This window comes from Vipera berus (assembly GCF_964194415.1).
Source record: "Vipera berus genome assembly, chromosome: 3".
Lineage (NCBI taxonomy): Eukaryota > Metazoa > Chordata > Lepidosauria > Squamata > Viperidae > Vipera > Vipera berus.
The window spans coordinates 124,374,470-124,446,558 of record NC_138204.1 but is presented as its reverse complement, the minus strand read 5'-3'; the positions used below and the strand labels follow the sequence as shown (position 1 = coordinate 124,446,558).

The 72,089-nt window shown below is 41.7% G+C and overlaps 1 protein-coding gene across 1 annotated transcript; it reads left to right on the top strand.

The window, feature by feature from the left end:
• Nucleotides 1-19,966: 19,966 nt before the first annotated feature.
• FOXA2 (forkhead box A2) lies at nucleotides 19,967-23,200 on the top strand (the record flags this gene model as incomplete). Its single annotated transcript, XM_081325331.1, has 2 exons — nucleotides 19,967-20,184; nucleotides 21,932-23,200. Exons 1-2 carry the CDS (start codon nucleotides 20,098-20,100, stop codon nucleotides 23,198-23,200), a joined length of 1,356 nt encoding a protein of 451 aa, XP_081181457.1. The 5' UTR covers nucleotides 19,967-20,097.
• Between the last annotated feature and the right edge of the window lie 48,889 nt (nucleotides 23,201-72,089).

Below are 72,089 nucleotides of genomic sequence, written 5' to 3'. Positions count from 1 at the left end.
CCCTCCATAACAAATCTTTATAAAGGCTGGCTATTCTTTGTATCTGCTTAGACACATACTTGCCTATTTGATGTATATGAGAGTGGAATATGGTGTTAGATTCCTCCTGCCAGTCTTTGAGACTGGCCCATTCTCACATAAGGAATTACACTTCTAGGAAAATCCTCAAAGAAGGTGTCATGACGGAAGGAGAAGCAACAATCAGGGAGGGTTGAAGACCTCCACCTAAAACTACACCTCTGAATGCTACTCACACACACACACACACACACACACACACACACACACACACACACACACACACAAAAGAGAGAGAGAGAATAGGCCTGCTCTTATACCTGTCTAATTATATTTCCTTCCATTGCTTGAAGATGGCAGTCCCTAAAGCTGGTCTAGTTCTGCAGAGTATCACAGTATTGGCCCAAAAGTTACAATTAGATCTGAGTGCTCTTCTGTACAGCAGCCTTAAGAAGCTTATCTTCTGTGCTGAAACCAGCTCAAAATGGAGCCGGCTTAAGAAGCTGCTATCAAGATTTCAAGTGTGGCTAACTAGGTTGTTCGGATGGTGATTACTATAACCTCCAATTTTTTAGATTCTTCTGTTCCTTTGCCCCTCCCACTCCTGCTGGGAAAAGCAAACGCCAATCGCTTTCATTTTCACTCAGAATAAAATACCTTACCTGATGGAATCCGACCGTATTTCTCTATTTTCCTGGGTAATTCCACAGCCAAGGTGATTTCCAATAATGACATTCATGTCAAATATTTGGAGTGTGATAGCAAGCAGTGAGACAGATTCTGAAGATGCAGAAAACAGTATATAATAGAAATGGTGGCACGGAAAAGAAATTAGGCCGAGCTGTCTTAAGCACGGGTCAGAAAGCTTGGAAGCCAAAACCTCCCCGTGACCAACCTAGATTGGATGCTGCAACATTATTTTGGAACACGTATATTTGCCTTGACTCGTGAGCTGTCTCTCCTCAGCTGATATAAGCTAGAGCAGGGGTCTTCAAGCCTGGCCCTTTTATGACTTGTGGACTTCAACTTCCAGAATTCCTCAGCCAGCATCGCTGGCTGAGGAATTCTGGGAGTTGAAGTCCACAAGTCATAAAAGGGCCAGGCTTGAAGACCCCTGAGCTACAGCCAAACCCCTACTTTCCACAGCCTGTGCAGATTGAATGGACCTCGGGCCTTTCTCCCAGGTATCCTTTATAACTGTTCACGTCTATACTGAATGTCAGGATAAGAACCATGCCTTCTGTTTCAATAGAAGCTGAACTAGTCACCTCACCTGGGACTTAACAGGGAAGAGTGGTGATGACCTATAAAGCCCTACATGGCATGGGTCCGGATTACCTACGGGAACACCTACTGCCGGTGTCAACTTCCCTCCGTCCAGTGCGCTCCCACAGAGAGGGCCTCCTCAGGGTGCCACCAGTCAGAGAATGTTGACTGGTGACCCCCAGGGGGAGGGCGTTCTCTGTGGGCGCGCCAGACCTTTGGAACCGCTTACCGGTTGAGCTCCGGATGGCTCCCGACCTTCGCTCCTTCCGACGTGATCTAAAAACTTATTTATTTGAACAAGCTGGCCTGGTCTGATGGGTTTGGGGTTTTAACATTGATTTTAACTAATGTACTGCATCGGGCACAATTATTTAATGTTTTTTAACTTTTGTATCTTGTATTTTTGATATTTATTGCCCTGTACGCCGCCCTGAGTCCTTCGGGAGTAGGGCGGTATAAAAATCAAATAAATCAAAATAAATCAAAATCAAAAAGAGTCAAGTAGAGTGGGTGTACTAACCATCTTCGTTAGTCCAAATGCTTCTAGGCTTCACGTGGAATAATTAAGGTAAGAGATCCTGCTGCAACCACTTTTGTTCTGTGCTTTTCAGCTTCTATCAATTTCCTTGTATCAGGTGCTAACACGAAATGCACAGGCAGATAAGGATATTTTCCAAGCTTTTCTTTATTATCTAAAGAGTAGAAAATGTCTTCAAGAAAAGAAGAAAAGAAAAATGCCATTTCGGGAGATCCATCAGTGGTTTTGTTTTTCTGCATCTAGCTGACCTTGGCTGATCTTCATAAGCTGAGCAAGTCTGGAATTTGAATTGGAGACCACCAGAAAATTCCAGAGCTATAGACTAGACTTGGAAGTAGAAAAAGTCTTCTGGGGAAAAAACAATGGAGAACTACTTGGATATTTTTTCCAAATAAACTACATGGACAAGTGTAAAGGAGTCTGTATGGTTAAATATCAAGGTTCTATTTGCTGAAGAAAATGGTACCATCTAAATAATATACAGGTCTTCATTTGAGGTCCCCAACCTTTTGGGCACCAGGGACTGGTTCCATGGAGAAAGGTTTTTCCATGGACTGGAGAGTGCGTGGTTTTGTGTGCTGCCTTCATCCCACAGCTGGGGCTTGGCTTGTTTGTGTGGACCAGTTGTTGGCATGCTGCGGCCCGGTACCAGTCCACGGACCAGGAGTTGGGGACCCCTGATTTATATGCTTTGATTCTTGTCTCATCCAGAAAAAGAACAAAAAGATATTCCTTTGCTCCTAATCTCTGAACTTTATTCCAAGATCTTATTCCAAGGTCCTTGAAGATTTACCAGGGAGACATGGAGATTCAATTCTGTCACCTAAGCTTAAACTGAGGGTATGAAATTTATCACACCACTTCTGTTAATTACTTTATCAATGCCAGAAACATTGTGTGACCTACCAACACTGGGTTGTTAATTGGCATTGCAGCTATTTGCCTCCACATATTATCACTGTCTACATACTTTTCGCATTTTGTTTTCCTCTGACTTCCCAATCTACCCCCTACCATCATGGCTGTTGAATGAAGATCACATTTTAAAGTCTATGGTGGATCCTGGCCCATAAAAACATATAGCAGCAATGTGAGGTTCAACTTGTGTCCAATGTGTAAACCATAACCAGCACTTTTTACAACCCAGGTAGTTCCTCTGTGTGACACTGAAAAAAAAAATCTTAGGGAAGCAAGAACATGCATACTGTAAAATACTCCTAGAAGCTGGAAGGTTGAAAGCTACTACCCAAAAGCAGGCCTACATGTTCACATGTTCTTCTACGGCAGTGGTCTTCCAACATTTTGGTCTTGGGACCTTTTACATTCCTGAAAATGATGCTTTACGTTCCTGAAAGTTCAGATTTATTTGCTTGTAATTATTGATGCTTACTATATTAGAAATTAAAGCTGAAGTGTCTTAAAATATTTACTGTGGGCTCCCTGAAAGGGTCTCAGAGACCCATAGGGATCCCCAGACCACACTTTGACCACAATGCTGCTCTGGAGAGAAGATGCATCATTGCCAAGGGTAGTTTTCACCTCCCAGATACTGTTTGCTCACCTGTATCTCACACTCAGTCTCCATCCATTCTATAGCTCTGGTAGCAGAAGGAATGAAGACAGCTGTGCTTCAAGCAAAGCCCGGAAACTCCCTCCTTTTTCTCTGCAGGATCACATCCGCATTACAAGGCAAACTTTATTTCCCCAGCAAGGAAGACTCTGTTTGCTAAGGACACCAGGGAGTTGATGAGCTGCTAATCTGTGGAAGAAAAAGAGAAGGGATTTTTCCCCCCCTACCTTAGCTACAAAATAAAAAGTAAGAACAGGAGCCCTGGGGTTGAACTCAAAAGGCCTCGGCTGGGTAAATAAAAGCTGGATGGCACAAGAGTATGATGTGGAACACTACTCTAAAAAATTAGGCCTTAGTAGGCTTACAAAGATAGAGCTTGTGGACAGAACACAGTGCTGTCCTTTTATGTTACTCGGGGAGGCGATTGCTTGATACAGTAATGTGAGTGCCGCTATATTTGTCTTATCATCCCCACTGAATATTGCACATTAAAGAGGTAAGAAATTCGTGTCACTGCCCCTCAAGAACCTACTTCCTTGTATTGAGTGAGAGAGAGACAAGATGAGAAAGCTGCTTTGGGAAGCCACTGAAAGCAACCGGTTGGGCCTCGTACAAGAACAGGAACCTAGGCAGAGTCTAGTTCAATGTTTTTAATAATCTATTGCAGGGGTGTCAAACTCAATTTCATTGAGGGCCGCATCAGCATTGCGGTTGCCCTCAGGGGGCTGGGTGGGTGTGGCCTACTGGGTGGGTGTGGCTAAAGTGCGTATGGCCTACTGGGTGGGCGTGGCCAGCTCTACATCGTTCGCATCAAGGGTGCCTATGGGGGCCTGGGCAGGAGTGGGACAGATCTGAGGGTCTCTGGCAGAAGGAGGGTCTCTGGGCCAGGGCCAAGGCAGTGGGGGCTGTTCCTTCACTGTTTCCAGGATGGCTTCGTGGGCCGCAGGAAACCACTTCACGGGACGGATCTGGCCCCCGGGCCTTGTGTTTGACATGTCTGATCTATTGCATTAATTCCTTCCATTCAAAGCATTCAAGTCAGTAAATTAAAATACAATTCCGAGAGTCGTATCCAGTGGTGGGATTCAACCGGTTCGCATCACTTCGGCAGAACCAATAGCTAATTTTTTATTGCCCAGGCCCAGAATGGACTTCCGGAAGCGGCATCCACACAGAGAACCGGTTGTTCACATATTTGAATCCCACCATTGGTTGTATCAGTATTTGGGGTTAAGATGTTGGTCTAAGAGTAGGGAGAACCAGACTCCGGTTTGCCTCAGCTATGGAAATTCACTTTGGTGGACTTTGGAGTAATCATTCTGTCTTAGCCCATCTAAGTTATTGTTTGTGGAGCCCTAGAGGAGAAAGTGTTAAGAGGAAATTTGGGATAGGAATTTAACAAACAACTAAGCATTCTGTAAGCCTACTTTGTCCTTCTGCAAGACAGCAGAACTAATCTGAACATGGACACTGAAAAGAAATCATTATTTTTCAACTTTAGGTTGAAGTTCCCCCAAAGCATCTAAAAAGATTCACACCTCTTCGCCTCTTGCTGGTTTCTTCAATACCATTTTAATGACGGGAAAAGATGTTTATTACAGATTTAGCAAAATAGCAAGTCTGATTTCTACAAATCAAGTTCTCATTTCAAAGGCTGGTTGTTGTTTTCCTCATTAATATATCTAAGAAAAATCAAGGTTTTCCGATCAGTTATTTGGACCCAAGCCTCTCTAAAACCAGTGTAGCAATTATTAAACCCAAATGGTAGATTAGGTTTAGATAAGGTATTGCGTTCAAACAGTTGTCCAGTATCAAGTTTAATGGGTGATTTATGGCCAATTATGCTCTTGTATACTCTTTCTTAAGGGTTGATGACCGTCTAAAATGGGGAGAGCTAAATGCTTATTGCCTCTGTGGAAGAAAGCAGGGATAAAATGGGTCTCATAATGACAGCAGTTCTATTGATAGTATTGCTCTGTTTTCTTGGCATTGCTACACTGATGTTTAATGTAACTATCTCATTGCCATTTGCCCCAGCGGGAGATTTGGCCCTTCCTGACCTTTTCTGCATGTGATTCACTAACATCTCCCTGCCAGGGAAGCCCAAAGAAGAATGCAAATGCCCTTGCCTTCTTCTGAATGTTTGCTTTGTTTAATTGTACACACATCCCATCCAAGGTGCTTTCTTGCTTCAAGAAAGAATCTCTTTAAATGCAGAGGGTGTGTGTGTATCTGTCTGTCTGTCTGTCTGTCTGTCTTTCTGTCTATCTATCTATCTATCTATCTATCTATCTATCTATCTATCTATCTATCTATCTATCTATCTATCTATCTATCTATCTATCTATCTATCTACAGTAGATTTTGGTATGTTCTTATGGTCAAAACATAGATTTTGCTGCATAATTTGGGAAATTAAATAATGTACATGTAAGAAACCATGAACACAATTAACTACAAACATCTGTGCTGAAGTTGATGTATGAGAAATGTAAACATCTGAACTTGCAAAAAGGTGTCATTTTTTCCATGTAGAGGCTTTTGTTTCTACTTAGGGATCCATTAAAACATAAGCTTTGCCCAAACTTTTGCATGCAAATGTATGCCAAAAACAATTTTATGAGGTGTGGTAAAGTTGTAGAGAAGTAAACCTCTACAGCAAACATTCCTCTACAGAATATGCATCTGGGTACATCACAGCACAGCACAGCTGTAACCAGCCTGGTTGGTTCTTGGTTTGGAGCCTGCCTTTATGTGTTTACCTGCAAATGAATCTCAAATGCTACTGCAATGGGCTGTATTCAAGAAGAGTGGGGCGGGGAGCAAACAACTCTTCTAAAGCATCTTGACCACTGACTTTTCATTCACATAAGCAAACTACCTTAGTTATAAGAGTTTGGGCTGGAAAAAGAGATAAATGATACATAGATGATGAATGGATAGATACCGTAGTAAGAAACGTACGTAAGCATGGCAGCCATTATACAAGTTTCTCAGTGCCCTTTATAAGAATTTCATCCCAAACAAGTGAGGTTAGGAATACAATTTTTGGGGTACTTTATGGACTGTTTTATGTTTGTGTTTAATTGTGCCTGCTCCCCCACCTCATACAGAACTCTATTAGGCCAGCTCCAGAGCCTTATCTACCACAAAAGCTTTGGAGATGGTCCCACCTGCCTCACAAGTCATGCTAGTGACAACTAATCAACACACATATTCATGCATTGGGAGTAGGATATGTGCAGGTGGCATGTACACCTCTATATTTCATGAAAGTTGGGACCTAATAGGACTAATAGTATAATTCTTCATGACACAAAGTGAATAGAGATTTTAACCATCCTGACTAATGACAAGGCCTTGGAAATTTGAAAGCTTGCTGTTATGTACTGGGCTTTTGTGTTACACCACGTGGGTTGCTGGAGCAGCTAACGGCTCTCCAGCAACCCAGACTAACTGTCTCCTGCCCTGCAATTGGCTAGCCCCAGGCGGCAATGGGTGGTTCAAACCTATTGGCTGCCGCCTAGGGGCTAGACTATATATTGTGGCTGGTTGCAGCCCTTGCTCCATCCAGTACAGTTTCCAGCAAGAAATAAAAGTATGAGTTTTCCTGTACTCAGCCTCACGTCGTCATTCCTTCACCCAAGAACCCACTATTTAACTCTTGCTCACTATTTTATCTCCTAGATTATCATTGTAAACTATTACCCTAATATTGGCTCTGGGATTATTCCATTTTCACACTCAACTTTTCAGCCAAGATCTGCTCTCCTAACACTGCCACAAGCAAAATTGACTGAAGTACTTTCAGAACAGTAATATACAAATAATATAATGAAAAGAATAAAGGAAGCAAGAAGTAATAAGCAACTCGATTTCTACGTTGTTCCAACTGAATGAACACAGAACAGATCATTAATTTCAGAAAAGGTCATTCCTCCAGTTCTCACCTAGATTTCAGTCAATTCCAGTTGTCCCAAGAGTAAGTCTCAACTGCAGAAGGGCTTAATAACCTAGTTCTGTCTCTGACCTGATGTCCTTTCTCAAAGATCCTAGATGTTCAACTGCACTCAAAGAGGAAGATTGCCTACATTGTATGCAATGTTCTTTCAAAATCTAAATGCAAGCAGTCTGGTATGTTTTTTTAAATAAACATTCAATTGATAAAGGCAAAGTGAGGCATGCTTAATGATATTATCTATATGTATGACTTCTTAAAGTAAGCCTACTTGATAAATCTGGTTGGCTGTAACTTGAACCACTGATTCTGTGGTTCTTATGGTACTTCATTAGAGTGGCCAATTGTTTTAAGAGAAAACTATGACTATATTAAAATTTTGTTACATATTTTTGAATTAAAAATGGTATAAAGGCTGGTATTACCTGATAAAGTTTTGTAATTTTTAATCTGGCCATGGCATAATCAAATACAATACTTTTTGAAAATAAAAAACAGAACACTACACAATTTCTCCTAGACTGTGTTCTGGATAGTTCTCTGAAAATATGTTTTGATGGGAGAAACTATTTTGACAAATGTAAAGAAAAACAAGTACTATGTAGGGAATATGTAAGACATGCTTCATAAAGCAATTGATGGTGGCATCTGTACTACGATCTTGGTTTGTAAATATTTTGAATTTCCTTTCAGCATTTGAAAAACCAAATATTGTATAGTACAATACTAATCAATATTTGGAAGTGTTTGAAAGGAGATGGATGGAAGATCAGCTTTTGAAGCTATCCAAGAGTGTTTTAACAGTTATCAGACATGCAGAATTCAACATTTAAAACCTAAGATGTAATAATATTTGACAATGTCTGATAAGTGGTTTATTATATAATTCAATAAAATATATGTACTGTAGATTTCTTTTATTTAAATTTGAAACAGTGATCTCAAGTTTCTGTTCTTATGTTTTAAAGTTAAATTCCACCTTCAAACTTGGGACTTTAAAATATAAACTCATTCAGTTTTGAAATGGGAATACCTCTAGTATTTTAAGTCCACAACAGATAAATAGTATTCAGAAGCAACTCAGACAGACATCACCCTAATTCACAGTGGGAGGTTCAGTAAAATTGGACTTTTAAGATTTTGTTATTATAGTTATGGTATTGTCAGTGAAAGTATTTTTAATTATTTTTTATCTTTTCTTTTGATTTTATTTCTAGGTATGGTCCACCTGGTAGACCTGGCATATGTGAATCAATTAAGTTTCATTTAACTAACAACTTTATGCAGTTAGATATGATCAGAATGTTATCTCATGGGTTCATTAAATATTTCAGATATAATGAATAAATAGGTTACTCCCAAACAATTTATGACCCAAATAAAAGTGGGAGGACCCATTCCAAAGCCTGTAGGTGGGAATACCATAAATGAAATGGGAAAGGGATTCTCCTCTAATACCAGCCATTCAGAAATATAATATTTGATGTCTAAAACCTGACTGTTCAAAGCAGATGTAGCTATCAGGGTCTTCTGCTTGATTTATAGATATGATATCCCAGACTTGCGGGTGTAACCTCTAAATATTTTGTACCATAATTCCCATCACCCACAGCTAGCATAACCTTAGCCTGGGAACAATATATAAAGAAAGGAAGAATACTGCTGTGCCCCAACTCAGAAATATGGAGATACTTTCATATGAAAAGATGTGGCTCTTTATCATTCAAAATGTTTAGTGAAATAACCACAGTCTTAGGATAAGGATGTTCACTTTACATTTTTAATACCAAATCCTCTGTTCCGGACTTGGCACCAGCCGTCTGTGTTTCTTGTTTGCCTAACTAAATGTGTGAGATGAGAGCATCAAACATGTGGAAGTCATGTGAGATACAGTAAACAACCAACAGATGGATGCTATTTATTTTGTTTTGGAAGCTTTTCATAATTTTTCATAAGTTCCAATAGCCGCTTTGCGTATAGGCAACTCAGACAATTTCCACGCACACACCCTCTGTGCTGATTTCCAAAATTCTGGTGCCTATGAGGCATCTGTTATATTGATAGTACATGAAATACATGATATTGGCACACTGGCTTCCAAATTATATTCCAGGACATCCTGCTGGGGAGTACAGAAGTTTGGCCAGCGGCCCTATGAGAAAATCAGCAATAGTGAGCAAGTAAGATGGACACATTTGCCCAGATGACAGCTTGCCCATCACTCCTGATACTTCTCTGGAAGACCCCATTAAGGAAGACCGTTGTAAAGAGTTCAGAGCAGTGCCTCTGTTCAAACACAGGCAAAAGGAACGATACCACAGATATGACACAGGAAATCCCTGCTTAGTGATTTTCTTTGCTTAAAAGTTAACTGCTGGGGCAATTCGGAACAGGGCTGTAATATTGGGAGTGTAAGGTTTTTAGTCTCCCACATGCTATTTCTGACTGAAATTCTTTCCAAAACTATTAGTTTCTCCATGGCTAATTAAACGCTGAATTCCATGCCCATGATTGAAGTTGGAACATAAAAGCAAAAAATATGAGTCCTCCTTACCATGTTTGGAGCTATGATCCCAAGCTGCCCAGAGATGGACAAGAGATCAGAATACATGGGCCATTTGTATTTGCCCCAAGACCTGCTACTGGTCCATGGATATGCCTCCAAATGTATAGTTTAAGGCCCCGGACCATGGATTAACCTCAACCCATCCCAATGTTTCTGCCAAATTATCATTTTTAATATAGCCAAATGGGGAATATTGATATAACATGATAAGTAATTGCATTACCTGAACTTAAAAGTCCATGTTCAGCTCAGCTCCTCATAACTTCAGGAAGATGTTTGTGCTGTTTTCTGGACAATAGTAAAGCAGAAGGTTACTACTGACCTGTAGGATGTTTCAGATTTCCCCATCTAGTGTACAGTACTAGATTCTTGAGTAGTTTCCCACTCAATCATAGTGGCAGCTGGGTGCTACCACCTGCTACAACACTGTTGTTGTTGTTGTTGTTGTTGTTAGCTGCGAAGTCGTGTCCGACCCATCGTGACCCTATGGACAACGTTCCTCCAGGCCTTCCTGCCCTCTACCATCTTCTGGAGTCCATTTAAGCTCACACCTACTGCTTCAATGACTCCATCCAGCCACCTCATTCTCTGTCGTCCCCTTCTTCTCTTGCCCTCAATCTTTCCCAGCATTAGGCTCTTCTCCAGTGAGTCCTTCCTTCTCATTAGGTGGCCAAAGTATTTGAGTTTCAACTTCAGGATCTGGCCTTCTAAAGAGCAGCCAGGGTTGATCTCCTCTAGGACTGACCGGTTTGATCACCTTGCAGTCCAAGGGACTCACAAGAGTCTTCTCCAGCACCAGAATTAAGTCTGGTTCTTTGTCTTCCTGTGCTATTTAATCATGACTCTCTCTTACCCCCTTTGGGTACAACCTGTCAAAACTGCAAAATAATTGCTTTATCATATCAGTTATAACTTCTGAGTATACTTTAATGAATGAAATGCTAATTCGTGAAATTAATCCATTAAAGACTGAATGTTAAACTTAATTTAAAAGATTTGGCTGTAGGGTTCTTTAAATAGTTAAACAAAGGTCATATTCAGTAATTGTAGCACTTGTCATATGGTTTCATCTGCTAGAAATCTTCCATTTGGTGAGGAATTCCAGGTGGGGACTCATTTCACATATTTAGCAGCACTGTGCTTAAGTGGTCATCCAATTTTCACATTTAAGAGTTATTTTTCATTAGTATTTTGTAACTAGGATATATCCCACACAAAAAAGTTTTTCTCAGGAGCAAACACAGAGTAGTTCCAAAGGTACTTTTTCAAAAGGCAACTGGGCTTTCTTTGTTTTTGCTGGAAGACGTTTTGCTTCTCATCCAAGAAGCTTCTTCAGAAGCGAAACGTCTTCCAGCAAAAACAAAGTCCAGTTGCCTTTTGAAAAAGCACCTTTGGGACAACCATGACCTGAATGACTGAGAATCTCCACAGACAAACATAGTTTTCCATAAGAAAGGGCTCTTCAAACTTGCCCCTTTTATGACTTGTGGACTTCAACTCCCAGAATTCCTCAGCCAGCGTGTCTGGCTGAGGAATTCTGGGAGTTGAAATCCACAAGTCATAAAAGGGCCAGGTTTGAAGAGCCCTGCTGTAAGACAATAATGCTCCCAGAATGTATAGATTGATAAATAGATAAGCGGACATTAAACAGAATTGGACTATGGTATTTTCAGAAACCTCAGGACTATAGCCTATACTGGAAATTATAAACATCTTGGATGGTGCAATAGCAAATCACTTATATTTTGTTGCTAAGGAAATTAAATGAACATTTCCATGTAGTCACCAGGAGTGGAGCATGGTTGGGAGAGTATTTACCTTTATCTAGACTCCCTACACTGCATATTCTGGAGAGGCAGCTAGACAAATCATAAATGTTAACATTTTACTGATAAAAGTTGTAATAATTGATGGTCTTGGGTATGTGATGAGCAGAAGTAAATCCTATATGGTTCTTAATATCCTGCTGGCACTGATATACTCCTTGTAAAAGAAATGGGATATCAAAATAATTCCACTGAACTTAATGAGAGAGCCCAAACATACAATTCTCTCTGATTCTCATTCCGTTTTAATAGAATAAATTATTGGGAATGAGGTTATTCTGGTCCAGTTCTGTGAATGCATATCAAGGAGAAATAATGGGAATCATGGCTGAACTATATATTGCACAAAAAAGTGAGCAGTCTGCACAAAGACTCCAATTCCAAAACTGCAGCAGATTGTTAACATTTGTCTTGTTACACACGACCAATTCATGACGGGGACCAAAATATAAACTTACCACATGAAATTAAATAGTTATTTTCTATGTTATTATTGCTACTTTTGAACTTTTAGATTCTGCTTCCCCCCCCCCCAAGGACATGATTATAATCTAATTATTTTTTTTGGATTATGGTCTGGTTGGTTTAAATTAGGGCATTTATTATCCGATCTCTCTGCTTCAGAGTAATTTGCTTGGGTAAAAAGTTTGTCCACAGTCTGCCTTGGCAGAATTGATTCTCACACACACACCCTCCTTACAATTTTAAGAAACAGGGTTTTTCTGAGATAATGACTTGAATGTTTATCACAATGAAGTCTTTATTGGCAGTTCCCAGATTAATTCTGATGAAATTAGATCATCCATGAAACATTATTTTGTGCAATAAAATTTCAAGAAAGTAAAGAGTGCAGAAGCTGTCCATCCAGAAGCTGTCCAATATTATTTAAAAGGAAAACAACTTACATTTAACATTAGATAAACAATACCCTCAAATTATTCAAATCCAGTGGGAACCATGAATGCACACAGCTTCATTCATAATAAGATCCATTGTCTTATATAAATTACATTTCCTAACAAGAGATTGCAAAGTTTGAATAAAATAGGAAACTCTATTTGTTTGTTTAATCAATTTATATAACTTGGAAGGTACATCTTTGGACAGAGATCAGAAAAGACTAAAATATGAAGATCTTTTGTTACAAAGATTACAGTTTCCTAAATACACTTAAACATAGGACTATATTTTCATTTGGCGTCCCCTTTTGTAATGTAATAAAAATTCAAAAGGGATTATTTTCAGTGTTTAAAAAATAATTTATGCAATGTGCCAAATATGATTGGCATAGCAAATACTATACATTTGTCCAAGGCCTTTAAATTGCTTGGGAAGACTCCATGGATTTTAAAACAATCTCTTGGTAGCAGAACTAAACTGCCTAGCAAGACATTAAGAGGGGAATGCTAAGAGACATTATCCCCATTACATCCCAATCCACAAACACACCTTATCAATTATTTCTAAATATCCCTGCCAGCGTTTCCTATCTCTTTTTTTTCTGGAAAGGTTCAAGACAAGCTCAAGGTTTGCGCAACAGGACACAATTTTCACTTCATCTTGCCATGTTTTGAAACAGAATTAATCTGTTCTTCTGTAACCCCCACCCCCAATGTGTTGATTGGGAACTAGCAAGGAAGTGAAGCTGTAACAGGGTTAATCTGTCCCCAGGTGCCATTTACAGAAAAGCCGTGTTATGGATTTGACACTTTGCAAAAGAGACCCCCAGCTCCCAGCATTGTCCTGTCACACAGAAGATGTGGATCTCCGATGCCCCGGTGTGTAGCTGCTGGAGAGAAAACAGAGATTAGCACCTCTGGGGAACCCTGGGGACACTGAAAGACAGCATTTCCTCAACAAGGAAAAGAGGCTTGGCTGGAAATTTCCTGGGATATTGTTTGGTTTCTTACACTTGACTAAGAAGAAAACACATTAAATTCGCATGTATTTAAGGAGAAGCATAGTGAACAGGCTCTGAATATTAATGAATTTGATCTTCACACTGGAGAGAGAGCTCACCCAGACCTGTTCTGCCTCAAAATGTTGTGGCATTTCCTTGAAAGTGATAGGACTATATGTTGTAAGGAATGCAGTGGACTACTTTTCTGCAAACAGCCTTCAGGACAGCTTATTTGTCTATCTATTTATTAAATAAACCAAAATACTCTTGAGGCTGTTTTTTGGAAAATAATAATTTAATAAAATAATTTTAAAACTAGCAGCAATCAGGAAGATGCCGAGTGGAAGTGGAAGAGGAGTAAAACTCATCCACCCTTCTGCTTTGGCAAACTGTCCTAGCTTTACTTAATCACCTGCCCTTCAGATATGTTGGGCACTGTAAGTCTGGATTGCTGTATCTATAATGCAGTGTAACCACTATAATGGTGGTGTCTTTATCACATACCACCTGTGCACCCAAGGTTAGAGGAGGCTTCCAATGAAAAAAAAAATCTTCGTCAGCTTCCTTTCCAAAGGGAACAACAGATGGTTTGGGAATACTATTGGCCCCTATTGGTTTAGGACAGGGGTCCCCAAACTCTTCTGCTCATTGACCCCCTTCATGAAGTTTCAGATTGTTCATCAGCCACCAGATAGGTAAATAATTTAATAAGTATTACTTTAACAAACAGTATGACAAATAATAACACCAAACAACATCTGCAGTGGTGGCCAAAATTGTGGAAACCTTTTGGGAAGAGTGTACAGTAGAAATGCCACCTTTGGTTAAGTTTCCACCATTTTTTTTTCTAATTTCTTTATAACTGTAGCCTTGTTCACTTAATAATACTAGTTTACATCCTTTCTGGACAACCAGTCAACTCTTTGCACCATTACTTTAATTTTATTACGTTTTACAGGCTCACTAAATGAAAGAACACAACAAACCCAACCAACTTGACAGTGATCACATAGCACACTGACAAATGTCTTCCCCTCAGCTTCAATACATGACATCAATAACTGAATCCTACCATGATCTGATTGGCTCATTGCCAAAAAAAGACGACACCTGATTGGCTCTCTAAACACTCGTGCTCATTGGCTACAGTCAGATGAAGGAAAGCTACCTGATATCAACCTAAGCAAGTTGTGCTTCCTTTTTCTGGTTATTTGGCTATAACTTTTCATAAAATACAGTACAGATAATTGAACAAACTTTGTTGCATTACAATCTTGATTAAATTATCTTTCCATTGATATATAATTTTATGGTACTACTCCCCCCCCCCAAAAAAAAGTGGTGTTATTAGCCATCAAACCTCAAAAATACACTTTTCCCAAAAGGTTTCCACAATTTTGGCCAATACTGTACCTTCCCAGGTCCTTGATGGGAAAAAAAATGTGAAATCCAGTCTAATATCTGGCTGATTGTGCAATGAACCATAATAATAATAAAACATAGAATGAAGGCTACTGCTAAGCTTGTAAGCCGCCCTGAGTCTTCGGAGAAGGGCGGGATATAAATGGAATTTAAAAAAAAAATGGTCCTTTGGATAGACCCATCAATCATAGGGGTTGACATTGACCACTTTGGGGGACACTGGTTTATAGCCCTGGGGGTCAAAGCCAGACCCTGAACTATGAAAAGAAACAAATTGGAGAACCAATAAACATTATATGACTCTGGAGGAATCAGCAGAGGGCATCTGCTACATCAAAATTTTGCATAATCCTGAGGAAAGCAGCCAAGAATACATTTAAGACAAATGGGGGGGGGGGGAAACCCGCCTCTGCCCACGGATCTCCCTTCTGGCCGCAACCAAGCCATGGGCGGCTCTCCTCGCCTGCGGCAACAGCGGACAGCGCCTCCCGCGGCCGACCTGTGAGGACGCGCCGACAAGCTTCTCCGCCAGGGCCCCTCGGGCTGCCGCGTATGGAAGGGCCTGTAAGGGGGGGGGGACAGGCGACCCGCTGTTGGCCGGATTGGCTAGCTCAGGGGTCTTCAAACTCTGCCCTTTTATGACTCATGGACTTCAACTCCCAGAATTCCTCATCCAGCGTACCTGGCTGAGGAATTCTGGGAGTTGAAGTCCATGAGTCATAAAAGGGCCGAGTTTGAAGACCCCTGGCTAGCTTTACAGAGGACCGGAGACTCGGATGAAAGAGATTGGCTACTCTGTGCTTCAGTCAGTGGTGTGTCTTAGCAAATTGCGGGCTCAAGTATTCGCCTCAAATCATAATATCTGCTGTTGGTTTGTGTTAAAGTGGATGCAATATGTTTGCATTTGGTTAATTCGGTTGAGAAGTCTGATGGATGGCGGAGCCGTTCTGAAATCCGTCCGTCCGTCCCTTCCCCGCCTCTCCTTCCTGTAAAAAGTATTTCGGATCTCAGTGCATGCCAGAGTGCTTGAATTTCTTCCTCTGGGCCTCCTCTGGTCTTAATTGTCTTCGACTCCATTGGGCCTCAAGTTGCGAACCCAACACTCAAAAGTCCCCCACACCAGGTGGCTTTAATCCTCCCAGGGCTGGAGGAGGAAAGTAATTGTTAGATTCTGAATGTCTTATCTTCCAGTAGATTGGAAAATATGACAAGCCAGCTCTCTGTGGTCCTTTGTTGGGTCTTCCTAATGAGAAGAGACTTCCCCCCCCCCTTGCTTAACTCTACTGAGGAGCCTCAAGAGATGCTGCAAGGACAGCCGAGATCAGTCTCTATTGGTCAGTACATATCGCTGGCCATTTTCTCACTATGAGGTGTAGGACCCTATGTGTAGGGCTGACGTGAAAGTGCTTTCACTCTATTTTTATTGGGTGTTATTATAGATTGTGATACTAAAGAAACTAACTTGATGTTGACTTTGATAACAGCTGCAAGGTTATTGGTAGGGCAATATTGGAAGAAGGATTGCTTGCCTACTATAGAAGAATGGACGCTTGAAGTGTCAAATTTAGCAGAAATGGCTAAGATTTCTGCTTATTTGAAGGATCATTCACAAGAAAGATACATTTCGGTCTGGAGAAGATGGATAGATTATATTCAGAATAAATATGGGACTAAAAAGTTCCATTTAGCCTATGAGTAAATTTTAGATTATTATTAATAGTTTATTATAGTGGAATTTTTATTTGTTTTAATTATATGGTATTATTATTTTTAGTATTAGTATTGTTCAATAACTAGGATATTAATTTATGTTTTTATTATTTTGTTTGTATTTATGTTAAAAGGGAGTTAAAGCGCATTATGAACTTGGTTATTTATATAGTTGGTTAACGTTAGTTAGATTATGTTTATTATATTTGTAACCCTGTACTCAGCTCTGGGAAGTGGGGGAGGGAGACCGGGGGGGGGGGGTTAGGGTGGGTTGGTTTTGGGGATTATATTGTAATTTTTATAAAACTTTTCAATAAAAAAAAAGAAAGTGCTTTCACTCATCCTTGAGCTCGTAGAAATCTTTTTTCCCCCCATTGTGTTCTTTTCCTTCCTCTGTGGTCTTTTGCTGCTCTCCTGATTTTCTCAGAGACAATAATTGCCTGATAGGTTTCGTAGATCTTGAGGCTAGGGGACACAGTGCTGAAATAAAGCAAGCCCTACTGTGTCCGTGGTTCAGTTTATGACAGTTAAGGCTGTCTTGCTCTTGGGCTGAGTACTGGTATGAGATGAGGGCAACATCAGAGGGCCACAGCAGGAAAAAAAAAAAAGAGGTGGCCTGATCGTGTTTGTGCCATAGTTTGATACAAGGAGTTGACTGAGCAGAATTCCCCATGGGGAAAAAAGAAGACTCTTTTCCAGACTTCGGAATATGGAGATATTGTCCTCTGCTGTTCTGTGCAGGGTAGCCCCGCCAATGTAAATGGGGTTACAGTTTGGCTGTGGATGCAGTTTGTCCTTGAAAGACCATCCACCCAGCTACTGCAGACACCAATTATTTTGCAGAGGAGTGCAAGCATGCCTCCTGATTCAGCTGCAGGCACCAAACAGTTGATCTGGAGGATTCCCTCCTTCAGCTCTGACTGCTGGCTAGTTACCTTCATTTTTAGAGCCCTTGCTAAGGAAGAGATTTCTTCCTAGAACCAACTTGGCAGCCTTCTGTGTTTTGCCTGCTGCAATAGGAAAGAGCAACTAATATTGTGAGTTGTTCTGCTTCCTCAGTGGATATTTATAGTGCCATAGTGTTATCCAATCATCCAATAATATAACAGCAATGGGGTAGACTTTACAATGGTTCAGGGATGTCAGGTGGTGTCCGGTGGTGATTGCTGTCAATCGCTGATGGGGAATTGGCCTCCAGGTGATGTAGAACACCCTATTTTGAGAGACTGTGAGAATAGCTATAGTGACAGTGAGTGACAACAGGTCTTTGCTTAAATGCAAAAAGCCCACAGTGACAAGTAGTCCTGCTCACTGTCCCTTTTTTTTTAAAGGAGAAGTATTTCCACCCACACCCACACCCCAGAGCTGTCCCAGGCACCTCAATGCAATGAAACCTTTTCAAAGAACAGCTTCGTTTTTCAAGCGGTCATTTTAGCTTTCTAGATTTTAAACATAAATATAATCATTAGAAGTACAGTAATCCCTTATTTGGCAATGAGTATATTGTTGGAAGACCTGAAAGATCAGGTTAGGGATAGAGCATCGTGGAGAAAAATGTAACTTTTCCCATCAGTGGACAAAGCACTGGAAGAAATAGTGCATCAACAGAAGAGGAAGTGCATGGGGAGAGGTGGAATTTAGATGTACTTCCGCTCTCGGTCTTCTCTGAACCTTGGAAGGGCCTTGCTTTTCCTTCTAAGATTGGGCCGAAGATCCTCAATGCAAAGTCCAGAATTTCAATCCAAATACCTTCGTCAACGAACCAGCTACAGCAGCCTCCTCTAAATTGATGTCCTCAGGATGTGCTGAGATTGCACATACACACACAAACAAACACAAAACGGTCATAAGTACTAATGTCTGGCAAGCGAGGAAGCACACCGGGAGAATAGCTAATTTTGAAAAGCTGCTCTGAAGCATTAGGTGCTCAAAGATCTATTCCAGACGGAAGGCAGGTAACTATTTCACTGCAGTTTATCCAACAGTTCTTATTATCCCCATTCGCCTCTCGTTTTTAAAACTGATTTTAGGAAACTTTTCAGCGGGGGGGGGGGGGTGTTGGAAAATGGCTAACAATCGCATTTGGTCCTTCGTCCCTTAATTCTGGCCGAACTGGATTTTTGAATTCCCTGTGCTGAGCTTCTAAAGAGAGATATTACCCTTGAGATACTTTCTTTCTAGGAACAATTTAACAAGAACGGAACCTTTCTCAGCCAGGCCCTGCTGACTTTGAATAGTTGTCCAACCTGCTACCATGCATTTTGAAAATGTCTGCTGTGTCTAAGATGCTCTTCGCTCTCCCACCAAATTCTCTTTCCTGAACACAAGGAGTTCACTTGAGAAAAGAGGAGGAAAAAATCTCACCTTGTTCAAGAGGGAAGGTCCGATGATAGTAACAACAACAACAGCAGCAGCAATTTATTAAATTTATATGCCACCAGACTCCATTCTGATCTTAACAATCACATTCTCAGCTATCTGGCACTAACGCCATCTCAGAGCTACTATTAAAACAAACAAACAAACAAAAAGCCAAGAGGCTACAGTTGAAAGAGGAGCATCCCTTTTAAAGCCCAACAGAGAGCCACTCCTTCGCAACGGACTTGCCACAGTTTGTGGGGCGAAGTATGAGAGGTCCCGTCCGTGACAGTCGACTGCCATACAGCAAGCCTTCGGGAGCAGGGAAAAAGTTGGGGGCGGCGGGGGGGGGAGAGGAAGGATGTGATGGGGAGAGAAAAGGAAGGCACATCCTTTCGGGCCTCGCAAAAAAGATGCGCAAAGTAGACGTCTTGCGAGGAGAACCTTGAGCGGGACCTGATTATTCAAAGCGCCTAGCCAGGACCTGCGGGTTGGAGCTGCGCCCCGCAGCTGCCTGCTTGAGTACTCGGGCATCCACGTCACTGCACCACTTCGTTTCCTCCTCCCTCCCTCCGTCCCTCTCTCCCTCCTCCTCCTCCTCCTCCTTCCTCCACCTTGCCTTCGCCTCCGGGCGGCTCTTCACTGTGAAACCCACCCAAGCAGTAGTAGTAGCAGCCGCCGCAGCCGCAGCAGCAGCCTTAGCAAGCAGGGACAAACCCCAAGCTGAGCGGTTCCCCCTCCCCTTCTCCATCACCCATAGAGAAGAGGGAGGGAGGGAGGGGAGGAGGAAGAGAAAGAAGGAAGGAGGGAGAGAGGGAGGGTTACAGAGGGGATTGTTTTTCTTTTCCTTCTTTTTTTTAGGTTGCTCTCTCTCTCTCTCTCTCTCTCCCTCTCTCTCTCTCCCTCTGCCCTCTCCCTCTCCCTCTCTGCCGTCGCTTATTGTGGCTGTTAAATTTTAAACTGCTATGCACTCCGCTTCCAGTATGCTGGGAGTCGTGAAAATGGAAGGACACGAGCACACGGAGTGGAGCAACTACTACGGCGAGCCGGAGGTAAAAGGCAACTTCTGTCTTTTGGCGTGCGCGCGTCTCTCTCTCTCTCTTTCTCTCTCTCTCTTTGTGTGCGGGTCCCCCACCCAATCCCCAAGCCTCCTCCTTCTGCTAAAAACAGGAGTCTCTCTCTCTCCCTCTCTCTCTCCCTCTCTCCTTTTATACAACACTCTGTTAGCCTTGAGATAATATTAACTTTGTGATCAAATATTGACTTGCGAAGCCTCCAAATCCTTTTGCCATGCCTAGCCGCGCTATCCTAACAAAGTTGTGTTTGGCAGAGAGAAGTTGTGTGTGTGTGGGGGGGGGGAGGCGTGGGGGGGGGGAAACTATAAGGAAGCAAGGAGAAGAGGGGGGACATTATGGTTCTAAAATTTGCCCTGGGAAGGTTCAGAGTCTTAAGGAAAAGGAAGTGTAAAGGGGGGCAAAAATGTGTTGTTTTATTTGATAGTCTCCGGTGAAGGGAGGAAAGATTTACTTGCAACCCATAATTTCTCAGGGTGTTTGGATGTATCTGCTCCGCATGGCCCAGGAAACTGCATGGTCCCTTTGAACTTCAATGCATTTTTTTTCTTGATCCAATGCACTTTTCAGGTTTCCTCCTGAAGCTCTAAGATTACCCCCCCCCGTTCTTAAGGGCGCCGGTCTGGACTCTGCCCTTCTGCTGAGGGTTTAATTTAATCTGTTGAGATGCCCTAGTGCCGCGATTGAGTTGCAGTCCTCAGTTTATTGAGAACTAAAATTCCGCTGGAGAATCAATGTGGATTACTCCCAAGAACACGGATTAAATTTTGAGTTAAGCTTGAACACTCTTAATTGGGGTCGAGACTTTTCATGGATACAGTTGCCAGTTGGGCTAGCGATGCCGACGCGAACTGGTTACTTGGGAAGTAAGTTACATTGCGATCCAAGGGAATCGCTTCTAACTGGAAAGCGAACGCCTTCGGAATTCGTTCAATGGATTGGTGCGTCTCGAATTGTGATGGTGCACATACTTAACAGAGAGTAAATCCTAATTTAATCCAATGGCGCCTACTTCTGAGCAAACATTCATTGGGTCGCGCTGCATGTTCTGAAGAGGGAAGGTGCTGGAACCGTAGGACTTTGTTTCTAGATCAACACTTAAGGCTAAATATCGGGGGGTGGGGTATGTTTATGATGAACAGAAGTTTTCATTGGTCTTCGAGAAACTAGACAATTTAGTTGAGCAAAGTTCTTTCTCAAACAGTAGGATGTAAAAGCACACACACACACACACACACACACACACACACACACCAGCGGAGCTCTTAAAATCTGGGAACTGAGCTATGATCTCCAGAGCATATATGTGGAATGAACAGCCAAATCTTATTCCTTAAAGAGATCCAGTGGAATTTCCAGTCACATAGCCCCTTTCTTCGCCCTGGCCACGATCCGGGGAGTCTGGCTGTTTTGAACACTGAATTTACCGGAGGCGGTTTCCAAACGGCTGGGATTCAACCTCAGCTTTCGCCACCGGCTTAATTCTCTCCCACCGAAATGCCAAGTTCCTCAGGAGCGTGGGGTCCTGGCCAAGGAAGCGCTACTACAGTCCCAGAAATACTTCCAATATTTCCAAGGGTTTTCGGGAAAGTCCGGGAAGGTGCGCGGTGTAGAGAGAAGGACAGGGGGTCAGCAGGGAAGATGGGGCTCTCGGGGATTTGGTCGGGTGCGATCCGGACGCAAGAGTGGCTAACCACCAGGCTCCTTCCTTTTGTCGCCTTTGCAGGGCTACTCCTCCATGAATGCCGGCTTGGGCATGAACAGCTACATGGCCATGCCCGGCATGGGCAGCGCTGGCAACCTCTCGACCGTGGCGTCCGGCGGCTCCATGGGCATGTCTTACGCGGCTGGCCCGGCGGGCATGAACCTGTCTCCCGGCGCGGGGGCCATGGCCGGCATGGCGGCCCACCTGAGCCCCAGCTTGAGCCCGCTGGGTGCCCAGGCGGGCTCCATGGGGGGCGCGCTGGGCGCCTACTCTGCCCTGAGCCCGGTGGGGGCCGGCGGGGGCGGCGGGGGCGGCGGCTACGGGCCAGCGGCGGGCCTGGGCCGCGCCCGCGACGCCAAGAGCTACCGCCGGAGCTACACGCACGCCAAGCCGCCCTACTCGTACATCTCCCTCATCACCATGGCCATCCAGCAGTCTCCCAACAAGATGCTGACGCTGAGCGAGATCTACCAGTGGATCATGGACCTCTTTCCCTTCTACCGGCAGAACCAGCAGCGCTGGCAGAACTCCATCCGCCACTCGCTCTCCTTCAACGACTGCTTCCTCAAGGTGCCGCGCTCGCCGGACAAACCGGGCAAGGGCTCCTTCTGGACCCTCCACCCCGATTCGGGCAACATGTTCGAGAACGGCTGCTACCTGCGCCGCCAGAAGCGCTTCAAGTGCGAGAAACCGCCCGGCGCCAAGCAGCAGCAGCAGCAACAGGGGGGCTCGCCGGCCTCGGGCCCCGGCAAGAAGGCGCTGCCGCAGACGGAGCGCGAGGGGCCCAGTGGAGCCTCGGAATCGCCGCGCTCCAACGCCTCGCCTTGCCGAGAGCACAAGCGCTCGCTGGCCGAGCTCAAGGGCCAGCCGGAGCCCGCCCCGTCGCCGGCCCAGCAGCAGCAGCAGCAGCAGCACCTGCTGGCGCAGCATCACGCCCACCCGGGCCTCTCTCACGAGGCCCACCTTAAGGCCGAGCACCACTACGCCTTCAACCACCCCTTCTCCATCACTAACCTGATGTCCTCCAGCGAGCAGCAGCAGCAGCAGCAGCACGCCCACCATCCCCACCCCCACCACCAGCACGCCCACCACCCTCATCCTCCCCACCCCAAAATGGACCTGAAGGCCTACGAGCAAGTGATGCACTACGCCGGTTATGGCTCTCCGGTGCCCGGCAGCTTGGCCATGGGCTCTGTCACGAACAAAAGCGGCCTCGAGGCCTCGCCCTTGGCCGGAGACGCCTCCTATTACCAAGGGATGTACTCTAGGCCCATCATGAACTCGTCCTAAAGAAACCCCCCCCCCCCGTCCCTCTCTCCTTCCCGACGCCGAAACCGAGACTTTGTGGGGCGGGAGAAAAGTTCCCTAGAGTTCGAAAAGTCTGAACGTTGTGCCCAAAGCTGCCCTGCCCCCTCGACCCAATGCCCACGGAAAGAGGCCCAGTCCAGGGAAGGTCCAAAGCTCCCTTAAAAAATGTTGGACAGTTTCAGCCCCCCCCCCCCCGATTCTTTGGATGAGCGCTCAAGATTCTTTCCGACCTGTCTGGGGGGAGCACAGAACTGGGAACCCGGCACTCATGCCCTCTACCAATTAGAATGGGGCACCAAATATTTAGGTACTTTTTCCGCTGTTGTATGATTTTAAGCGCCTGCCGAAGTGGGAGGGGGGAGGGGAAGAGCTCATTGACTCCAACGACCGACCGTGAGGAGTAGAAACTGCTCCTGCTGCGGATCCGGGTCGTGACACCATGCTCAGCTTCCTTCAGACACCAGTTTAACTTTCCTTTGAATCTGGAAGATTTATTTTAAGGCATTAAAAGGTGATCCTAGGTATATTTGTTATTTTGGGTTAGGAAGTTACAAATATATCTATTTTTGGATGTGGAAGTGAAGTATGCGTGCGTGTGTGTGTGTGTGTGTGTGTGTGTGTGTGTGTGTGAGTGTGAACTGCTGTTAGATTTGAAAACCGAGGATCAAAAAGACTGTAGCATTGTGAAATCGGGGAAAAAAGGGAGAAAAGAAAAGAAGAGAGACTTTAGATTGTAATTTGACACACAAAAACTTGGAATCAAATTAATTTATCGTTTCTGTACGTTTTATTTATGGGTTATAACTGTGTATTCTGGTAACGGCCAGCCAAATTCCCACCAACCAATATTAAAATGATGTTGGATATTTTTCCCCCACCCCCACCCCGTCCTTCAACATTTCTTTAAAATCTATAGTTTTGCATCCATCTCTTCTTCCTCATTTCTTTTGGTTTAAATGCATAATGCAATCTTTTAAATTGGGGTTGGAAAAGATTGTGGAATAATTTCAATTCAGTGCACTAATTGTATTAGGAGAAGTTTTAAAAAAGGAAAGGAAAACAAACAGAAATGAAAGGCTCTTTTGCCGCTTCCTTTCCATAGTATGGAAATGGCACACAGGAACACATATGTTGAAGCCTCCGGAGACCCAGGTTATGTTTCTAGGTAGCTTAGCATTGCACAGTTCTTACATGAACGTCCACTAGGAATATTCAATGATTCTGTCTGCATGCATGCATATTTTTTCAAGAGAGGCCCACTGACCTCTTCTTCTATTTCCTGCCTATTCACTTTGCAGGAAATAATATTTAACTGGATTCATTATGACTTACACCCTTGAGTGTTTTGATTTGCTTGTATGTCATAAGGTTGGGGATCCTGTGAACATGTTGCAATTAGAGTGAAACCCAGCAGGTGCTACTGATGATGCAATCCCATCCATGTCTACAGAAGGGGGGGGGAAATGAGCTCAACGAGGTTCAACTTTCTTATTGCTGCTTTAAATGGTTTGGCATCATTTGCTCTTACAACCCTATCATTAGTAAAGTATTACTAAGTCCATTGGTTTTACCATTTCTTACAGTTATGTTCCTATGGGAAATATTTATTCTAACGTCTGAATATTAGCATCTTCATAAATGCTCTGAAGTTGCAGCCCTGTTTTGTTTTACAGCAAGCTCCATTGAACTTTTGTGTTGTTACATCTGAGAGAGAGGTTGTCTCCTTAAATGAAAGGCACTGCTAGGTAAGTCTGAATATGACTGTACCCTTCAATAATTACAAGTGACAAGATCCAGCCTTTTTAAAAAAACAAAAAAACCCCGAATGTTTCTTTGACATTCATAGTAGGGTTAAAATCAATTCTCCTCTACTAAAGGACTGGTCCGGTAATTAAAGTGTCTTTAGCTGGACGCTGATCAATATGCAGTGTATATTTCAAGGAACCAAGAGTTTGAAGCATCTTATTAACAGCACCCCAGCAATCTATCAACAATTGGTTAGTAAAGGCCATGATTCCACCTTTAAACAAGCGGCTCCTAGAATAATTATAAAAATGACAGGTCCTGCCGTTTCCCTCTTGTCTGGTAAGAAACCAAAACATGGTAACGGAGAGATGGTCTTATGTAGTCTGCATAAAATCTAGGAAGGAAGGAAGGAAGGAAGGAAGGAAGGAAGGAAGGAAGGAAGGAAGGAAGGAAGGAAGGAAGGAAGGAAGGAAGGAAGGAAGGAAGGAAGGAAGGTCGCTGTATAATCAACAGTTCAGCCTGGTGGGCTCACTACAGGGGCAAAAATCTCCCTGTTTTTCCTTGCTAGTTTGTGCCTCTGTCCCTCTCCCCTTTTCTCAAAAAAAAAAAAGTGTGTAATGAAAGCTGGAACTGCTGTTCTGCCTATCTTCCAGCCCTTTGACTAGTGGTTCTGGGAGCCCTGAAGTCTTCTTGCGATTCCAAAGTCCTTCTCGTCAAACAGAGACCATTTCCACGCTAGTGTTTTATAGCGTTGCCTAATCTTCGTTGGGCCACGCGTCCATCCGCGGTAGGGATAGGCTTTATCCCGCCAGAGCGACGGCTGATGGCGGCTCTAAGCACTAGAAAGGAAATGGTTAAAGAGAAGCCGCCTCCAAAGACGGGGTGCTGCTGGGAAGAAGATCAGCCCCAGCTTTCTTGAGAGTTTCCCCGCTGATGGGGGGAGGGGGAGGGGAGCAGAGTCCTGTCTGCTGCAGGGGCAGTTATTGCCCCCCCACACACACACACACACATCCGCAAGTGTCCCTTTCCTCCAATATTTCAGAGAGAGCCAGTCACCAGACCAGTTGCCCTCTGTACAGTATGTGGAACTGGAAAGCCCCACACGCGCTTCTGTTTCCTTCCCTTGGCGAAACTCGGAGAGAATCCAGCCCATTCGTGGCAGGGTGTTGTTGGCTTCTCGCCGTTTTTTTGCTTCTTCAAATTGGGATTTTTGTCTGTACGCAGCTATGCCGGATTTTCTGAAGAAGTTGTGCGGAAAGCTAGGAACTGGGAGAGGGGTGGGTTTGCTTTTCTTCCCTTTATACCGCCCATTCATTCATTCGCAGCGCCGAAAGAACGGCTCGCCTATGATATTACAGTTGCAATTTGCGCAGCCTTTTTTTTTTTTGGACTGTGTATGTTGCGGAAGCCGCCCCTTCCTCTGCCAAGTTAACTTCTGGACGCTCTCCAGGATACAGAGGAGGGAAGGTCTCTCGACCCAGCTCTAGGTCGGATGAAGTGAGCTGGGGACACGCGTCTGTAGCAGCCCTCCACACAGGAAGGGGTGACGGGGGTGGGGGGTGGGCTCCTGGGAGCAAAGACCGGGAGAAAATCTCCATGCATACGAACTGAAATCCCATGCTCTCGGTAAGTGGTGTTTCCTGGCTCGCTTATTGTTTTGCGCTATCAAACCCATTCTTTCAAGCGAGTCGGATCCCGACCCCACGCGAAACCATAGCATTCCCTTCCCCATAATGGTTGGCTGGCTGGAATCCTGAGAATTTGAAACCGCCGGGATTTGAATAACAGGGAGCTGCCCTGTTATCCAGGAGGCGGAGTAAAAAAAAAAAACTAAAGTGTTGAGCCAGTTGTAAGTATACGTCGAAGTTCCTTAAAAGCAAGCGCCTCGGTTCAGTGAAATATGTGGGGTTCGTTTCTGGCAAGCTCTGGGCGAGAATCCGAGCCTTTTTTTTAAATTCAGTATGTTTACAAGGAAACCAGCCCCATTAAATCTTGCCTCGTTTGGCTAGATCGTGCAAGATTCCAGTGCCTAGGCAAGTCGTCTTGATTGCTTGGAGACAATGCAGGTGTCAACTGGAAATGGGAGTGGAAGCAATGCAAGTGAACGTAGGTCCCAGCGGACTCCCCGCTAGTTCCCTAAAGGAGATATGGACGACGTTGCTGTTCCCCGAAAACCAATAACAGTAGGGGTTATATACTTCTCAGAAGGGTTCCTGTGGATTAGAAAGAGAGCCTACTTGGATCAGTAGAGCCAGCTGACCCATCAAAATGCCAATCGGAGTCGGGGAAGATTACCAGAGAAGAACACACAAGCTTTGCTGGTGTTGCATTGTTCAAAACATGTTTTGTGGCTTAGTTTAGGCATAGTTGCCACGCCAAGGTGAGGGAGAGGGGATTGAATGGCGGGTGGCCTAAAACAATGAGAGAGAATACCTCAAGCTGTTTTGGATTACAGCGCTCAATACCTGACCATTCACCATGCTGCCTGAAGTTGTTGACAGTTATAGCCTAAAACTTTTGGAAGTCGCCATGCTAAGAACGCTACATTCATATATAAATGTCTGGGTGTCAATTTATGAAATGAATGTTCAAAGAGGATAAATAAAAAAACACTCCAGCAAAAGCTAAAATGCTTCTGGTGTCCTTCAAAGAGCAGTTTAAAGTATGAATAGGTGGGTGAGAAGTGGATGGGATTCTCTGAGGAGACTTCCAGCTGTTACCAAAGTGAAGGAAACTACTCTGCTCTTTGCTGAGGACCACTCCTTGAATGCTGGCTCAGGGCCAGAGATTCAAGTCGGTATGGATAAATTCTCCACATCTTGTTATAACTTTGGGCTTACCGTACCATCAACATCCCAAAGGCCAAGCTGTACGCCAGCTGCTCCTCATACACTATACACAAAATGCAAAACCACAATTAAAGGGCAGAAAGTATAGGCAGTTATTCAATTTAATCATCTTGGTAGTACCGTTTCTTGAGCAGTGATTATTGATGCAGAATTTAATTGCAGAATAGCAAAGGTGGGTAGACTGCACTCCACTGTATGGGAACCTGTCTGAGATGGTATAGGTTCTCCTGCTTGAGCAGGGGGCTGGACTAGAAGACCTACAAGGTCCCTTCCAGCTTCTATTCTATTCTATTCTATTCTATTCTATTCTATTCTATTCTATTCTATTCTATTCTATTCTATTCTATTCTATTCTATCCCGAGTAATCAGCTCTGTATAACTAAACTGAAACTTTACGGACTGGTGGTACTTACTATCCTTCTGGATGCCTGTGAAACATGGACTGTATATCAAAGACATGCAAAAATGACTTCTCTTCACAGGATATTAGGCATCAGATGGCATAATGAAGTACTTGACACTGATGTTTTTATCTAGGGCATGTCTACCATCAGTCCAAACATTGATAAAGCACGGACCCAATGGGAAGGTCATGTCATCCATATGCTGGACGATCACATATCCAAACAGCTCCTTTTGGGGAACTTTCCAAGCTTGCGTGGAGGACAGAAGAAACATTACAAAGACCACACTAAGGGCCTCTCTGAAGTCGCTTGAAATAGACATGACCACCTGGGAAATAAAACTGCCCTACTTGGTGTAAGGTTTGCCAAACTTATAAAGTATAACATAAGATCAACATAAGACTGTGTAAGACTAGAGCCTCTGGCGCAACAACTGCTGTGGTCACCCAATTTGTAAATGCATTGCCTCTCTGTCCCTTTCCAAAGAGTGGCAGCTGTTCCTAAGCCAGTGTAAAAACAACAACAACAACAACAACAACAACAAACCCCTGCATTTCTCCTTGGTCATTTGAAAGTCTTGAATGGGGGCACCGATCTGCACAGGCTTGTGAACCACGTGGCTCTGGCTTCTTCACCACAGTTGCAAATGAACATCAGCAGATCAAAAGAGAAACAATCATACACCACACCACGTCAACAATAATGTTATTGTTCGTAAATGTCCTGCAAACTCTGTGCACAGCTTTTGGCTTCTGGCATTTTAACTGGAGTACTGTACAGAGCCATGCAGAAGATAGGGGTTTTCCCCTATTGCTGAGGGTTGTGACGCAGCCCAGAAGGCGGGGCGGACAAATTCCCCTCTCTGGATTGGTTCCTTACTTATATTCTGTGTGCTGACACTAGAATTGTTCTTCAAAGTAACTGGGGGTGGCAGCTGCAGGAGGATCTAGCAGTGTTCAAAGGGCTTTTGGGTTGTTGTTGTTGTTGTTGTTAAGGTTCCTTTCTGGCACCACAACGGCCAGTTTACATGCAACTAGCTTGGGCTGAAAGGTGAGTTTATTGAGGAAATGCAAACCCAAAAGTAAATGACTGAGGGTTACAAATACAACATCAATACATGCAATTGCACCTGAGCCCCCAAATCACCAGCCCTACTCCCAGTGACCCAGAGTAGTAAGCCTCAAGAAGATGGGACCAGCCCATTCAAGTGCATGGGGGTGGGGGGGGGGGGCTTATAGATTTGTGTGGCTGAACACAGGTTGGGCCTTGGTGGAGCAGTGGGCTAATGCCTCCTTAAGTAACACCAGCTGCCTGCAATTAGTGCAGGTTCGCATCCCACCAGGCTCAAGGTTGACTCAGCCTTCCATCCTTCCGAGGTAGGTAAAATGAGGACCCAGATTGTTGGGGGCAATTAAGCTGACTTTGTAATAATGCCGCTGGGGTGTGTGTGTGTGAAAGCCCTAATAAGCAGGCATATACATAGAATGAAGGCTACTGCTAAGCTTGTAAGCCGCCCTGAGTCTTCGGAGAAGGGCGGGATATAAATGGAATTAAAATAAAAATAAATAAATAAATAAATATGCTTGAGAGAAGAATGTTATACATGTGGAAAATCATGACTTGAACTGTTAAGCATGCAGGCAACAAGTCAGAAAGATGGACAATAAGAACTTCTCTGACATTTAGATGACCAATCTGCTCAAGTTTCTTTGCCATAAAAGGAATACTTTGAATATTGGGGTATTTACTGGATTTTTTTTTTAAAAAAACCACACATCTGGATGTGCAGCTAACTGATTCCATCACATTTTTCCAACTTACATTTTGTTTGGTAAGTGCTAATTTATAACAAATCTTTCTTTCTTTTTTATGGTACCATCCACTTAATTCCAAACATCTCATTTCTAGTGGGACTCACACCCACCAGGCTTCCTCTTAAGATTCAATCAGTATCAGCCAGGGAGATTTCTTTTTAACCCTGGTAGGAAATAAGATGTGACCTTAAGACCACCAAAGCCAGACAATAAACCCATCTCCTCCCCTAATCCTACATTTCCTTGGGTTGTTTTTATTTACAAAGGTAACAACTAAACTAAACTAAACTAAACTAAACTTAAACCGTTCTCTCACAGCAAGGGATATCTCTCAGACATGTGCATAGATCCCTCCCTTGTTTTTTTTTAAAGTGAAATAAATCTGAAGGTTTTTTTTTTTACTTTAGCCCTCACACGGTCTCGACGCGAAGCAAAAGAGAAGAAGACACCCCCTAAAAACAAGTGAGGTGCACATTCCCCCCCCCAAAGGAGGACTCCGCGCTTCTCCGCCGGCAAGGACACACACGTTGTGAAGCAAAGCGGAAAATGTGTGTTCATTATCACATAAAAGGCTCCCGTCGCGAAGAAGAATGGAGGTCCGAAACGGGAGTGATCGGGAGACAATGGGCTGTCAATGGATCGCTCTAACCTGGCTGGTCCCAGCGCGCCTGCCCTATTGTGCCACGCTCGTTTTAAACTACTTAGCTGACTCCCCCTCCGCTGATCCCGAACGATAAGATATACTTCTGTCCGTAGACATTCAAGGGGAAAAAAAAAGAGGAAGGGGACGAAGACATTAAAGGAGGAAAAATGAGCCACTGAGAAGCCTGCTCAGGAGTAGCAATTGTTCCTTTCATTTTTGTTTCTCCTTGCTCATATTTTTTTCCCCCTTAAGCTCCCGGATGGCGGCTTGGTTTAAAAAAAAAAAGCGGGGTTGTGTTTTTCCCCCCCCAAAAGCTCACACTCATTAGTTCATCTCCACACTTAAAAAAAAAACTGCTGGTGCTTTAAGTCGTCGTGATCTGCGAATAAACAAAATCAGTAAACAAATAATAATAATAATAAAAAACCTAACTCCAAATTCCAGGAGGGTAAACTTTACGCAGCACGTCATACTTCGGTAAATTTACACAGATATTAGGACGGCTGTTCTTTACCTCTCACAGTGTGTATACTCTGTGTGTGCGTGTGTGCGCGCGTGTGTGCGTGGTCGCGCGTTTCCTCTGCTCCTTTTGAGCCATTGTGCATAACTGAATTTTATAACGCTGATCGATATCTTGGTAAAATATTCATTTTTAAACTAGCGGGCAGTGAAATCTTTGCTTTGTGCTAAAGTCAACAGTCGCTCCAATAAATGCAGCGATGCCTTTCCGCGGAATTGCAGACGGCGGGGTATCTGGCTTGTCATCTGCGATCTGCAGCTCTCTGGCATCAGGTAGGGATTTATCTTGGTTTTTAATTGGGGCCATTGGACAAGAGGGAGAACCGCATTTGCTTCCTACTTACTGCTACTTTCTCACTCAGAATCGGGCCCAGAGGAACAAGGCAACGGTGTCTCTCCCCTCACCCCCAAAACTTCCCAGGAAGAAAAAGCTTCCATTGGAACTGGTTTAGGCAGAAACGAATCTGGGTGTCCGACGCCCTCCGATTCCAACCAGCCTTCCCTCTCGTATACAGGAATGCTGCTCCGCAGCGGCTGGAGCAGAAGTGGAGGGTGCGAATTCTCCACTGGCTGCTGCTTTCTTTCTTTCACTCTCTCTCTCTCTCTCTCTCTCTCTCACACACACACACACCCGCAGCTAACCGAAGGGACCACTGGGGGCTGGTAGTAGTGGTGACAGAAAGCTTAGGCTACATGTAGCTGAAGCAAATTCAAGTTTACCCAAGAGTAAGGATCAGTAGCTATTGGAAAGAAAACAAAAGGGTTGGCCTAGCCAGGCACTTTGATCTCATACAGCCAGCTCTCTTTAACAGTAGCTGGTTTGATTATTGCAAAACATTGCTTAAATTAATTCTAAATCCTCCCCCCCTCCCGGTTTGCTTTCTTTGTTTTCTGCTTGTAATAGCTGGACAATGGTGGCTTTTAGCTATCCTTTTGTTTTTGCAACAGATACTAGATAACCCTGTCTTCTCCATATACAGCTACCTGGATTTTCTTTCTCCTTCTCCTTCTTTTGTTAAAAGTTCAAAAGAAACGAGGAAACACAACTCACACAGGTTTACCCACTGGACACAATGCCAGGTAAACACAGAACTACCCCCAAATATTAACTTTCCTTTAATTAGGTTTCATCATGTAATTGTTTTAACAAAAAAGGTGAAGGCTTTGAATTGACTGAATGAAAAAGAGAAGAGCTTTTCACCTTGAGAACTTTTCTGGGTGAAAATCTAGTATAGGATAGGAGCTAGGCATCACTTGCCACCTTCCTAGGAAATCTTCCTTCAGCTTTTCATTAAAATCACCTGTCAGGCAATGTGAATGTTAGATCCCTCCAAACGTGTTAGAATATATGTACTGTTTCCAGGTAGCAAGGACAATTCCGTCTGCAAATTACTTATAATATCTAGCTTGCAATGGTTAAAAACAGGTGATGTCTGATAGGTTTTTTTTCACTCTGTCTTGAAATTCTTTCTCTCACTGCTGTCCAAACTGTGCAGGCATTCATTCCATCACCAAAGCAACATATATATTGAGGTGCTTTGATCTGGCAGGAAAGGATTAAGATCCAGCCAAAAGCACACACCTTCCCAACATACTGACTTCCATTGAAATCTGCTAAAGTCAGTGGAACTCAAAGATTATTAATTTTATTTCAGTTGATTGTTTCTCACATATTTATTTTGTCCTCGAGTATGCATACTGTATTATTAAGATTTCCCATTGCAGGGATGGAAGATGGTTCCTTTCATATAAAGTTGGTCTTCTGATTGTTGATTGAGAATCTAAACAATATGCAGTGAATGTTAGAAAGATTGTATAATGTAACAAGATATTTGGATCTGAACATTTATGTATCAAAGACCAAATAAATTGTGTTTGACAAGAAAAAATAATTTCACAATTGCAAGTTATGCATAAGCAGTGAAAAACCAGATCAAGTAGATGCATTTTCATACCTTGGTGGGATGTTTCTAATGTATGGAAAATGGATGAAAAAAATTAAGATATGCAAATACTGGCAGAAAGATAGGGTATGTCATTTGTTGTGAAGTGAAGAAAGTTGTGTGCAAGATTGAGCTTTTGTCCATTTTGGGAGTGAGAATTGGATATATCAACAAAAACATAAAAACAAGTTGAATTCAGTGAAATAAGGTATTTAAAAAGTTTGGGTAAAACAAAGCAAGATAGTATGTAGACTAATACGAAATTGAGTGACCATCATGAAAGAAGTAGATTAAGGTAATTTGGCTACAGAGAATAAATGAGGCTCAAATATACAAAAGAAAAATAAACAGGTTGAGAAGAAGAGGTGACCTAGACAGTAGCAGTTGGATGATGTTTAGAAGACCCTGGGAGTTATGAAATGTTTTAAGAATGAAAGGCAATATGGGAAGCATTACACAGACTGAGGAAACAAGGATGGGTTGTATGTATATAGACAATGAATGATGTAATCAATTTAGCTGTATTTCCTTTTCTTATCTCACACCTTTAATTTCTTTGGGTTACTATTTTTTCCTACCTTTCTGCATGTTGTGGGTGTATGTATGTGTGCATGTAAGTGTGGGCCCTAAGGAAAAGGGCAGGGGATTTTCCCCCATCTGATTTCCCTTCCATCTAAATTGACGTGTCAGGTTATATTTGCCCAGCAAGATGGGATTGCTGCAGGACAAACTCCAAGGCTAATGTATACAGATATATACATTATATATCTGTATACATTATATATCTGTATACCTTGATTCTAGACATAATTGTCATGAAATTTGTGGGTGAAGCTATCTTTTGGCGGCGATTTTACCATTTGTGAAAAGAGTTAACAGCAAGCAATAATAGCCCCCCCCCAGCTTAATTTAGAATCCCGATTTTCTGGGTGTCTTTCATACCTCACCGACTTGGCTTTTCAAAGTATTCCCTACCCCCAGCCCAGTTTTTCTTCCCACTAAAGAAGTATGTCGCATCTTTCGGGGGCCGCCGGGTGGGGAGGGACAAGGAAAGATCGGGGAGAAACCTTAGAAAAGGCAGGAGATCCGCCTGGGTTACTCCGAGCGCTAAAGAGTGGGAAGGACCTTCTCCTCGGGACCCGACTGCGTGTGAGGTCTGTCTCGGAGGCAGGCTCTTAAAAAACCTTCGCTTCCCTCCAGATTGGGCCTTGAGGAGGAAAAGGGCGGGGGATTTCCTCATCTGATTTCCCTTCCATCTAAACTGACGTGACCACCGCTTATATTTCCCCAGCAAGATGGGATCGCTGCAGGACACACACCGAGGCTAATGGTTTTTCAATAATTAATACCGTCCCCGCCACTGGTAATGCGGCCTCTCGGATTTGTCAATTACTTGTCATTAAACGAATGTCTACCCACGTCCTTGCTTAGGTGGCGCAGCGATGGAAGGAAAACAGCTCCCCGTCCGTCTCATCTGGCTCAGCCGGGGAAGCCCCCCACCCCCTTCCTCCTCGGGGTCGCGAAGCTCAGGCAAGATTCCCGCAGGAGTTGAGCCCGCAGGAAGCTTCCCAAAGAGATTTTCTCTGCCATATATTTTATTTTTTATTTTTTTTTATTTTAATCCCATTTATATCCCGCCCTTCTCCGAAGACTCAGGGCGGCTTACACTCTAAACCAGGGGTCGGCAACCTTGGCTCTTTTATGACTCGCGGACTTCAACTCCCAGAATTCCCGAGCCAGCTATGCTGGCTCGGGAATTCTGGGAGTTGAAGTCCGCGAGTCATAAAAGAGCCAAGGTTGCCGACCCCTGCTCTAAGCACAAATCAACGTGCTTAGCAATATAGGCAATTGGGGGCTGCTTTATCCTTGTACTTCTTTGACTTTGCCCTGGATGTTTGCCTGGAAAGACACAAGCCAACAAGCACGGAGGCCAGGAGGTGGCAAATCACTCCGGGAAGCAGTGACTACGTTCAATTAAACTGGCCAACTCCTTTCGTATTTGCTGCTCCCGTGTCTTGAGCAATACCGAAGAAGTCAGGCTTTCTTCTACCGCCGCCGTGATGCCATGAGATCTACGCATCGCGACAGAAGGAAGAAAAACGCAACGGCTTTTGTTGTTTTCCACCTTCCAGCTTAGGGTCACCTGCTGCGATGCAGCCTATCCAGCAACCGGTAAAGCCATTGCTGCCGCGGCAGGAAAGTTGAAAACTACATTTACAACACCAACATGATAAAAGCCGTCTCGAGGCCCCTTTCGGCGGGTTCGACAGCTTGTACTTTACAGGGGCGGACGGGAAACACTGATATCCCACTCGAGCATGCGCAGAGGGTCCTTTTTTTTCCCGCCACCGAGTTTTTGCAGCCTTGGCCCTCTTGGCCTAATCGCCAGCCTGGGCTGCGGGAGAGCGTGGCCCTTTTCCGGATCCCCGGAGTCCTCGCCCCATGAAACTTGGCCGGAACGAGGCGCCAGCTCCGTCCGAGGCCTCCCTCGGAAGTAGGAGACAAAACAAAGCGGCTGCCCCTAAACGCCACAGCTTTGCTCAAGCGACAGGGACCCTCCTGCTCTCAAGCGACGCTCGGAGGCCTGGCGCGCCGCGTTCCGAACTCAGCGGCCGGCAAGACAGCCGAGCCTCTCTGCATCCAGATAGCGATCCGGGAACTCTCCCGCCTGGGCCGCTGCCGTTCGAAGTGCTGCTTGCTTTTTTTTTGGCGGGCTCGTGCTTCAAGTTTAGAGCCGCAGCGGTGGGGAGTCTCAGGGCCGGCCAGAAGCGGGGAGGGGGAGCTTGTGTGGCAGCTTTTTTTTCCCGGTTCGAGGGGACGCCGCCGGCCAAGGACCCCCTGCAGCACCCCAGCGGCAAAACGCCTTTGCTGGTGAAGACCCCCCGACCCCGCTGGCCAAGATGTCGCCTTGTGCTTCTTGCCCGGCGCTCAACGCGGGCAATCCCCGCCCCTCTCGCTTGTGCCCAACTACTACAGCACAGGGGCAGCTTTGTCCATCGGCTTTGGCTCTTGGTCTGGCCTATTTAGTAACTTAGGGCAAAACCCTCGCATTCCCCCCCCCTTTTTTTCTCTTCGGGGCGAAACCTCTCTTTTAAGTTCCGGTATAGTCTCTATTAATTGCAAGGCTGGTGCTCTTCGTTCATATCACATCCGACCGCTTTTCAAGGCGTAGTTTTAGGCCAAGGTCGAAGACTTTGAAAGCCAAACGTTTCCCAGGAGCGGAGAAATGAGAAAGGCGCCGGGCTATCCCGCGAGCCTTTCCACAAACCAACGGGCAGTCAGGCTTAATGAAACCTGCGAGATAAAAAGAAGGAAGTGTCATAAAGATGCTGCAGTTCAACTAAAAAACAAAACAGACTCTTGGGCTATTGCAGAAGGAAGTGAACTACCAGCTAGGATTCATGTGGCGGCGGCGGGGGGGGGGGTAATGGAAAATCGCAGCTCTCTTGAGTTATACGGCACCGGGACAAATTTTCCCTCGCTTTCTTCACCAGAAACGGAGCCTTCTTCCAAAGGCAACGTTGTCGAAATAGGAGGCCTGGAGTAGAAACAAAATAATAACCTCCCCCTCCCTGAGCCCAGCTATGTATATTCGCTCTGTTAAGAATGGAGCTGCCGCGTCCCGAATTCCTCTATTCAGAGTTGCAACAGAAGGGCAGAAATCATCTAATTGTCCGCCCTTGTTTTCTCCTCGTCTTTTCCCCCTTTACTTCCCTTCCCCAAAAATCCCGCCCCACCCCCTTTTCTCTGTTGTGAGCCTGGTAATGACATGCAAGGACCGGCTGAAAGACAGCCAGACATCAAAGCACAAAGCAAATGACATTTCCCCCACGTCGATAAGAAAGTCACACTCCAAACTTTCTTTTCCTTCTTAAAAGGGGCTCCGATGACCGAAAAGATAGCATTTGGGGGTTGTGTTGTCCCCAACATTTAGGTCCTGCACAATCCCATTACAAAGAAACCGCGTCCGGCAGGACTTCAGAAATGTAAGGAATTTGGGGACCAAACAACATTTATTGGGGATAAGAGAGCGTATGTCTATGTGTGTGGGGAGGGGGCGGGCAAGCGGGTGGAGAAGACACACATTTGGAGCTGAGATGGGACTAATTATCGAGATAGAGAACAAGGAGCTGGAACACCCAAGTCGAGCTGAGTCGTCTCCCGGGAGACTGATGGAGACCTATTTTACAAGCTGTAATTCCGCTTTAGACGCTTGCAAACTAAAGTCAATTCACACCCTCTTCTTTATTCTAGAAATATTCCTAATCCTGCTGTTCAAGCGGGAATCCTCTGGTCTCTTTCCTCCTAATATTAATCTAGAAACTTCGTGAAAAGGAGGATTGATTATAGGAGGGTGGAATCACTTTCCTTCCCAATTTTAACTACCTCGGCAACATCTAACCTTTTAATGAATAGATATTAAAACTTGGAGAAACATCCTGTGCCCTTCTACAGTCCTTTGCTGTTATCAGTTTGACAGGCCAATTAGCAGTGTGGGGAAATTTAAAACAAAAGCACATTGCTTTTGATTCCAGTATTTTCAGGCAGTACTTTGGGGTGAGCATGGGCATTTTCCTTTGATCTTGTCTTAATGCTTTATTTATAGTTATGTAAAATAAAAGGGAATTATTTATGTGGATGTGATTAATATAAAAAATGAATACATCATTGTTATTGCCAAGACCTAGCATGCTTTAATCTCATCATCTGTGTTCTGTGGACAGCTAGCTAATCTGATCATACCTATGCTCACTTGAAAGTAAGCATTCTTGTATTCAGCTATTAGAACAGAAAGAGTTCAATCTGAACTCTTAGTCAAGAATAGTATGTGGGTTGGAGTTGTGTGCTTTTCGATTAAGTTTCTATTTTTGATTAACAAAATCAGTAAAAAGTAACATTCATGTTTAATCATAATGCATGCCTTCTTTTAGAATACTGAGCCTTCTCTGACCATTTAAGCTTTGCAACAGCTCAACAGGCAATTTAATTTAATTGATACTTATGGACAATTGGTTTGATTAATTTGATAAGGCAGAAAATACAAATGATAAATGAAAGAGTATGCATGCCAGTAAGCATACAAAAATAAACAGATCAGCATTTCTTATTTTATAATAAAATATACTACTTGACCAGGAACAATAATTGAGTACAAATACCACCAGTTCTAAAAGCAGGAGAAACATTTGATTATATCTGGATATTGACATCATTCTATTTTCCAAATCATTTGATAGGCTAACATTTTAACATTTAGGAAAAGTAGAAAATTATTCTCTCGCAGAAAAAAAGGCCATATCATATCAGCCCTTAATTAACAGAGAGCACTCTGTTTTCTAAGAAGTAATCAGTTTTCTTCTGTGGGGCCTTATTCTTCCTCTCTCCTTCTCTCTCCAGCCCTGAATCTTTCCTTTAATTGATTGCCAGTTCTTCAACCACTAGAGATATACCTCTACAACAACTTGATCTAGAGCAAGCTATTAATCTCTCTCATTGTGGCAGAACATGCTATTGTTAAAGGAACAGCTGCAGAGTTCAGCTAAAGAGTTACTGGTGGGAATCCCAGGCCTATTTGAAATTAAATGTTGAGGACCCTTCCAAATTGGGTTTTTAGATTATAGTAAGAGTAGCAGGCAACATATTTACTCGGAAGTTCATATAGATTGCTTTCCATATTTGTAAATTATAAGTCTTGCTCTTTTAATTAACATTCTTGCTTCACAATGGGTAAACTGAGTCATCACAAAGATTCTGGGTTCAGTTTTGTGGGATCTCCTCTTACCTTATTGTCCATTTGTATTGCAACTGTACACTTCTGAGGTATATTACCTGAATTAATTTGAAATAATATACCACAAAAATCATTAATAATTTTTAAGTAACATTTTAAGTTTAAACCAAGTCCATCAACTTTTATACCTGCAAATTATAATTCATCGACTATGTTCTTTTCCTTAATTTCCTTCCTAACATATTTCCTACATATTCAAAATATTGGCAACAATCCAAAGTCCATTTATCTGGGATTAAATTTTACTAATCTCAGTGGGACTTGTTTTTGAATAAATATGCCTGGAATCTCTTTTCCCTGAAAAATCTTTGATTTTTTTTTTATAATCCAAGATTGATATGGAAAGAAATGCCAATCACAAATGGAGCTCTGACATAGATTTAAGAGCCTAGAAGATTTGTTTCAGTACCCAACAATCACCAGTGGCTCTATGGTGTTTACTGGATTACTTAAAACCTGAACAAGAGTGAAGTCTAGATTACAGTGGCATTGCAGCCAAACTGACATAGCAAAAAACAACAACCCCACAAAACTCTGTGGCACCTTAAAGGCTAACATATTAACAATAAGATGAACTTTCATGGAACCAGAGCTCTTTTTACTGGATGTATGAGATATCCCAAATTGGCATGTAGGACTATCTGAGTGAAGGAGCAGGAAGAATGTACCAGCATTGAAGTCCAACAGGTATGATATGCAAGAAATGCATGCAGTGCAAATTACATTAATAATCTATTGGTGTAAAATTTAGTCAGAAAGGTGCTTGAATTAAATGGGACATACATGCTTATTGAGACTTATATGGCTGCCAATTAAATAAGATCCACATGCTTTAAAAATACCTTTGTAATCTAATGTCTAGCATTATTACTACCTTAAATTATATTTCTAGTTATTGAGACCAATGGAAACATGCATTTCTGCTTTGAATCTTTTAGAACACTATTTGCTCAAGTGTATGGCTTGCTGGTCCAAGATTTTTCTTCCAGATATTTCAAACCTGGACAGGAAAATACTAATTGCTAGGAATTGTGGGTTGTCCCTAGTGCTTTAAGAGGCTGGTCACTTCACAGTGTGTCCAATCAAAGGTCTGCAGGGCCTTCAGGGGAGCAAATGGTGCTGCAGACGATTCCAAAGATAGTCAAGCACAATTCAGACAGGGTACTTTTATTTAAAAACAATTTAAGATATAGACAGGGTGGCAAGAGGTTCAGGTAGCTAGAAAATAGCATTTGATTGAAAATGTTTTTGTCTTCATAATTGTTTTTAGAAGGATTGTTTTCTTGTATGTAAGTAGTTTGCCAGATTTTGTGATAGAAGTCTGGTATGTCAAAGCCAAGAAGCTCCAATGGGTGATTTGAATATTTCAGTAAAATAACCCAAAGGTGCTTTTTTCATGAGGCAACTGGCCTTTAGTTTTTTTTAAAAAAAAGATGTTTTGCTTCTCATCCAAGAGCTGAAGAAGCTTCTTGGATGAGAAGCTAAACTTCTTCAAAGAAAAACAAGAAAGTCCAGTTGCCTCATGAAAAAAGCATCCTTGGGACAACCATAACCTGGATTAGGGGTCCCCAACCCCTGGTCCATGGACCAGTACCAGTCCATGGCATGCCAGCAACGTGTCCGCACAAACTAGGAAAGCCCCACATCCCCTGGATGCAGGCAACACACAAAACCACACCCCCCTCCAGTCCATGGAAAAACCTCTCTCCACGTAACCAGTCCCTGGTGCCCAAAAGGTTGGGGGCCTCTGACCTGGATGACTGAGAATCTCCATAGACATTCAGTAAAATAATTTTTTAAAGAAAAATATAAGCATTCTTTAGTTCCAAGAATTTCAAAATATATATTTTTTTAAAAAACACCATAAACCTGCCAAAGATGACTAAGCAGCATGTGTTTTCCAATTTCCATTGATCTCTCTCTATCCCAGGAGAATTTTTACCTTCTTTATTCATAGGAACATTCAAAAGACTGCTCAATTTGGAAATACAAATCTAAAGTTTATATAATGTTGGGCCTAAAATGAAACATATACATCTTTGCAATTTGCCCTTCAAAATGGGCAATAAGTACAATAACATTTTTCAGTTTTCTAAAGTCTAGCATCAGATATTACAAGAAACCCTCTCCCACTAAATAGACTCCTCTGGAAAAAAACTGCAATTTAGACACAAAGGGATCTGGGTCCCAAGAATTTAAGGATGCCGGGTTGTATAATATACTTTTCTTATTTCCATAAAGTAAAAGAAAGTTTCATTACTGCATCTCTCAAATCTGCAATGTTGCCTTTGAACAAGCCATACACCAGGTTTGAATTAACTTCTTGGACATAATCCCTGATGTTAGTGCTACAGAGGTCACTGATTGTACATTTGGGTTGTGCTAATCATTTACAGACTGAAATATCTGGGGAGAGAAAGAACTTTATATGTTAGCCTGTGATCTCCCAAACGTGTTTGTGACCCTAATCCGAAGTAAACAAGATGTGGGTTGCATTTAGGGAGAGCAGACTGAATTCTTCCCAGTTTTTTTTAAAAAAAAAAACTGGAGGCATTCATAGAGGTTGCAATCCCATCCTTACCTCGGAGTAGGTGCCAACCTGACTGGAAGGATCGCGGAGCGCCACCTTTTGTGGCCCTGGCAAGAGTTTTTCCTCGCCGGGCCGCAAAAGGTTCCCCTCTCTGCTCCTTTCAAATTGGAACAGCCAATGAAATCTGCTCCAAGGCTAAGGCGCCAAAGTCTTCCTTCCACCAAACCTCTGGAAGCCGTTTATCTCAGGTGCCTTTAACCTGCAGTTATCTGCTGCCAGATCATGAGGGAGTTCAGCTCGGTAACCCGAGATCGGGCTTCGCTGATTGTCGAGAGAACGCCCTTTAGATTCCACCCTTACTTGGTAAACAAGGCCGAGGAGTTGCCCTCGCTCCCTTCCGCCCCACGAAGACACTCGCAGTGAGCGAGCGAGCACCTCGCTAATCTCGGAGGCGGCTGCTTCTTCAGCGTCTCGGGGGCAGAATTCCGGACACAGGCGGGGGAGGGAAACGGGGACGCGGGACAAAGACCGAGGCGGGCGGACCCGGAGCCCTGGCGGGTGGCCCTCCCTGAACGAGGCATTAAACTCAGGAGGTCTCGAGCTGACTTCTGCAAGTTGGCCATTTTGCAAAACAAGCGCAGAGCGGCTGCAAGGCCTGCGGGCCTGTGCAGCCGCGTTTACGGGGATCCCGAGAGAAGCCGGCGGAGTTCTGCAGAGCTGAGCTGCAGTCCCAAGGATTTAGACTTGACCCAATTTTGCCAGCCTAAATTAGAAGAATTCATTTTATTGCTGCCTGGATCGCCTTGCGTTTTTATATTAATTAAAGTTGTTAGTTTATTTATTTTATTTATTTTAATTCTATTTATATCCCGCCCTTCTCCGAAGACTCAGGGCGGCTTACAAGCTTAGCAGTAGACTTCATTCTATGTATATGCCTGCTTATTAGGGTTTTCACACACACCCCAAGCGGCATTATTACAAAGTCAGCTTATTGCCCCCAACAATCTGGGTCCTCATTTTACCTACCTCGGAAGGATGGAAGGCTGAGTCAACCTTGAGCCTGGTACTTAAGGAGGCATCCACTGAAGAGTTTGTAATCGTTTAAATCTGTATATTGGATAGAGTGATATATTATTATTTATCCGCCTTTTTATTATTTATACAAATAACTCAAGGCAGTGGAGGTATCCAACAACTATTTTCCCCACAACAACAACCCTATAGAGTGAGTGACTGGCCCAAGATCATCCAGTAAATTTTCATGGCTAAAGTGGAAAGGGAACTCACAGTCTCCCACTTTCTAGCCTGGAGCCTTAAACATTAGACCAAGTTGGCTCTGTCTTTAGAAGCATTTGCAAACTATACAAACATCAGTTAAGACGACTTTGACCTTATAATTAATTGTACAAACTCATCAGTTTAGACTTGCTATTAGAAATAATGGCACCTTGAACTGAGAATTTTTGAACAGGCATGTCCCTGTCCCCTAGATAAAATTCTTTTAAAAATGTCTTCCCAGGGTGGGTTTTTTTTTGGGGGGGGCGGATCTTCTTGCACAAATTCTGTAATATCCCTCACCCAATTTTAGCAGACCCATGAGTCCTACTGAAGTCCTGCCAAATGCAGGGTGGCCAGGTTTAGACAAATTTTCATGGCCTGTTAGGACCGATGCTGAACCATAGTGCAAGTAGATTTGCCTCAAGGTTATCTTCAGTATTTCAGGCTTTCCTTCTGTTGATATGAAAGGATGGTGGTGTTCTTACTGCACCTTAGAGAGGGGCAGATAGAGACCCAAATGTTTTTCTGGATCAGAGCTTTTGATGAGTTATGGTTTTGCAGAATTAAAACAATTCCCTTTGATTCACTATTGGAAGGAATTTCTTAGCCTTTAGTCTTGCCTTCCAATGCAAAAGAAAATGGACTCCTGAAAATGGACTCCGTCTCAACCACCAGGCTCATTCTCTCCCCTTTCAAGATCCTCTTACATGCACTGTTGGTAGGGGAAAGCTCTGGTCAGGCTGAGCTACTTCAACTCCTCCCCAGTACCTTAGTGCTGTTCAGAAGAGTTGGCTGCAAGTGCTATTGCTCCAACAGCCTTGCTGGGTGAGGGTTGGGAAAGAGGGCTACTGTTGGTGGAGGACCCCAGAATTGGCTCGTTAGTTGAGGTGATATGAAGGGACTATTAGGCACTGTTATAGGTGACTGCATATGTCAGTGCCATCACTTGGTTGGAGCATTGGCCCAGCTATTGCCCACTAATCTGAAGACCTACCTGTTGTCAAAAAGCAGACATTTAGAAGACTAACTTGTCCCACTAGCTCAGGTCAGGCTGAGCTTTAGCATCAAAATGGCTCAAAATGAACTAAGGCTTGCGACCAAAGTCAAAAATAACAGAAAAAGCTTCTTTCAACATATAAAAAACAAGAAAAAAGTTAAGGAAATGATTGGTCCATTAGTGGGGGAAAGTGGCAAGAAGGTGACAAGCAACAGGGAGAAAGCAGAACTATTTAACTCGTTTTTTGCATCTGTCTTTACACAAAGGGAAAAAACAGTCCAACCTACCAAAACCAGTGCCATAAAAAACAGAATAGAAACGCAAGTTAAGATAGGCAAGAAAATGGTAAGTGAGCACCTGTCCAGCCTAGATGAGTTCAAATCACCAGGACCAGATGGATTACACCCCAAGGTTCTCAAGGAACTGGCAGACGTGATCTCAGAACCACTGAACTATATTTTTCAAAGATCCTGGAGCACTGGGGAACTACCAGAGGACTGGAAGAGAGCTGATGTAGTTCCCATCTTCAAAAAAGGGAAAAAAATAGATCCAGGAAACTACAGACCTATCAGCCTGACCTCAATACCTGGGAAGATTCTGGAAAAGATAATCAAACAACAAATCAGTGAACACCTTGATGCGAACAAAGTTATCACTAAAAGCCAACATGGGTTTGTCAAAAACAGATCATGCCAGACAAACCTTATTGCATTCTTTGACCAAGTGACAAAACTAGTGGACCAGAGGAATGCTGTAGATATAATTTACTTGGATTTCAGTAAGGCATTTGATAAAGTAGATCACAACCTACTACTTGATAAGATAGAAAAATGTGGGTTAGATAGCATCACCACCAGATGGATTCATAGCTGGCTGACAGGCCGTACTCAGCATGTGGTCCTCAATGGAACTGCATCTACATGGAAGGAAGTGTGTAATGGGGTGCCCCAGGGCTCTGTTCTGGGCCCAGTGCTCTTCAACATCTTCATCAACGATTTGGATGAGGGGATAGATGGGGAACTCATCAAATTTGCAGATGACACCAAGCTGGCAGGAATAGCCAATACTCCAGAAGATAGGCTTAAGATACAGGAGGATCTGGACAGACTCGAACACTGGGCGCTATCTAACAAAATGAAATTCAATTGTGAAAAAAGTAAAGTTCTGCATTTAGGCAGGAAAAATCAAATGCACAGGTATAGTATAGGTGGTACCTTGCTCGATAGTAGTAACTGTGAGAGGGATCTCAGAGTCCTAGTGGACAATCACTTAAATATGAGCCAGCAGTGTGCTGCAGCTGCCAAAAAAGCCAACACAGTGCTAGGCTGCATTAACAGAGGGATAGAATCAAGATGACGTGAAGTACTAATACCACTTTACAATGCCTTGGTAAGGCCACACCTGGAATACTGCATCCAGTTTTGGTCACCACGATGTAAAAAAAATGTCGAGACTCTAGAAAGAGTACAGATAAGAGCAACAAAGATGATTGGGGGACTGGAGGCTAAAACATATAGGGAACGGTTGCTAGAATTGGGTGTGTGTAGTTTAATGAAGAGAAGGGTGAGGGGTGACATGATAGCAGTGTTCCAATATCTCAGGGGCTGCCACAAAGAAGAGGGAGCCAGGCTGTTCTCCAGAGCACCTGAGAGCAGGACAAGAAGCAATGGATGGAAACTAGTCAAGGAGAGAAGCAACCTAGAACTAAGGAGAAATTTCCTGACAGATAGAACAATTAATCAGTGGAACAATCTGCTTCCAGAAATTGTGAATATTCCAACACTGGAAGTTTTTAAGAGGAGACTGGACAGCCATTTGTCTGAAATGGTATAGGGTTTCCTGCCTTAGCAGGGGGTTGGACTAGATGACCTCCAAGGTCCCTTCCAACTACTTCTTCTTCTTCTTCTTCTTCTTCTTCTTCTTCTTCTTCTTCTTCTTCTTCTTCTTCTTCTTCTTCTTCTTCTTCTTCTTCTTCTTCTTCTTCTTCTTCTTCTTCTTCTTCTTCTTCTTCTTCTTCTTCTTATTATTATTATTATTATTATTATTATTATTATTATTATTATTTATGACCCAGCTTCAGCCTAAGGACCACTGTTTTGAAGGGCTTTGAGGGACTTGAGAGGAAGACAAGTCTTGGTTCAGAGGAATTTTATTTTATTTTCCAAAATTATTTCCTGGAGCAGCTTATCAATAGCACTGTCTGAGACACCTGGTACAACCTCTCAGAAAAACCTATTTGTTATTGGTTCAAGACAGGGAATGCAGTGAGGCAATGACAAAAAGGCTCAATGTTTACTGTAGAAACCAAGCATGAAATTGAATGTTAACTATTTCAGAAAAAATGCAAATCCAATTGAAAACAAAGAGGCAAGAACGATTTAGAGGTATCAGCTTATGGAGCTCCAGTTGAAATGTATTATTAAAGTTTTGCCTGCGGGATTTTGAGAAGACGGTTTTACAAAGCAGGCACAATCAGAAGAAATGTTGTACTTAAATAATCCATAAAAAAAAGAAAATTGCATGTTTCAAATAACAGACACTGAAGTCTTTTGATTCAACTAAGTGGAATTGAGGACATTGCTTAACTCTTTCACTTACGTATCAATAGGCCAGGATTTTTTTCTCCTGTGACCTTAAATAAAATTTGACGAGATCACCAAAAGGTAGGGAAAAAGTCTCCTGGCATCTTAAAAGAGTAATATATCACTGCCTAAGCTGGAGGCAGGCAACCAGTTTATCTGGTCAAATATCCAATCTGATAAAGTGGATTCCAGCATCAGATGCAGGTAGCAAGCATTCTTTCATTGGAGGATTTATTTGTTGTGGCTGTTAATCTACCCAATGTGGAAAAATTGAAAATATATGATTTATTTTTGAATAAACATGAATAAACATTGACTTTGACAGTATTTTCAGTTTTTGCTAGTTCCCGTTTAATATTATGTTGCACTATTTTGGATCAGGACTTCCCTCTAAACCTAGTTTTAGTTGAAAAGTTGCTTGTTAAGCCAATATTGTTTTAGTGGCAGAAAAATGTTTTAATGTTTGGTATACAGAAATTCTTTATGAACCTGTACAAGTAAGAATTATATCAACTATTGTCTCACCATGCATCAATGATCTAAAAACAGAAAGATAACTAAAATTTAACATAGCCAGTAAAAAAATAGATTTCCAATAAATCATACAACAAACAATTTAGTGATCGGGATTCACTCCAATTGTGATCTTGAAGGCTGTGTCTGTGTAAGCATTCCTCAAAATCAACTCCCTTTAAGAATTCCAGCAATATGCAAGGATGGTTTAGTAAAGATTTCACTAGTGTATTGTCTACTTTCTCCAGCCTTCATAAAACTAGTAAGGTGCTTAACTTTGGATCATATTTGTTTCTTGAATAGGGAGGAATTAAGGTACATAACTATAGGAACAATCCTCATTGAACTTTCTAGGCTTGGACTTCTGGGCAATATGGATAGGGGAATGCTGTCCATTCTCTTGATTTCAGAGGGTCTTTTTAAAGGGAACGCCCTTGGGATCTTCAGGAATTTCTTGTCTATTGATTGTAATAACTTCCCTAAAACATTATTTCATGTTGAAATAATTTGTTGTTGAATTCTTCCTATTTAATGATTGCATCCGTAATAGTAAGTTCTTTGAGATTTAGACAAATTGAAACAAATCTGGATCCATGTAATATCCATTTAATTTCAATATAAGATTAATTCAGTCCTTAAGTTTATCGTAAAATGTAGACCACATAGAAACATGTTGCTCCATTGTCTTTTTTTACAATATGAAAACTTAAAAATACAAATAAACAGTCTTCAAGTCCCTGATGTAAACCCATATATTTCTGAATGCCTAAACTTTGACAAAGGGAAAGGACATGGGGGATGATGGAGAAAGAAGAAAAATTATGGCCACAAATTTTATTATAATTGCAAGAAAGCATTGCATACAATAGTTAGTGGACTGAATTTACACACAAATAAAATACTAATTCTGAACCCGGAGAGTATTCTTTTTATAGAAAAGGCATATGCAACTATTTAATTACTTACTAATATTTGTACTTTGCTCCCCAGATTATGATGTACATGCTAGAAAAGCTGCAGTTTTAGAAGGAACGCTTCCTTGAGGATAGTATCTGACATCCATGATTTCTGAAGGTTCTTGAACTAAAGATAATTATGTCTTAAAAGAAGCAGTTAATTTATTAAAACAACAACTTGACGCTGACAGCGGCGATTCCGGAGGCGAGCCGGGCCCTTCCCGTGGATCGCCCCAGCTGCGGCGGGCGGCGGCCGTCCCTCCCCCCTCGCGGGGCCGGCGGCGGCCCATCGTCCCGCCTCGGCCGGCGCCTAGCAGCTGACTTAGAACTGGCGCGGACCAGGGGAATCCGACTGTTTAATTAAAACAAAGCATCGCGAAGGCCCGCGGCGGGTGTTGACGCGATGTGATTTCTGCCCAGTGCTCTGAATGTCAAAGTGAAGAAATTCAATGAAGCGCGGGTAAACGGCGGGAGTAACTATGACTCTCTTAAGGTAGCCAAATGCCTCGTCATCTAATTAATGACGCGCATGAATGGATGAACGAGATTCCCACTGTCCCTACCTACTATCTAGCGAAACCACAGCCAAGGGAACGGGCTTGGCGGAATATAATGCCTCCTTAAGTAACACCAGCTGCCTGCAATTAGTGCAGGTTCGAGTCCCACCAGGCTCAAGGTTGACTCAGCCTTCCATCCTTCCGAGGTAGGTAAAATGAGGACCCAGATTGTTGGGGGCAATTAAGCTGACTTTGTAATAATGCCGCTTGGGGTGTGTGTGAAAGCCCTAATAAGCAGGCATATACATAGAATGAAGGCTACTGCTAAGCACATTTGATTTGTGCTTAGATTGTAAGCCGCCCTGAGTCTTCGGAGAAGGGCGGGATATAAAAGGGATTAAATTAAAAAAATTAAATTAAAAAACTAGGGCTCCAGGCCCGTTTTTTTCCCCCTAGGCTTACTTGAAGATGCCAGAATCAAACTAGGAACTTCTGCAAAAGTTTGCTGGGGCTGGCCAAAAGCCAATTTTTATGCAGCATCCCTTTTATTTCAGTTTTGTTTACAGCACAATACATCTAGAAGTCCGGCTCTGCTATGTGCTAGATTCAAGGCACTTGTCACATACTACTGTCAGAGAGCACTTCCCCCACTTACCAGAATCTGGAATCTTCAATACAGCTAATTCAGTTATATACAGTGTCCATTTACCCTCGCCCACTCTCTGATTTCTCTTTAACTGTTCTCAGGAGACTCAGCCTCAAGTGTCTTAATGCGTGACAGTGATTTATACCTGAATTTAATTTAATTTATCTATCAAATTAGATTGAGTGGAACTGTTAATCTTTTACATGATCTTTTATATGTTGGATGTTTATGACCTCTTGTTACAGATAGGAGGAACAAGGAGATCAGTCTCTTGTCTGCGCTTTGTTACTTGAGACTGCAAGCAGTGCCTTGTACATTTGAATGCTACTAGCACCTTCCAGATATCTCCTAATTTGGTCCACTCTTTTTTTTAAAAAAATGCTATTTGATAATACCAAACTAAAAATAAAAATACAGTACATATGACAGCATGAAAAGAGAAAAACGTCTCAGAAGAGATAAGCTCAGCAATCATTAAAAAAAACCTTAGCAATTTTAAAAGGAAAAGAGGGACTGAAGGTAATAAATAGAACAACTACAAAAATGTTATGGTATTTAGAAGTCTTGCTTCTTAGTTGAAAATATTAATTCACATGTTATCATTCTGACAACCCATTGCTACATACCTACATAGAGATTGCTCTTTCCAGTATTGTATAATTTTTTTTAGTGAACATCTGTTCCTGAACAATCTATCATTCTTGATAGTTTAATACTTGACACTGGGAAAAGGACACAAAATACCCTGCTTGACCCAGAGTCGTGCTAACAATCCTACTGATGTCTGTTTAAAATGAAACAATAATAGGACAAGCTCAAACCGTATGAGTTAATATTCCAACTACTAAATTACATATTCAACAGTAGGGTGATTGTAACTAATGATTTCTTGAATGATCTTTGAGGCATTTAGTATACGTGGAACACATTTTTTTATTTTATTAGTAAAATGTTGAGATTAAAGGAAATAAATTTTATACTGTTTAATTCAAATCTCTAATGGTCTACAAGACTGGAGATATTATTCAAGGCCACAGAAATAATTTATCAAGGTCATCTTCCTCGAACTTGCTACAAAGATTATTTAGGAGCCACAAATAATTCTTCCGAAACCTCTAACCACTGTGAAACTTCAGAAGCAGTAATAACATCTGGACCTAATACACCTATTAACACGGTGCTTCTTAAACTGAAGTAATTACCCCTAAGAGGGTAATTTGGGCATATCCTAGGGATAATGGAGCTATTTGTAATTTCTTGTTTGTGAATCCAAGATCCAGTTTGGGACTGCTGTCAAGATGCTTGTGTAAACAACAGAGCCTGGGGGGAGAGGGTGGTGGTGGGGGGGAGTGGGAGCATTGGGTAATACTAATGACATTACAAGTAGTCCTTGTAAATTCTGATTTACAACTATAATTGAGCCCAGAATTACAGTTGTTAAGTTGTTGCGGTCATGAGTGGAGGTGCCCACATGACTGGAAGTAATTTTCTGGTCTTTTTTGCAGTGGTTATCAAGTGAACCCATTCATTTGAATGCCCCCCCCCCGTTTTTTTTGCTGGAAACCAGCAAAGGCTAACCTGTTCAACATGTGGTCACATAATTCCAAGGGGAAGGTGGCACATCCATTTACAATGGCCAGGTTCCATGGCCATAACTTCAAAAGGATGTAAGCAACCGGTTGGTAAGCCACACTATCTGTATTTAAGACTAGGAAAAAGAGTAATTGGGCCAACAGTTTAAGAACCACTGCAATAATAAATGCTTGTTGACTGCATTTTCAAAAAATCCTCTGAAGTAAACCAATCATGTTAGAGTCACTTAGGTGAGATGGGCTGTGTAGAAATTTAATAGACCAATATTTGTTAATTCTGCAAATGTTTTAAAAGCAGCTTCCTCAGAACTGAGTTGATCCCAATTAATATTGACAGAGCCCCAAATGACCCCCCCCCAAACCAATTTAGATTTATGCCACAGTGTAAGCTTTTCATGGGTTAATGGGTTAAAATTATATCCCACTATTCTCCATATGAGTGTGACAGCATTACATGCAAGTATTTAAAGTGATCCATACACAAACAGGGATTCCAACACTTGCCAAATAGGATCTGATAATAGATCTCTAGTTACTTCCAAGAAGGGACTGAATTCTGAAGTTCCTTATTCCAAGCACTGACAGGCTCGGTCTTTTTAATTTCATATAGGCATAGGATAGGAAATAAGGAGCATTCCACCATTTCACTTTGAAATTATAAGAGTGCTGGCTAAAGCTGCAGTGAGTTTCAGTCACTCAGAGTTTTAGTTATCTTAACTAATTCCTGATAATTTCTAAACTTACCTGAAAAATATTAATTGGAACACTACAGTATTCAGACCAAATTCTGCTTTTGGATGTGATCATCAAATGCTTCTAAAGGTAAAGGTAAAGGTTCCCCCGCACATGCGTGCTAGTCGTTTCCGACTCTAGGGGCCGGTGCTCAGCGCTTGTCCGAGGACGTCTCCGTGGTCATGTGGCCGGCATGACTAGACGCCAAAGGCGCACGGAACGCTGTTACCTTCCCACCGTAGCGGTCCCTATTTTTCTACTTGCATTTTTACGTGCTTTCGAACTGCTAGGTGGGCAGAAGCTGGGACGAGTAACAGGCGCTCACTCTGTTACGCGGCACTCGGGATTCGACCCGCCAAACTGCCGACCTTCTGATCGACAAGCTCAGCGTCCTAACCCACTGAGCCACCGCGTCCCTTCAAATGCTTCTAGAAGTATACAATTAAAGCAACTCTGCAGCAGCCTCATTTGTTGTGTATCTCTGACTTTAGTATTCAGAGGGATACTGCTAATGAATAAGGATATCTGTTGAAATATCAGCACTACTATTAACCTGTTCTAAAATAATATCCATGAATTTAACATCTAGTATTCAGGGATATACCACTTACAAATAAAGGTACCTATTAAAATCGCCATTGGTTGTAGTCTGTTTTTAAAATATTGTCAATATTTAAACACCTAAATGAAAATGTAGCCTGAAATATAAGACTGAGCCATTGGCTTACTGGGTTAATAAATAACTGGAATGACTAGTCTGAAATTGTGAAAGAAGTTAAACAAACTCTGAGTGGATTCAAGTTGGCAACATAAAAATGTACATATTTTACCAGAAAAAAACACATGCAGAAAAGAATTTTGGGAAAAGGAGTGCAGAAAGTGTATCTTACAAGTACAATCACCTTATTCGTATATAATTAATCCAAATTAATTTCTACTCCTGGACCCTTTCCTCACTAGTGATTTTTAATAAATTGTAGGTCTTGCTACATTGACATGGTCTTAATCACGAAAGCAGCATGCTGCCTTGCAATTCTTTACTTACTTGCAATGTACATCAGCGTCAGAACTATCACCATATTCCTTCTTAATTCCACAAGGTGGACTTCATTTTAGCCCACTTTTAAAAAATCTTTTGAGTGCTGGTTTCATCCATTTTAAACATCCTTGTGGACTCCATTGTCTTTAGTTCTGTGCTATTAGTGTAGATTCCACCCCCACCCCCCCTTATTCTGACACTATCTAGCACTAGCTTCAAAGTGTAAACATCTATTGTGCTTACCATTGGTGATGATGGAGCTTCAAGTAGCATATTGGTAAGGTCTCTGGGCCACTTCTCCTTTTTCCTACCAGAGCATAACTTGGAAAATTTTGCAACCAACAATGAATGACTACATTTAAAAAGCAAAGAGAATGGAAAATAAATTCTAAATAAGATAATAGTACTATCCCCAAGAAGGTCTACTAGTAATTCCTCTTTTTCTGTTTTTCCTCCCAGGTGGTGACATGCTAAAGACAAAATACAGCAAAGTTAGACAACTCAAGCAATTGCTTTGCTTATCATACGCTGTAGCCACTTCAGTCCTTCTTCATGGTTTATTCCTGTAGTTCTTTTCTTAGAAATATGGAATACTAGAATAGATACCTTTGCCAAGTATATGCCCCAATTTTGGTAAAAATACATAACTGATAAAATTCTTCAAACTGCAGCCAAAAGATACTCTGCCCCCATTGTCTCTTAGATTGCATATATTTTTAGATCTTCTATTATATACTGCCCAACAGAGAATCCCCTATCTACAGTAATGGTTACAACCAACTCAGTTAGTTATCCTCTGGTGCTTAGCTAAGTCTGGATGCAACCTGATCAATAGTGATCCCATAGTGTTTGTTTGCACAGATACCTTGGGATCTCCCATTATTAAACTGTGCTTATTGGGATCAATATCTATCTGCGCTAAATCACCAATGCATTTTACCACATCATTTTTTACATGTATTAAGATTTACCCATCATTCTCTTCTCATCTCTCTCTGAAACCAGTATCTGTATTAAAGTGCCAAAACTTCATTTGCATTTCTACTGCATTTCTACCTTCAGTTTGAGATTACTATTAATTAATGAATGCATTTGGGACTACAGAAAATGGTGTGAGATTCCAGATTTCAGTTCTGGATTCTCATGGAATCAGAATAACAAATTAGTCATCCCAAGAGAAAATAGATACCTCTGTGGAAACAGATGTCCAGTTTCTACTGGATCTCAGTAAAATGGCCCTGGAGGGAAAGGAATTTGCTTGCAGAAGTCTGGTTAATAGGAGCAGTGCAGATCCCAGCTCTGAGACCATCATCCACCCCCTTGTCAAGGATGATATCTCCAAAATTGTGTCAGAAGAAGAAAAATACTACTTTAAAACTAGAACAGCTGCACCCTTTAGCAATGACTGGAAAGATGTAATAGAAACAAGACCAGGATTGGCCTTGGGAGTAGCAAGCTTCCACATACTTTGCTTCTTTGCTCACATCCCATCACATTGGATATATATATATACACACACACACATGTTAAATGTTTGTTAAGCATTCAGAATACACTTGCTTAGTCCCAGACACGGGACAAATCTTATTTTCTGTTTCAGCCTAGCCCAAGGCCATCGACAGGCAGTAGCCACAGCAGTGGCAGCTCATATTTGTGTAATTTTTTTTTTTGGCTTTTCTTTGGTCTCCCTTTATTCTTTGTTAGCAAGCCAAAAAATTTTTTTACACACACACACGCACACACACACACACACACACATATATATTCTCCAATTCAAGGATGGATAGCTAGCACTTCACCTCCATAGTGGCCAGAAGGATCTTCCAATTCACCCAAATAAATTTGCTGAAATAGGGATGTGAGTAAGGAAATCCAACATTTAGTTTCTTTCAAGCCCAGGCTTTTCTAACAATCAAATGCTTTAGGAAATTCTCTAGAAGTTTGTCCAATTGATGACCCTTCCCTTATAATTACCCTTATGGATTTGCCCCCTATGATTCTGTTCATTTACTGTTGCCAAGGGTCTATCCTTTCTCCCATAACTTCTTGACAAGTCTTTAAAAAAGAGAGTATTGTTACAACAATCAATTACAACACAAAAATCACAGCTGAAACTGCTTTGATCATGCCCTGTTTCACTTATCCAGGGTGGGGTAGAGGCATTGTTCCTAGAAATTCCTTAATGGGCAACCCAGACAGAATGGAATACTTCTACCTTTCTTGCTTTCCAATACAAGGATGGGACCTTCCAGCCTTCCTGGCCCTGAAGAAATTTTGACCAGGTTCAGGTTCTGATGTAAAAGCTCAAATAAAAATCTTCTGAAAAGTCCAGTCTGATAGCTGAAATAATGGCAAACGGTGACTTTTCAGAAAAGTAGCATGCTTTGTCATTTGCAGGATGCTTTCTATCAGGTAGTGCTTTTCATCCTTGGCAATTGAAAGATGTAAGGACTTTAATTGCCAGAATCCCCTAGCCAACTGATTGGGGACTTCTGGGAGTGTGGAAGTCCACACATCTTAAAATAGTCAGGATTGAGAAATGCTGCTATAAGTAGACCTTTCTAGTTGGTGACATTTCAGGCATTGCCATTTTATTCAGCTTCTTTTGAAATTGGCACTAAATCCAACAAGAAATCACTTCCTAGGAGTAAGACCAAAGATGGAGTGGTATAGCTGGGAGATCAAGGTGTTGAAAGAACTGGACTGGACCTTTCTCCTTTCCCTGGTCCAGGGGTAGGCAAGCTTGGCTCTTTTATGACTCATGGACTTCAACTCCCAGAATTCCTGAGCCAGCCATGCTGGCTCAGGAATTCTGGGAGTTGAAGTCCACGAATCATAAAAGAGCCAAGGTTGCCTACCCCTGCCCTGGTCCATCCCTCCCTCCTACTACCTTTCTCTTTTTTCTTTCAACGGTGGCTTCTAGAGGTGGCGATTTTTAGAGTAACATCTTCGCAAACTATCGGCAAGGGTCATTCATTCTTCCCCAGCCTGGCGTCCTTTGTACGTATTGGATGATGGCAGGAGACTGCTAGCTGTGCTGGCTGAAGGCGATGGACGCTGTAGTGTAGTCGATTACGTGAAAAGGGCACCAGGTTGGGGAAAGATGGGCCTTGACTATCAGAAGAGACGCTTTCTATCCCAGAGAGCAAATCGCTTATTATTTCTTCGCACAGCTCGTCCGCTGCGAAAATAGCTTCTTTCTAGTAATGCGGAGTTCCTGGTTTACAGTCTAAAAATCAACTTTGGAGTGTTTTCTAAGGAAGTTCTTTATTGACTTTTCTCCCCCACCATCGCCCGCCCTGAAATTAGGGGAAAATAGTTGCTTTACCAGCCTGCGCTGGTTGTTAGGTAGCCGAGCGAACAGAGATCGCCCTGCTTATTGCTGCCGCCGCCGCTGCCGCAGCTCTGAACCGCGAGCGAGGAAAGCGGACGACGCTGGGCTTTTGCCGGGCGAACCGAGTGAGTCTTTGGCATTTGAAGTCAGTCCTTTGTCTGACTTCAAAAAACCTGCAAAAGCGACACGGATCTTTCCAGTCAAACCTTCGCGGCGCACGCATTCCCTGCTCAGGTCCAAGCGTTGGGCTAAACTGCAGAGCGTTAATCCCATAAACGCGGTTTAATTACCAGCAGGCTAATTGGAAGTCGCAACTGGCTGACTAATTAGCAGCTGCTGGCTTGACGTCCGCCAACGCTCCCCGCCTTCTCCAGGCCTCGGGGAGGATAACGGAGGGAGCGGGCCCGTCTGGCCGGGGAAGGGCCTGAAAGAAAAAGGCTCGCTTTAGACCGGGGTCTCGGTTTAACGAGTCAGACGGCCTAGTCTAGGCGGCGCCGGGCCAGGCCTGGCGGGGTCCAGGGAAAGAGTGAGGCTTCGTCCACCGAAGCAGCAGTTCTAAGTTCTTGTTAGATTTTGGAATCGTTTTTGTAAGGATCCTAATTTGAAAGGTAATGCAGAAATGTTTTGATTTTAAAAAAACAAACACATAAAGAACAAACAACAGAAGGCCCAACTCAGCTCCTCTTGGCCAAAATCTTTGCAAGGGGCAAAATATTTAACCAAAGCTTCCTCAAAATGATTTTACTTATCTTCCACTTTTGTGCAACTCGGGGTGGCATATGTGCTTTCAAAAAGAGGCAATTATAAGCAGGACCTTACAAAAAGAATTAATAAGTGGCAGTGCTTTTTTTGTAAAAGAAAAAGGTGCCGGAACTCCGTTCTGAACGTTCTATGAGAAAAAAAGCCCTGATAAGCGGTAATACTATCATTGAGTCCTTCCGGAAATGGGCGGTATATAAATCCAAATAATAATAAATAAATTTATAGTTTTACGCAATCCTGCTTCAATGTGGATTAACTGACACTTTATTGTAAGGTGAAATATGCCATTTCAGCCTCTTATCACTAGTTGTGATTTTTCCCAAGTAGGCAATAAAGAAACGATTCCCACCCCCACCCCAAGACATAATCATGTTAGGAAGAAAGGGGTCCATTTGCTCTCTGGGTTCCCAAACAAACTGCATGTGGAAGCAACATAATGAACTGTCTCAATAGCTTCAGTTTTTTCCCATGGGGCTTGCTAGCCAGAGCACAAGATTTCACACCATACTCCCACATGTACATAGATCTCTAAGGAAATGTCTAGGACTGGGTCAGGACCCTCTGACAGAGAAGGCATCATGGAAATGGCTTCTTTACTCTCTTCCACCAGCAACTAACAGAGCTAAGGGAATTTCCTAAGTGAGATGGACTCTAGAATTAGGCATAGATATATCTTAGTGCTCTAGCAGAATTACACCATTAGATGCAGATGTAAATTTTAGCTCATCAAATATGTAACTAATCTTAGATTAGGGTCTTGAGTTCTACTGTCAGGCTTTTTGTGTGGACATAGCTCTTTTAGCTCTGGGAATTCTGGAGTATCGGCACTTAATTTCAAATCTGTTCCTTAAAATGGCACCCAGTTTTCTCTTGCTCTGCAGATTTTAAACTTTGCTTGAGTATGTGTAAATCTTTAGCAGTCCCTAAGATCTGTGCAGTTATTTATTTTGTGTATTTATGATGCACAGAAGTAGCTATTGCCTTTTAAAAGAAAGACAGGATACAAGGGCAGAAAACAAAACAAGCCGTAAACTATAGATGAACAAGATCTGGACAGGAGCAGCATATACCATAGGAGCAGGAATAGCAATAGCAGCAAACCATCTTGTGTCACCCTATTTTTGATTTAATAGTGATAGTCTGTCTACAATTTTAAACTGGATGACAGCAGTTTATGGATTTCTCAAGAATAATAAAAAAACCATGGTTTGTGGAAGTTACTGAGAACTTGTAGTAAGAAATTGAAAACGGTTACTATAAAATTTTAAGTTACTCTGCTAAATTTGTGAAGGTACAGAACTTCATTGTTATATATTATACTGTGAAAAAAACACATTTAGGCTGCAGTCTCACAAATAAATATTCCATGAACATAGCCAGGATTTCCCCATGGTGGTTTGTATTTCCTTAAATTTTCTATATATTCATGACATTGAAATTTAATAGCATGCACAATTCTGGACTGCCTCTTCACCAATTGTAATGTCACCTCTACACATTTCCTGTATTTCTAATTCCAAATATTGCAATCATGAGTTAGTATCAGACAAGATACCCTTCATATCTGGTTGGAATCACATCTTTCCAGGTGGATTGGATAAACAAGCAGGACCAACTAATCTTCCTTTTTGCAAACAAGCACAATAAAAACAAAACAAAGGAAAACATTGTTGACCATGCTTCTGCATTTTAAGGCCATTGACCATTATGACTTGTTGCAAGTTCTATCTTGGAGAGAAATCTGTTCTCATGAGCTATTAATGTAGATGGGTCAGTCAGCCCAGAGCAATGGTTCAGGCAGAGAGAGGCAAAGTACTTGGAGAGCAAGACTGAAAGATCCACGCATCAGGAGTGAATGAACCAGTCTCATCAGAGTGAAGAGATAATCCAAGTCTTTTTCCTTCATAGAAACTTAACTGAAAGAATGCAAACGAATCCCACAAATACATTAAGCAGACTCCTTTATAATTTTTTTGTTTTGTTTTGGGAAACACAAGTCAGGCGCAGTTGCTTGCCTTCTGTCCATACTAGATGGGATTCAGTAAACTTCAGCTTTAAAAAGCAAGCTAGGCATATACAATTGCATGGCAACACAGAGTATAAACAATTTTTCTTCCAAAGCCTCCGCTCAAAATTCTCTTCTGGACATCTCAATGTCCTGGCTAGTATGTAAGTCTTGCATGTTATGGAAAATTGACTTTCAAGTGCATACTGTATAAAATTTGATTTTAATATGTTGGCAGATGGCATTTTTCAGCATTGGGCAGCTGACATGCAGTGTCATTTAGCATCTGATAGCATTTAACATTCATCCCACAGTAATTCTTTAACACTATTTCCTTGTTGACAATGTGTGTAATATTTTGAGCATCACTGATTGGTAATATGCAATAGTTTTATGCAGCTGATTAAAAACTAGTATGATGTAGTCGTGCAGTGATAGCTGATGGATTTCTATGAATCCTGAATCCATTCTAACTGTTTGAACTTCTTGAAGCTTTGTCAGTGATTCATTGTTCAGAAGGATACAAAACATGGGCCTCACATCTGCAAGGAGGTATGTATCTTCAATTCCAGCTTCATACCAATTGCCAAAAATACCATCTATTGTTGTGGGTGAGATCTCTTTCATCAAAGTTGTGGCACCTACACGTCTAAAAGTCATATGCTTAACTACCAACAGAAATCCCAAGACTTCCAATGCCTAACCCTCACAAACCTATTCATATATCACATGTGTGTTTTGGTTCAGTACAAAATTTCATCCAATTTTGCCAATAAATTTAAAAAGTGAGAAAAAAATCTACTGGCTTAAATCTGGTATTTTCCATGTATTCAGAAGAAATGATAACTCTAGATTTAGTCCAGCTGTATCAGATAGGGAAAATATGTGAAAATTCAAACCGGAAGATTTCAGATTTGGATGATACGTCAAATGGAACAGCTCCAAATCTAAGTGAAATGATGGTGTTTCCTGCACCACTGAGTTAGCATCTGAACTGAACTTTGAATTTGACAAAATTTTAGTAGGAAAAGTTTATGAAACTTTATAGTTTGCCCTTGTTCCAGTTTGCAGAACCAAGAATGCAATAGTGGATTCCGATAATTATTTGCTTTGTTGCTAAGCTTAGGGTCCAGCTGTATGTCTGAACTTGGTTGATTGTGCTGTTGATTTTATCTCAGATACTATATTTTCTTATTTATTGTTTTTCTATTATGTTTTTGTTCTCGATTAACTACCCAGAAGCATATATTTGAAATGAGCATCCATATAAAATGAGTGAGTGAGTGAGTGAGCCTGACTGATGAGTTAGGTTGGGCTTAGTATCAGTTTAGTACATACGGTATTGCATTCATGTTTCAATTATTCATAAAAAATGATGTCAAAGTTTTGATTAAGAAAAAGAATAAAACATGCCGCTACTCTGAGCAAGAATGATGCTGCTGATGCTAATGTACTATTGCACCTTGTATTTTCAAGATTCTTTATCATACACAAATGTTTAGTTACACCAAAATCATAACTGTACAGTTCCGTGCACAATCCCAGTTGGCCACAATAAAAAATACAAAAGAATGGTGTGTTTTTCCTCTGAGAGAGATTTTTGCCACTAGGTAACTGCAGCTGTGTTGTGGTTACAGTACCAGAATTACTAGACATTTGGTTGGACATCCTGAGAGTTCTATCTCTGAAACATCTGATAGGCATGAGATTGGAAATTTCTTAGATGGTGTGGACTGAAAGAAAAATAAACATACAGAACAAACCTATTGATTTCAGCTCACAGAGTATTGCTTTTCAAGGTGAAGATGATGATTTATACTACAGTGGTGAGATCTTTTTCTAGACTGAGAGCCACTTTTGGCCTTAACTAATTGTGCTGGAGCTGAGTTCCAAGACTTAAAAGGCAGGCCAGTACAAAAATGAAAGACTTCATCTCACTTATATTTGTAGCTAATTACAATGAAATGATTAGTCACCAATTTAATATTGTCTATTTTATGTCATCTTAAGTATTAGAAATTTACAACTGTTGGAGGTCTCTCAGGACCTTAAGAAACTGAATGTGTCCCAGGGTTGTGGAACTCCAATATCCTTCCTTCCTTCCTTCCTTCCTTCCTTCCTTCCTTCCTTCCTTCCTTCCTTCCTTCCTGGTATTCTACATGACTCTTAGGCTGAAGACTGACCCCAATGAATTACAGGGCTAAATGTAAACTTGAATCTCAGTTTCTGACCTCTATATTCTAAACCACTAGACAGCACTAACTCTGAAGAAAATAACCCATTTCAACAGTGGCATTCAAAGGGGCAAGGGGGATCAGAGGGATGAAAGCGTCATGCCCCAAGCTCTGCTCCTTTTCTGTGTGCTTTGTGACATTGCATGCATGCCCAAGAAGGGCAAAGCTTGGGATATGGCAGAGAAAGTCAGTCATAATGGACTGAATTCTCACTAACAGAGATGAAATGATAGATGGGGTTGAAGTTATGGGAGCCTTGTGGGGGAGTGACCGTGTAGTATTGGAATACAACATTATACAAGCACAAAGAACAGAAAGAAGTGAAACTAAAGTCTTAGACTTTAAGAGAGCTGATTTCAACAAACTTAGAGCTTGTGAAGGATTCCATGGGTGAAAATCCTCAAGGGGAAAACAACCCAAGAAACCTGGGAAATTTTGAAAAGTGAGAGTATAAAAGCCCAGTATAGCACAATACCAATGAAGAAGAAAAATAAGAGATCTCAAAATAAACCAGCATCGTTGCACAAAGAACGCTTTGATAAATTGAAAGACAAAAGGGACAAGTATAAAAAAGTGGGAAGAGGGGCACATAACTAAGGCAGAATATCAGCAAACAGCCCAACTTGCAAAGGTGAAGTCAGGAAAGTTAAGGCTGAAAATGAACTAAGGCTTGTGACAAACAGAAAAAGCTTATTTCAATATGTAAAAAACCAAGAAAAAAAGTCAAGAAAATGATTGGCCCATTAAAAGGAGAAAGTGGTAAGAAGATTGACAGAGTGCAGAGAAGAGCAACAAAAATGATTAGGGGACGGGGCTAAAACATACGAAAAATGGTTGCATGAATTTGGTATGTTTAGATTAAAGAAAAGAAATAAGGCGACATGATAGCACTCACCTGCTATCCTTTAAAGGGCTGCCACAAAGAAGAGGGGATCAACCTTCTCCAAAGCACCTGCAGGCAGAACAAGAAGCAATGGATGGAAACTAATCAAGGACAGAACCAACCCAGAACGAAGGAGAAATTTCCTGACAGTTAGAACAATTGATCAGAGGAACGGCTTGCCTTCAGAAGTTGTGGGTGCTCCATCACTTTAAGAAGTTGGGAAACCATTTCTCTGAAATGATAGAGGGTCTCCTGCATGAGCAGGGGTTTGGACTAGAAGACCTCCAAGATCCCTTTCTAGTCTTATTCTGTTATTCTTCACAGAGCTTGAAGAGGCCATTACATTAAGTTCAGGTTGCACTAAAGAAAGATGAAACCACTGTTGAAGGTGGTTAGAAAATGATAGGATATCCAAAATATGACTTGAAACAGCCCAACTAGTTTCCAGTTGTGTTCTGTTTAGAAATGAGGAAATAAAGCCTCATGGACTCCAGCTAAAGCCATTCATCATTTCAAATCATTAAATGGTAAAAGAGAGTGGATCTGACTTGGTTCGAAATCCCATGAATCAGGAGTCTACATAGCCATTTCTTGCAGGATAAGAAAATGTATATGGATGGTGTAGGTCCAATCTTCCATTCTTTACCCCATATGTCTGAATTTAAATGTACAATTTTGGAGCTGCTTTTTAACTAGCTGTATAGGAACTATAGAGGCCATATCTGAGGCATGCAGGGTGGTTCATCCTGTAATTGCCTCAGGAAATAAATCAGCAATAAAGTTGATAGCTCCTCTGGCATTTGTTATGTTTTTCTATTTCTCTACTAGTCTGTTATTTGCGTAATTCCCAATTGTCTGACAAGGTTGCATGCATTTCCTGTGCCACTGCATTTTATTATTTTATTAATTTGGTCTATTTTTATTTTGGCCCTACTTTTCATGACCTACATTCTTATGTCATAGAATGCCATAACAGAGGTCTTTTTCTTTAAGGTGTCTATTGTGAAGCCCACTTAATTCACAGTACTCCAGAACTGTCAAACTCTTACGCTAGGCACAAGATACATATTCATTCAACTCATAGAACTGACATCGTCATGAGGAAGAGATGCCTTCAAGAATATTTCCCTCAGCCCTTCCATCACAGCTGGAGAAAGACACATTTTGCTTTATTGGGAACAAAAGCATAAACCGATTCTAGGATGACAAAAGAGAATATGATTAAAGGCTAAAATCTACAAGAAGCTGAAAAAAAACCCTGTGTCTTGGACTGCATTTTCCATAGCTAATTATTATTTGGGGGAAAGAAATGGGAAGGACCCACATCATAGTAACTATTGTTATATGACCAAGTAAAAAAAATGAACATAACCCAAAGGGCAGCTATTATCCACTCTTGTGATTTTTACTTGGGTCAATATCTAGTGTGGGATCATACTCTGAGAAAAAGGTTCTATATCAATAATGATATTTGTGAATAGGCATTTACAGAAAAAGAGTAATTGAATCACATCCAGATAACTCTTTTATTAAGAAAGAGGCAGATGGCAACATGCCTGAGAAGTATTATTTGATTTACCATTATTTAATGGTAAATTAAATATATTATTTAATATATTTACCATTGGACTTCTGATGGTTCTGAGGCTGAACAGAACTTATAGAATGGTGTGGTGTGTAATGACAGGACTCTCGGTCTTAATACTCATTCCTGTAAATGCTGCCATTGTAGGGTGATGAACATGCTTAAGTGAAACAATCTCATTTCCTTCTGTTTCCACTGCATAGAAACACTTCTAATCCTTTGAAAGTGGCCAAAGAAGTGTCTATGGAGATTCTCAGTCATTCAGGACATGGTTGTCCCATTGCTTTTTTTTCAAGAGGCAACTGGGCTTTCTTGTTTTTCTTTGAAGACGTTTCATTTCTCATCGAAGAAGCTTCTTCAGCTCTGACTGGATGGTGGGGAATGGAAGGATTTACAGTATATTCCTTGCAGACAGCTGGTCATTTGCATTCTTTTAAAGAATCATTGAGGCCACTTGGAGGTTTGTCTGTGTCCTCAGGATCACCTGAGTAGTGCAAATGTGTGTGGAGCCTTCTTGGAACTGCTGAAAGGACTGTGTTGTGGAGCTATGCTTTCTGCAGGATGTTTTCTGCCTTGTGTCCCTTCACTGTTGGACACAGGCACAGGCTGCTGGTGATGAGTCTGTGTTGTCTGCATCTCCAACTGAAGGGCAAATGTTTCCTGTAATCTGCAATTTTTCTGGAAATTCGTTCATACTCTCGCACCGTTCAAAGGGTGTTCATCCCAATGTACGTAGCTAAATGTCTATGGAGATTCTCAGTCATCCAGATCATAGTTGTCCCAAAGGTGCTTTTTTTCAAGAGGCAATTGGACTTTCTTGTTTTTCTTTGAAGAAGTTTCACTTCTCATCCAAAAAGCTTCTTCAGCTCTGACTCTATGGTGGGGAATGGAAGGATTTATAGTCTTTGCAGATAGCTGATCATTTGCATTCTTTTAGAGCAGGGGTGTCAAACTCAATTTCATTGAGGGCCGCATCAGCATTGCGGTTGCCCTCAGGGGGCCGGGTGGGTATGGCCAGGGTGGGCGTGGCCTAGTGGGTGGGCGTGGCTAGAGTGCGTATGGCCTACTGGGTGGGCATGGCCAGCTCTACATCGTTCGCATCAAGGGTGCCTATGGGGCCCTGGGCAGGAGTGGGGCAGATCTGAGGGTCTCTGGCAGAAGGAGGGTCTCTGGGCCAGGGCCAAGGAAGTGGGGGCCGTTTCCTCACTGTTTCCAGGGTGGCTTCCCGGGCCACATGAAACCACTTTGCGGGCCGGATCCGGCCCCCGGGCCTTGTGTTTGACATGTCTGTTTTAGAGAGTCATTGAAGTGACTTGGAGGTATGTCTGTTTGTCTAGAAAAATTGCAGACTGGAAGAACCATTTGCACCTCAGTTTGAGTTGCAGACAACACAGACTCATCCCCAAGAAAGTTGCCTCTTGAAAAAAGCACCTTTGGTCCAAGGATGGAAGGAATGCAATGTTTTCCTACCCTCTTATTGTGCTTCATTGCCATACATTCTGTCTGCAATAGAAGGCAAAATCCAACTATGTTAAGTGTGATTATTTTCACTGGCAGTCTCCCTTTTTCTTTCTTAACTGGGCGAGTATGTTTGATATCTGTAGTTTGTATTTTATAGACCTTTCTCGCAAAGCCCAAATGCAGCACACTTCATATTGTTTTGCAATACTGTATAATAAATTACAGGGAAAATTAAGCTGATATTTCCTTGGTTACTTATTAACTGCAGTTCATTTAACAAAATCAATATTTCCAGCAAAGAAGTAAACATGGACCACATCGTCATATCTTTTTCTTTTGCTTTTATAACCTGATAAATTAAAATAAAATAAAATAAAATGCATCGTCCCGGTAACCAGTAGAGAATGAGAAACAGTGCCTGTTATCTCCAGGATATGCAAAGCACATTTTATTTTTCCTTTTATCTCTCCAATTTTATGTTGATCCCATACATATAGATTGATTTTGCACAGGTAGATAATGAAAAGTCAAGGGGGAAAATTTACACAACGGCACTCAGGATCTCAGCTCTCTATTGGTATATAAATTGGTTTATTATTTCATTCTCTTAAAGAGGGCCATTCACACCAGGGAGCACTTTAAAATATAGCATGTTTAAAGATAAATCCATTTACCATTCATATCCCCTTTTTCCTTTGTTATTCCCACCCCATTTGAAAAGTTAATTTTGCAAAGATATGTATGAGTAAATATAATCTTGCTTTTTCCTAACTTGCTCATCCATCACCTTGTTCCTACAGTTAAGGCTATAATGTGGAATTTCTGAAATGATGACAGGTACAATTCCGAGCCCAGAACATGTCAGTGTTTCTATTTTTGTTTGATGATACCTTGTGAACTGCTCAGAATTCACCGTAAGTGCTTTATATTTAGCCAATGTAACCTACAGTTAGGCTGGCAATTTGAGCAGGAAAAAGCAGCAGGGTAGGCGAAAAGAAAAGGAGGGGTAAGGGGGAAAAAGAATAAAAAAGAGGAAACATTATTGATAAACATATTCTGGGCATTTGGTGCACATTTTGACTGCTCCAGCTTAAAGCAATTAATTCACGATACTGACATTAACTCTCTAGCATGTTGACAGCTTGGAGCTGGAAGTAAAAATGCTAGTTCTCCAGGGAAAAGAGAAGGCTAGTTGGCTCCTTTTCTGGACTGTTTGCTTATAGGCCCAGAGAGCAATCTTCCTTGCAGAATGAAATGCAAGGACACAAACAATGTACCGGGGAGAGAATAGAAGATGGGAATGAACAGTTTGAACTATTTGCTCAGCAGAAGGGCAGCCACAATTGCTGGCCAATGGCTTTCCCATGCATCAGCCAGGGCTTCTTAGCCTCCTTTGTTGTGTGAGTTCTTCCTCCAGCCAGATAAGAACACAGCTGCAGCAGTTCCAGCTAACTTGGGGTGTGGGTTTATTCACTAAAGTCTCCATTCATGTTTACTGTATTTATTTGATGTCAAGGCTTCAGGCACACGGTTTGAAAAATAGTTTTAGCATTTCCACATCCCATCCCCAGATCTCAAGCCAAATTCTGTTGAAATTTTAAACACTCCAACCAGGAATCTACTATTCTGATGAACAGTCCCCTTTCTCAAAACAGTGGAAGAAGTCAGACTGAAATCACTTAAAAAATGTTCTACTCTTTAGGTTCAACAGATTTTAATAGCTTAGTACTGCACAATCTGCAGTTACATCAATTCTTCATTGCATGTTTATTCAGGAATAAATTGCATTTTGCTCCGTGGTGTTTACAGCCAAATAAATATATTTAGCATTGAGGGTTTTAGAGCTTTCAGGTTTGGATAGACAAGACTCAAAATAAGACTACTATATAAGCAATGTGTTTTAAGGCTATGCAGCTACTTTTTAAAATACTTGATGGTAATGAAAAGCCTTCACAGAGAAAATGTACTGTAGTCGTGTTATTTTCTGTTATTTTACCTTCTGCTCAGTCATTTTTCAGTGCTGGAAGGGCAGTTTTGTATGTGGGATAGAACACACTGGTATAATGATTCAAATATACAAAAAATGATAGCATCTAATATGACTATCTCTACACGTACATGTATAAAAGCTAATATTCAGTAATAAAGAATACCGTATCTGTTATATTACCTGATTCATTCTGGAGTTCACAGTATATTGATATATTGTGAATATGATAAAATAATAGTTTGCCTCAGGACATTTTTGACTTTTTATTTATTGAAAACCAAATATAATTGTTTACATAAATGTTCATTCCTTCTGAAATATGCAGCACACCAGCAGTAAAGTATCTACCTTACCTTACATAAGCTTTTACATGTACTTTAGAGGGATTGATGTATTTTGCCTTTTAGTCACTTAACTCTATGAGCCTTTGTATCACTATTACAAATTACAAGCATGAAAGACTTATGGTAGTGTTGTTAACTCAGTCTGTTACACTGAGGATCTGATCTCTGTTTCCGTCAATATGCAAAGCTTTATTTATAAATTAAGGACTGTTTTGACATTAAAAGTTTAAAAAAAAGGGCACAATGAAAGCCTGAGCATAATTCATAGAAAATGCAGTCACATGCAGTAGACATTTTGATATTGAGTAACAATAAAAGCTAATAAAAAATAGGGCCTAAGCATCCCATTTGGGATGGAAGAATATTAATGAAAATGATGATCCATTGTGCAAAAAGCACATTTTGGCTGCCTTTAATTAAACGAATTCCAGGAATATTTGTGTTGATGCTTACTACAAGTGTACTTTGAAATTTAAATGCTTCTGAATCACTGATTTTAAAACTTTAAAAAGTTTTCAGTTTTATATATTGCAAGATAGTACGCTTATAGCACAAACAAAAATATCAAGCTTCTGCTTTAGTTCCAAATGTTTATGTTTCTATGAACGTGTAATTCCTTTTGTTTAAATTTAAAATTTAAAAAACCATGCTTTTTCCCCCCTCTAAAAACTACTCTTGTCAAAATAGTGTAAATGAGATGGAGCAATTATCTAATGTGAAAATACATATTGAAAGGGCGGGGGGGGGGGGGAACCCAGCATCACAGAATGATTTGTTGTGATCATGTTGAACATGTCGGTGAAGGATCAGCCTCATAGGAAATACAAAGTTTACACAGTTTTTTTTCCAGAGTGAAATTGCCCTAACCTCAGGGATTTTTCTTCTACTGGGTGGTCAGGAGGAAAGGCTGAAAGGCAAAAGGGCTCCTATTGTCTCAGCTGAATCCTAAGAGCTGACCTCACGTGCCTCTAAAAAGAAGAAAGCACCTGTTTATCTCCAGTTATCCCCTGCTTTGGTGAGCTCCACGCTGCCACCACCAAGACGGAGCCTTCTGCTGGGGAAAAAGTGTCCCTAAAAGTGCTTTGAAAAACACTTCAGCCTGGATCCAGTTACAGATCTGCACAACAATGCATGGAGATCTCAAGACTGACTTGGGATGCTCATTTATAACACTGCTGGAAGTGCTTAGCTCACTTATAGCAGGAAATATGAATAGGAGCTATATAGAAGATCCAGATGTGTGTGTGTGTGTGTGTGTGTGTGTGTGTATAGATTTGTCAGTCACCTAATCCTCCCTACCTCATCAAAAGGCAGCTGTACATCATGCTCAGCTGAAAATTTGATTCCCATCTTTTTTTAGGCAGCTGCATATGTGCATGAGGAAGTGAAAGAAACTGACCATAACAGTCTTTAAAAAACAATCAACATTCTGTGGAAGGCCATCATCAGCACACACACACACACACACACACACACACACACACACACAAATCAAATGAACAACTCTTCCTCATTTTTGTGACTCCTGAGAGATTATAAAAGCCGAAGTCCAATTTATCCAGAGGGCAGCAGGTTAGGGAAGGCTGCATTGCTCTATTAATCCTGCTATCTCTGTTAAGCAATGTGAACAAAGCTTCCCCAAGCTATTCCCCAAGTCTTAACCATTTTCTGCCTCCTTCCAGATCTTTCTATGACTCAAGACCAGAAGAAATAAAACTTTTCCTTGTTGACAAGGGAAAGAAAGTAGTTTGAAAAGACAATCTATCATAGAATAAAAGCTGAATGGAAGGGAATCATGGGAATACGAGAAAGCGTGGGAAGAGAAGGGCGTGCACAAAAAAAGTGAAGGAGAGAATGGGGATGGAAGCAAGTTGGAGAACAGGGTAGATAAATGGTTGTAAAAGTTTGTGTGGACAGGTGTGGAAGAGGGAGGGAGAGAAGAGAATGGAGAGTTTAGGGCATATTGTACGTTTCTGCGAAATATGTGAATTAGGCATATTTTGGAGGGGGAGGAAGGAAGGAAGGAAGGAAGGAAATGATTGCCTACCAAATAAATTAAAGCCACAGCATCTGCCAGAGGAGGGGAATAATTAAAGCATCATGTGATTGTGATGCGAGCTCCCTGCTTTTATATGGGCATCATGACATCACAGTTTGATGAAAACTTCCAACCTGTGAATGTTTCTGAAGTGAAAAACAAAAATGCCATTCCTACTGACTTGTGATTTTGATTCTGCCCATGTTGGGGTAGGACTTGACTATCTCTAAGAAATGTAGAAGAATACAGAGGTGGTCTTGAAGAAAGTATTCTGTGGAAGGAACAAGGAAGATTTCTGGCCTGGAATCACTTGGTATACAAGGTGGGGAGAGAATGCCTGTCAGGCTTTGAAGATTTTGTTATTATACCCTACAACAATAAAGTAGAATTACAATAGCTCTTGTGGAGTTAGTTTCCACTCTGATCTACCTTGAAGGGTTGGCAGACTACAGTTCCTTGACTCCTTCTCCCAAGGAAATATGGCCTTGTAGCAAATTGCTAACATTTGAAGGAAGAAATAGATATTTATTGTCCCCCAATGTTGTAATTTTTTTGATGTAAGTTTTTTTTTAATATCCTGGGTATTTAATTTAATTTTTATTTAATTTAATCAATGTAAACTCCCATTTGTTTTTACTTTTTTTTAATCTGCTATTTTGTCCCTGTTATTGTGTTGTATTTTATGTGGCCTTCAGTTGGAGGTCAGAAGCCTCCAGTATGATATAAGAATTGCACATTGGTGTGTGCTGATGATTCTCATAAATGAGAAGATCAGGACGGGGTCATTTGGAAGGACTGACTGGGTTGATATTGTCCTTGTTCTATGGGTACTTTACCCCAACATACATAAAAATGCACTAATGCTGGTATACTTTATTCTTTTCAACTGTATTCAGTGAAATAAAAAAAATTAAGGAGAAAAGGCCTGCAGCCATTACAGGTTAGAGAAAATATGGATGGGGACATAGCCACAGTGCATCTAACCAGGTAAGCAGAGTTGCTTTGTATATGATAATTGTCCTGAAATCCTAATAGGCTAATAGTAAATATATTTTCCCTCCCACAAAACCAGGCTAACTTTGATATTATACAAATTGCCTCTTTTTTTAAATGGAGGAAAAGCTATTTTGATGTTTCAAACTGAATCTGAAGCAAGCCATTCTACTGATTAATTGTTCTCATTGTCAGGAAATTTCTCCTTAGTTCTAGGTTGCTTCTCTCCTTGATAAGTTTCCATCCCTTGTTTCTTTTTCTGCCTTCAGCTGCTTTGGAGAATAGGTTGAACCCCTCTTCACTGAGACAGCCCCTTACATATTGGAAAACTGTTATCATGTCACTTCTAGTCCCTTCTCTTTGCTAGACTAGGCATACCCAGTTCCTGCAACTGTTCTTCATATGTTTTGGTCCCCTAATCATCTTTGTTGATCTTCTCTGCACTCTTTCTAGAGTCTCAACATTCGTTTTGTGATCAGAAATACTCAGGTTCAGATTTACACTAACCCCATGGGAGTTGACAGGGTAAGTTTAGGCCAGTCACTATTTCTCAGCTCAATATACTTGGCTTTTTTTTCTTTTTTCTGGTTATGGGGAAAAAATGAAGGGGAGAAATCTATGGGATGCATGCCAGGTTTTTGCTGCTAGAGGACAATGTGGGACACATATCCACAGAATACAAATACCAAATAAATCTTTAATACATTGGTGTCTGTGTATTACTAGTCAAAATAGTAGGTAGAGACCAATTTTGTGCAGGTAGCGTGGTTTCCCTTCTGTCCCCATTCACTGTGCATTCTGCAGGAATGCCATAGGAGAGCTGCATTTGTGTTTGCTTGAATAACATTACACTTCTAAATGTAATCCAGGTCATAATAAAGAAGGTTTCCAGATTGTGCGTTCAAATTAAGGTGATTACCCCTTCTGTTCAGACATTCGGCATCAGCATGTGGTGAGTGTAAGAAAGTATAAATACAATTATATAACTCCAATTGCAGTTCAAGAAAAAAGAAATCCATTGATCAGAAATTTAGGAAGCACTGATAATTAATACTGACATCAGTATTAATATTTGTTCTGGTTTTTTCCATGCAATTTTTAAAAATGAAGATAATGGAAAATATCCATTGTAAAACACTTTGCCCATAAACTCTGCAATTTAGTTTTCTTGTGTTTTCCTATCCACCTGCCAAACACTTTCTGTTACTTTTGAACAATTTGTCCCTTCTCTAAATCATGACCTTTGGGCTTTCTAAAATGTAAGCAAGGAGTCTGCCTATAGAACTTCAAAGGCAAATCAAGTGCCTCCAAAGCAACAATGGGAAGTCATGACTTCCAAGGTGGCTCCTTAACCTTGCATTGCCCAACGTGATTTTTGTTATTGTTGATGTGGCAACTGAATGGTGTTTGAAAAAGTAAAATTTGAATGCCCATGAAAGGTGACCTGCACTGTGGTTATGACCAGAACAAACAGAGCTCCAAAGCGCAATGTTTGCCCAATAACTTAACCACAGGCTGTCTCTCCTGTCTTCTGTGCAAGTACAGTAATGGTTTGACCACTGGGTGCTAGAACACTCATAAAGCTGTCCTTTATAGAATAGATTTAATAGAATAGATTTAAAAAGACTCTAATCCCTCTCCAAAATATCCACAACCAGTTTTGCAAACCAATGCAAATATGTTCTTCTTTTGTTGCTAAATTCTTATTACTTGTAGTTCTATTCTATTTAGGCATATTTCAAATGAGTGTGGAACACGTAGTTCAGCCATGTCTTTTCTGTTTTTATGCTTGGTTGAAAATGCTGCTGGTTCACAATTTATTTCTCTAATATGGCTGTTTTAATTAGTAGCAGGAAGGTGTTTTAGCTAAGTCAGAAGCATTTCTTCCAAAACATTTTGGATGGATGCTGAATTCTACAATTCATTTTCTCAAAAGGACCGCCCTGATTTATAAACTCTGTTAATATTAAATTTTATTGCATTTTATCACTGGCTCTGTAATGATTTTATTAGAATAGGAATAAGCAAATGTATTTAATAGGGCTGAGCATCACTTTGTATTTAAAGGGATTTCAAAGGGGAAAAAGTGTGCAAGCAGCAGCTAGTGATGGCAACTTAGACCAAACTATCTTTCACTGAACATTGAATATCAGAAGATACATCCAACAGT